This window comes from Arachis duranensis, chromosome 4, assembly GCF_000817695.3.
Source record: "Arachis duranensis cultivar V14167 chromosome 4, aradu.V14167.gnm2.J7QH, whole genome shotgun sequence".
In the NCBI taxonomy this organism is placed as follows: Eukaryota; Viridiplantae; Streptophyta; class Magnoliopsida; order Fabales; family Fabaceae; genus Arachis; species Arachis duranensis.
This window is the reverse complement of record NC_029775.3, coordinates 114,843,582-114,894,265: the sequence shown is the minus strand read 5'-3', so window position 1 is coordinate 114,894,265 and position 50,684 is coordinate 114,843,582. Positions and strand designations below refer to the sequence as shown.

Sequence of the window (50,684 nt, the reverse complement as noted above, 5' to 3'; positions counted from 1 at the left end):
AGAAAACATTGAAGGAGAAGAAGAACTGCTAGCTTAGGTAGCTCTGAGAACTCTGTGCCTTGCACTCTCAAATCTTACTCCTTGCTTCAACCAGTGGTTGTTCCCCCTTTTTAAAGAAGAGGAAAGCCTCCACACTTGAAGCCAAAACCGAACCAACTTCTTCCTCCTTCAACAAACACAGAACCGGTTCGGCCACACAGAGAGAGAAGAGATAACCATGCATTAACCAACATGCAATTACCTCTAGTCCTTTCTTGATCATCACCCTTCATCAATCCGGGCTCTCCATCCTTGGCTTCCTCTCCAAGATGGATTTCTGGCCCTTGATGCTTCATGATGATGATGACTTCATCTGCTTCAATCTCTGCCTTCAACCATCACTTCGCCACTCTAGCTACTCCCTGTGGTGGTTGATCAGAATCGAAGACAAGTCACGCCTCAAGAATCTCATCTCTTGGCCGAATCTTCATCCTTCTTTTTGAGTATGAAGGATCCGAGATTACCTCACCAAATCTTACCAGATTAGGTGATAATCTCAGCCACAGCATACTTTTCTTTTTCTTTTTCGTGATGCCATCATCACAATGGCCTCTTCTTTGCAACTAGCTTCTCTGTGATTTTTACTGATAGCTTGCTTCATCCCTCCTTTCCTGCTAGACAAGACCGAAAGAGAGAGAGGAGAGAGAACAGAGAAAAACTTGCAATGTAATTAAAGAATAAAATGAAAATGAGTTAGGTTTACATTACCCATGCCTAGCTTCTGCTTCCTTCTTCAAATTTCTTGCTTCTACCATCTTCTTCTCTGACAGTGAAATGACCGAATGCAAAGAGAGAGAAGAGAGAGTAGAAAGAAGAAAAGCAATGGAAGTAATGTGTGATATAAATTATAATCAATTAAAATCAATTAATCCCACTTTCCATGCTTTTGCCTTGTAACGTGCATATCTCAATAAATGCCATCAAATCACTTTGCAATTTCTCTTTCATGTTACCAAGGCAATTAATTCTAATTTGAATTCCATCACCTATAAAGATTGGCATCCGTGGAAGCATGCACCTATAACAAATTGGATTTCACCATGTTAAGAATTTGCTTAACCATTGGGCTCTATTTCCTTTTTAATTTTCGGACCAACCTCCTTGTTGGGCTTCAAGTATATTTTCCTGGCCCAATAACCATAACCATAATTCAGCCTCTTAATATAACATTGTTGTACAAGCTGAATGTATTTGTTAGCATAATTGGGCTTTCTAATTTTTCTTTCTTTCGACCCAATAATAAAATCTGCAAGTAACAAAATTATTAATTAACATATGTTTCATGAAAATCAAATTAATAATTTTGTAATTAATATAATTAATAATGTTTAGTCATCACAAATATTAATTTAGAGTTTTCCAAACTCATCAAGGATGATTCATATATTTAATAATAGTAATGAAAAGAGAGAGAGAAAAACTATTAATAGTGTATAAAGAGAGAGAATGGTGTTTTATTGTTTCTGGGTGTAACCCCTTTACTTCATTACATGTATTCATAGGCACACAAGAGGTAACATTTTCAATTCTCATTAAATTTATCTCTTTTGAGAATGTGAATCGCCTATATTAAATGATGGTCATTCACCTCATTTGATCTTATCACAATAAATTTCAAAGGCCATCGGTTTTAAAAGATTTTTTTTTTCAAAAAATTGAAAGTTAAGGGAACTATGGATAAGTTCGAAGCATGGTTAGTTGCTAACCGATTTGCACAAAAGAAAGAAATTGACTATTTTCAGTATTTTGAAACATATGCACCATTAGCAATAATTGTTACAATTAGAGTATTTATAACACTTGACTCAATTTTTAATTTGGTCATTTATCAAATGGATGTGAAAATAACATTTTTGAATTTGAGTCAAAATTTAATTTAGTCTCTAATATTTTAAACATTATATTTTAGTCTAAAAATTTTTTAAACAGATTTAATATTATCTCATTGTTAATTTTGATACAAATAATTAACATATTGAAGAGCCAATAACATCTAATTTTAATATATAAGTAAAATCGATCTACCAACGATCATCATGTAAAAGCTTTCCCTCTGATTATAGAGCGTTGTTGATTAATTGCTAATATTTGGATTTTTTTATAAGAAGGAAAAGGAGAAGAGGAATTGTTATATTATAAGAAAATTTTGGTTATATTTCTCTAATATATAGGAATAAGAAGATATGACTTAATTAATAACATTGTTAATGTCTACGTCATTCATTCCATTAATTATTCGTGTCAAATTTATCGGCAAGACAACATTAGATTTGTTTAAAATTTTTTAGAAAAAAAATAATTTTTTTATAAGATGTCTAGGCAACTCTCTCCCTTTTTATTTTTGTAAATTTAAAATAATTTATTTGACTAAAATATTCTTCAATAACCGTTATAATGTAATTATATATAAATTAATAGTAATTATTTGGTTGGTTTAGTTAAAAAAGATATACTAAAATCAAAGAAAGATGAAGAAGAGGAGCACTTAGGCATACCTCCGAAGGACACAAACACAAACATGTTTTGCTTTTTATGGTTAAAAATTTGTCTGTCCCAATCTTTCTTTAATTTATTTTTATCCCTCTCAAATTTGACCATCATCCATTCTTCTTCTTCTTCAAAATTACTGTCCCCCACACCATATGGCTCTAAAATATATTAATCAAATCTAGACAAATAACAATAAAGAAAAAAGAAAGTAGTCATAGGTTTTAGCAGCTTTTGAAGTGTTTAATTACTATGTTGATTAAGAAAAAGAGGGAGCAAATGATTAGCAGAATGAAGTGATGTAAAGGATCTGACGGAACTTACAAGTTAGTCTCTTAGAAAGAAGAGATAAATTTGTTTAGAGATCTTTAAAAGGTTTTGTCAAAGAATGCATTGTTAAATTCATAGTTGGGAGACATTGAAAAGAGAGATAACCTTCAATTGAAGTTCTGAATGTAAAGAATTCACAAAGATCCAGAGGAAGAGAGGATGAAGTTGAGGGAATTAACAATCCTAATTCTCACTCAACTAATCTGATGACTTTTTGACTAACAATTGATTATATACACTAACTATCTATACTACACTAGTATATGCGTATTACTTATTGTACTCACTATTTGTATATGTATGTGCTTATTACCCAAGTGACATTCCCCCTTAAGTTGTCAAGTCTGAAAAGTTGGCAACTTACAGTGAGAGTCATATAAACATGTACTTGGAATTTACACAAACCTTCTCAAAGAAAGAAAAAAAATTATGTTCATACAAAGATCATACATTCCCCCTTAAGTTGGGATCGAAGATGTTGAGCAATCCCAACTTAGCATAGCCTGATTTGAAGGGTCCTGGAGCAAGTGCCTTTGTGAGGATGTCCGCATTTTGGTCTTTGCTAGTGATAGGCAAAAGTTTGATGAGTCTAGAAATTATTTTCTCCCTTACCACATGACAATCTACCTCAATATGTTTGGTACGCTCATGGAAGACTGGATTGGCAGCTATATACCTGGCAGACTGACTATCACAGTAGATTGGGATTGATTTGGTGACTGGAACATGCAGGTCAGCCAGAATGAATGAGATCCAACGAGCTTCACATGTCGCAAGTGCTAGCGCTCTATACTCTGCTTCAGATGAGGATCTAGCCACAGTTGTTTGTTTTTTGCTCTTCCATGAGATAAGTGAAGTCCCTATGTAGAAGCAGTAGCCAGAGACTGATCTTCTACTGTCTGGACATGCTGCCCAATCTGCATCTGAGTAACCGGAAGGAAGCAGGTCTGAGGAGGCAAAGAAGAATAGACGAGAAGAAGAGACCTGCTGCGGGGGCATTCTTCAAGTATTTGAGAATTCGAAGAGCTGCACTATAGTGGGCAGTGGTAGGGCAGTCCAAACAATGGCTTAACTTTCCCACCGCAAACGAAATGTCTGGCCGTGTTGTTGTGAGGTAGACAAGTCTGCCAATGAGGCGCCTATAAGTCGACACATCTGAGAATTCTGGTGCTGAATCCTTGGCCAGTTTGGTTGCATAATCCATCGGAGTTGTGGCAGGCTTGCATTCGATCATTTTGTACTCGGTGAGCAAGTCCAAGACATATTTTCTTTGGTGAACTGCAACACCAGTGCTTGATCTAGCTATCTCAAGACCCAGGAAGTACTTTAAATTGCCAATATCTTTTATTTTGAATGCTGCATGCAATTGTTGCTTGGTGATGTTGATCTCTAATTGGTCATTCCCTGTGAGGATCAGGTCATCTACATAAACAAGGACAGCAGTAAAAGCACTATTATTTGATTTAGTGAATAAGGAGTAATCATGTTTGGACTGTGAGTAGCCTAAGCTCAAGAGTAAAGAAGTCAGCTTGACATTCCATTGCCGACTGGCCTGTTTGAGGCCATAGAGTGACTTGGTTAATTTGCAAACCATCCCAGGTTTCTCCACATTGAGGCCCGGAGGTAAACTCATGTAAACTTCTTCGTCTAGATCACCATGGAGGAAAGCCGTATTGACATCAAGTTGCTGAAGCAACCAACCCTTTGCTGCTGCTAAGGCTAATAGAATCCTGAGTGTAGTCATTTTTGCAACCGGGCTGTAAGTATCAAAGAAGTCAAATCCTGGTCTTTGATTGTACCATTTTGCTACGAGCCTCGCTTTATGTCTCTCAATGCTGCCATCGGGTTTCAATTTCAATTTGAAGACCCATTTACAACCTATTGGTTTCTTGCCTGGAGGTAAAGGAGTGATCACCCAAGTCTTATTTGTATTCAAGGCTTCTAGCTCAGCTGAAATAGCATCCCTCCAACAAGATTCGGTCACAGCTTCTTCATAATGTTTTGGCTCAACAGATGATGCAATACTTACAGACAAAGTTCTATGTGTAGTTGAAAAATTATGATATGATAAATGGTTAGAAATAGGATACCTACAATTAGTTGTGGTTGCTGTCTCTTTGGAAGTTTGCATGCAATAAAAATTCTCTAGATGAGCTGGTTTTCTTTTTATTCTTTCGGATCTCCTAAGGGGTTGTTGTGAGTGAGCATGATGAGATGATGCAATGTTATTGTTATTATGTGATGATACTGCATGTGATTGGATGGAAGGGTTGAAAGAAATTGTGGCAGGGATATGAGGTAGAGTGGTTTGGGTGTATGTGAATATGTCATCAAAATTAAGTGATGCATGAGATTTGTTGTGAGTCAGATCTAATGATGCCAAAGGAGATGCTGCAATATTACTTTCTTTAAAAGGAAAAATATTCTCATAGAAAATAATGTCTCTAGATACTAGCAATTTATTATTGGTGATGTCAAGCAATAAGAAACCTTTTGTGCCTTCTTTAAAACCAAGAAATACACATTTTTTGGCTCTAGCATCTAATTTAGTTCGATGAGTTGACAGTGTAGAAATGTATGCAATGCACCCAAATGCTTTGAAATTTTCAAAAATTGTGTTTTTGTGATAAAGAATCTCAAATGGGCTCTTGTTGTCTAGTAAATTGCTGGGAATTTGGTTGATAATTTGAGTGGCATATACCGCTGCCAAGTCCCAGTAGCAATGTGGAACACAAGATTCATACAAGATTGCTCTGGTGACTTGAAGCAAATGCTGATGCTTTCTTTCAACAATCCCATTCTATTGAGGAGTTTCAACACAAGAGGATTGATGCATAATTCCCTTCGATTTGTAAAATTCATGCATTTGAAATTCTTTTCCATTATCAGATCTGATGCATTTAACTTTTCTTTCAAATTGAGTGTGAACAAAAATTACAAATTGTTGAATTAAAACTGCTGCATCAGATTTCAAATTCATTGGAAAAATCCATGTATATCTACTATAATCTTCTACTATTGTTAAAAAATATTTGTTTCCCTTGGTAGAAATAACATTGATAGGACCCCAAATATATACATGAATGAGTTCAAATGAAGATTGAGTTTTAGAAAAACTGTGAGGAAAAGGTTTTCTTTTATGTTTAGACAAGTGACATGAATCACAGGGTAGAGCAGTAGCATCTTTATTAAATTTGAATTTTAAAACTGTGGGATACAACTGTTGCATGTAATGCAATTTATTAAATGGAATATGACCTAGTCTAATGTGCCAAAGTGCTTGATCAGTGTGGTGTGTGGCTGGTGAAGTTGCTGCTATTTGTATGGACATAGTTGTGTGAGTGTTCAATTTCTTGGTATCTGATTTTATTGCATATAAACCCTCAGTGAGTTTAGCTGCTCCAATCATCTTCATTGTATGGTAGTCCTGTATCTCACAACCAAATTTGTTAAAAATAAATTGGCAATCAATTGACTCTATTAATTTTGAGACTAAAATCAGATTTAATGCAAAAGATGGAATGTAAAGAACATCAGTGAGATACAATGTATTAGAAATTTTGACTATGCCAAAAATCGAAGTTGTGACAATGCTTTTGTTTGGGAGCCTAACTCTAACAGGATTAATTGTTTGATGTGAATGAAATGCAGCAAAAGTATGTGTAACATGGACCGTGGCTCCTGTGTCAATAACCCAGGATTCACTATTCTGTGACAACACTATGGACATAATCACAGAATTACCTGCATCGGAGGATGTAGGGTCTGTAACAGTGGAAAAGTTGTTCACATTATGAGAAGTGGTGGCTCCACGGTGTTGGAGCAGTGTTAGTAGAGCTTACTTTTGTTCTTGTGTAAATGAGGCTTGGGAGATACTATTTTCTTCCTTGTAGATATCAATAGTGTCACTGCCTTTCTCATCAGTTACCTCAGCAGTGATATTGTTGATGTTATGGGCTGTATTGGCTTTGAGGTGCGGAGGGAAGCCATGCTTTCGGTAGCAATTGTCCACTAAATGTCCCTCTCTGCCACAAAATGAGCATTGCCTGAGGGTGTTTCTTCCTCCATAACCTCTTCCTCTGCCACCTCTACCATCTCTTCCACGACCTCTGTCTTTAGAGGAGGTGTGACCGTGGGAAGAGGCCTGTAATCCTCCAATTCTTCCCATATGCTTTTCAACTGTGTAAAGTAAGGTGTTATTGATAGGTCACCTTGCTTGAACGAGAAAATATCCTCTTCAAGTTCTGCAATCCGGAACACATCTCCTTGGTAAAATCTCTTCTTTAAATCTTCCCACAAATTGTTAGCCACACCATGCCAAATCACACTATTTCGAATATCTTGGCTGAGAGACAAATTGATCCAAGAAACTACCATCGTATTACACCTTTTCTATGCTTCATAAGCTGGATCGGTTTCAATCGGTTTTGGGAGAGAACCATCAACAAATGCGATCTTGTTCTTCGAAATTAGGGCTCGCAGCATCAATCTGGACCACGAATTATAATTCTTGTGATTTAATATTTCAGATATGAGGGGGTTACCTGGACTATCACCAGGATGAAGAAAGAACGGGGAAGAAGGATCCATGATAGGATTAGCTGGAGGACGAGGAGAATTTGCTTGAAAGGTGTTGATCTGAGCTACCAAATAAGTTAGGGCATTGAGATCGATGCCACTGGGTGCTGGTTGTGTGTTAATCGTTGGAGGATCCATGGCTTGAAATTCGAAAATCAACAAATCTGAGAAATTGATGCAGATTCGGACCTTCTTTTCTTGATCTCGTTGATCGGAAATGCTTCGTTTCAAGATGTGTGGTGTGTGAAACTAGACAAATCTCATCAATCTCTATAGTATGAGTTCAAGAAAAGAGGAGAAAACAAGAAGGGAGAAAGAAACTAAAGAAAGGGAAAAGAGGAGAAGAAACGGAACAGAAAGAGTGATCGAAGTGATTGCAAACGGCAATCGCTCACCGCACCATGTTAAATTCATAGTTGGGAGACATTGAAAAGAGAGATAACCTTCAATTGAAGTTCTGAATGTAAAGAATTCACAAAGATCCAGAGGAAGAGAGGATGAAGTTGAGGGAATTAACAATCCTAATTCTCACTCAACTAACTAATGACTTTTTGACTAACAATTGATTATATACACTAACTATCTATACTACACTAGTATATGCGTATTACTTATTGTACTCACTATTTGTATATGTATGTGCTTATTACCCAAGTGACATGCATCAACAAAAGCAAGGGCATCTGAAATTCCAGAAACTTAGTTGAACGTTTTATTTGTACTCATTCTTGTGATCATCCAAGAGCATCATTACCATTAATCAAAAGGCATATTAGTGGCTCTCTTCAAATAAATCACAAGAGCGCAAACAAATAAAATTCTTGTTAATAAAATAAACAACTCTTCTGCTAATTCAATTATTTCCCTAACTCCTCAATCATCATATATTCATATGTTCATGACTATATATTTCACCAAAATAGTAATGTTTCAATTGCAGATTAAGAGAGACAAGCTTATGAGTAATCTTTCTAACTGTTACATTGATTGAATTACACTAACGCTAGTAGAAGTGCACCTTATACATTGGAGATTCTTATTACAAACTTTACCCACATATTCCTTTATATAAAGTGGGCATTCCTTTCATGATTTGCTACATTCATTGGTTACATCCGCAGTCAAAAGAAAGAAATAGTTGGTGCTCTACTCCGTTACAAGTTCGACACTTCACCAATTGCAAAAAAAAAAAATCTACTTATGATTGCAGACAATAATGACCTATAAAACTAAGTGTCGAACACTAAATGGATCGGACCATAAATTTTTTTGTTGTTTTGGGAGCACCCAAGAATCTATCCCAAGAGGGAAAAAGTCAAAGAAAGTGATAGATACAACATTAGCACCAACCCAAAGTTCTCCTAAGACTCATTGAGCTTCATCCTCTGGTGCCCGGTGATACATGATGGTATCTGCTGCATTGGGATCAGCATGATACTGGCCATAGATGGCATAAACACCAACCATGACAAGACTTAGAACCACAAATCTCACCCACGCTTCATGATGTAACTGTAAATGGAAGAAATGCATCAATTATATGCCAGTTTTAGTACATAAAATAATCAACTATAACCTTTTCATAGAGGTGATATTTTAATTTTACTGACTTTTCAGAAACATCATGGCTTCATGAGGCATACCTGAGCAAATAAGAATATATTAAAAAAGATGCAAAGGCATGGCAGAAGGGGAACTCCAGGGCAAGAAAATCCTGGTGTATCTGAATAAGCCTGGGATAGAAAACAATAGAGCGAAACAGAATTAATGGGAGGAAAAACAGAACATCTAAATACAACAAACACATGAGTGAATTTCAAAATTTCTAATATTATGAAGACCAAGAAGTATAACTCGTGACCGTTACATTGCTTTTTCTTTTTGGGGAGCTTGACACATTCCGCCGAAATTATGTTTGTAACTTCGTTGTATTTGCAGGAAACAACACAACACATAATTCCAGGTTCCTTTCCCCCAACAACTAAAACAAAATTTTATCGAAACACTGTCTCAGACTATTAATAAAATATATTCCAAAAGAGCAAGCACCTGGCGGATAAGAAGAGCAGCAGAAGCACCTACTGCAACAAGTATAGCTAGAATCATAAAAATAGGCGAAGCATCATAACGGAATAAGAGCCCAGTAGCGAATCCACAAGCAGCAATAGCAACGAGGCAAATTACACCCTCCTGCTTAGCTGAAATTGATAATTGACTATTTGTCCTATCTTTCCACCGAAGTACTACAACACATGCCGAGACAACTGAGTAGCCAGTCTGAAATAAGAGAAAATATGGGATGAAGTGTATTAACTAGCATAGACCACTGAGCAAAATTACACTTTTCCTTAGTTATAGACATATGTAACAATTTAACAAAGTGTTCTATGATGCAAAGCAACTTTCAATGAAGAGTGCAAATTGTTTTTTTAACGATGGAGGAGAAAAAATAAAAAAAAAAAAGAAATAGCACACTCTCCTCACAAATTCAATTACAATATTCCCTCTTTACCCAACTTCACTTTGTACCAAAGAAATTTCCTTTAACAAAACATTCATACACTGATTTGGTTCACACTCTCAGGACCAACAAATTAGAACACTTACCAGTGTACCAACAGAGAGAATGTGTGAAAGCATTGTTACGTTCAATAGTCCAGCCAAAACACTGGCAACATATCCAACCCAGACCTGTGAATGAATAGGAGTGTGCCGTTTGGAGTTAACTCTGGCAAATATCGAGGGTAGTAAACCATCCCTGCCAAGCCCGAGATACAACCGAGACTGCTCATCAAAAACATCCAATCACTTAAATTAGCACTTGCCTCAAAGCACTTCAATCAGCTACATCATAATTCAAAAGTGATTCACCTGAACGTAGAGACCAACAAGGAGTGTTGTTGTAAGTCCAGCAATGGCACCAATACTAATCAGAACAGATACAAATTTTAATCCTTTTGATGTAAAAGCTTCAGCCAAAGGAGCATCTTCTCCAAGATACATGTATGGGACCATCCCCGTAATAACTAAGCATACTCCAATATACAATGCAATACATACTAAGAGGCTTCCAATTATGCCTATTGGCAAATCCCGCTGAAATATCACAAAGATAATCGTTGGTGAATTGATTTATGAGAATAGAAGAGGAGAAAAACTTTGAATGGAATACAAGACTTTCAATTAGTTGCAGCAGATGCATATATTATTCTGTGATGGTAGCTTTGTTACACAGATATACAGCAGTACAAGCACATTTACAAAATGACCTGTTCTTATTGGCAATGATGATATCAATGATTATTCGTATTAGTCATAGTAGTAATAAAGCATTAAAGCAACAGTGGCAGCAACTATTTAAAACAAAATCAAATACATACAATCTAATGCCTCTACATCCGGTAAAAGATATGACATCTAGCAAATTCACAACTCACTGGAGCAATTTTCGAGTCACAAGATAAAATACCTGCGGTCTCTTAGATTCTTCGGCAGAATTGGCAACTGCATCAAATCCAACATAAGCAAAGAAGACTACAGTAGCTCCAGTAAATATGCTTTTTATGCCATTCGGAGCAAAGGGAGACCAGTTAGAAACATCAACCTCAAAAGCTCCAACAAGAACGACAACTATAACAATGACTATCTGCAACAAACAGTAAATAATTTCTGATTCTCTTCTCATTCTAACCCAAAGATTAACACGGCTTAATATATAATGTGGTAACTGGTAAGATGGAAAGGAACCTTGGTCACTGTCATGAATGCATTCACAGCCGAAGATTCTCCAACACCCCAGCAAAGAATCAGAGTGAGAAGAATTAGGAGAATTGGAGCCAAGACATTGATGGACAGAACTTCCCCAATGTTCTGACCATGTCCAATCCAGTCTGGAATGTTATCCTTCAACACAGGGAAGAGCTCTAGAATTGACACCACATAGCTTGCCAGGCTTCTTGCTATGCTAGCTGCTCCAATATGATAGTCAAGCATTAATTGTGCAAAAACAAGGAAAGCAGTGATCTCATTAAAGGCCGTGTATGTGTATAGATACGCTCCTCCGACAACAGCAGGGAAACGAGAAGCTAGCTCGGCATAACAGAGTGCATTTACAACGCATGATGCTCCGGCAAGTATAAAACTGATTGTTACTCCTGCATTACAAAAGCAAACATTGAATAAGGCCACTACAAGATAAACCTTACATCCAAGACCAGGCCTCACTTCCAAATATTATGATATTCAAAGACCAATACTAAGCTACACCGCCAATCCTCCTCCCCCTACCCTAGAACTTGAACCTCCAATATACCCTCCCAATCCCCAAAAAGAAGTGCTACTCCTCCTAATTCGCAATATCTGTCAGCTTTGGAATTTCAGTACATTCATAACTAAATGTATCTAGATACAAACAGTATCCGGATTCAGTTGATGAATGCACCAAGCCTCTAAAATGATAATTGATGAACATTGTATTATGGAACTTTCTCTTGCATGTTTGAACCAATACACACAAATAAAAAACTTAGGATGAATCTATCACAGCTCAAATCAAATTATTGTCAAGTGAACTTCATAAATAGGTGTGTGCCATAATAATAGTAATCACTAAAAGCTAGATGAAATTTCAAACAGCTATTGTTTCAATTTTTTAGCGTTTCATAAGAAAGCAACAAGCTCAGCTACATCAAATAAATAATAAAAATTAAAATTGGAAGGCATACCGGGTCCAGCGTCACGGGCGACGGTACCGGTGACGACGAAGATGCCGGCGCCGATGGAAGCACCGATCCCGAGGAGGACTAGGTCGAGGACTCCAAGGCGGCGGGAGAGTCCCCGGCCGTTGCTTTCAGCAGCCGCCTTCTCCGCCGGAGAGACGAGGCGCTTCGATCGGAGCGCCGACGACCAGAAACCGGACCAGCCGGAAGAGGCGGAGGAGGAGGAAGGTGCGCCACCACCAGTTCCCATAGTGAATGGAGAAGAGGAGAGAGAAAGCTTCTGGATTTAGAGTGACAAACATCGAAATGATTAATGAACGCATTGATGAAGAAAAGAAAAGTACGGCACGGTAAGAACAAACAAAAAAAAACGTCAACGAGTCTGAAACCCAGTTTTTTTATTGGAAATAAATTGTTTGTGGGTAAACAAAAATATAACAAAATTAAAAGGAAAATAAAACTCTAAATTTCTAGTATTCAATTAAAAAATTCATAAAAACTGAACAAGTTATAGTTAATCAACAATAACATTACTGTTATAATGAATAACTAAATTTTATATTGAATTTAAATCAGTGACTTCTTCTATAATACCTTTAATTAATTAATTATGATATGTATGGTATTTAAGATAATTAATTTCTCTTACTATTTTAAACCTACAATAATACATATTAATTTTGTTAAAAAAAATTAACCTGAAAATAATTTTAAAACATTTGTTCGCGTAGTCTAAATTTTAATTACTACAGAAATGAATACTTTGTAGCTGCGTTGTTTGAAAAGAAAAAATGGCGTGACATGGGACCAGGTTGAATCCAAGTTAACTTAGTTAGCATGGAGTCCAAAAGCGTGACATGTGAGATAATCTTCCTGTGGTTGTGGTTGTGGATCTCCATACGTAGATATTAGATACATACATACACATATCTAAGTTTGACTTGCCTCAAAACCCATTATATACTAAAATAATTTAATAATATGAAATAATTGTCGATATAAAATAAAAATACATGCCCTAATAAGATTACGTTATTTAAAGCTTGATTTCACGTTAAGCTATTAGTTACTTATCAAGTTGAGGTTAAAATAGTTTACAATGCGTTTAAGTAGACAACTATTATTATTATTATTATTATTATTATTATTATTATTATTATTATTATTATTATTTGAAGACACTTTTTTCTTCTGTGAGATATTTTAAATTTGATTATCTTATTATTTATTTATAATATATATTTGTTATTTTTTTATAAAACTAAAAACATAAAATTTAGTTTATTTTATTAAAAATGATTTTTTTTTTTATAATCATTATAAGTATACATAAATTAGTACTGGTTGTTTGATTGATTCAAATAATGGCTAATTTTGTTGCATATGAGACCAAGTTTGGTGTAACGTCGAGTTATGGAATTTAGGAGAGTTTTACACTATTGTGACAGTAGTTAGGTAAAAAAAAATTGGACCGTTCGATTTTTTACAGCTGAAAGAAAACACAAATTAGACCATTCGATTTGTGGTTGAAAGATGTCTGTTTGTAAAGAAATTGGACCCATCAATTTCATGCATGGATGGTACAATTTTTGTGGTCCAAAGAAATCGGACCAACCGATTTCAAAGCTTGAAGACAAAAATTTGGCTGGACAATGAAATCGGACCCACCGATTTCTATGTTTCCAATTTTTTTTTGGTGGGCCTTTCCACTAATCGGATTGCGCAATTTGAGTGGTCAAAAAAATTTGAATCATGAAGAAAGCGATCGGACGGTCTGATTTAGGTTTATATATATATATCCAACCCAAAACTGAGGGATAGATATCTGAGACTTGACACTTTTTTCTTAGTAACTTGCGACAACATGTTGTGAAACGTGATGGTGTGGGCCTTATCTCCAATCGGCACGATTCCATCAGGTCAGCTATTACTCGTAGTAACGGATCTTGGTCTCCTCTCAAAATATTCCGCATGTTTTGTATCAGACACATAGAGTCCAACTTCTTGAGGAAGTTCAAGGCTCCGTATCTACAGAAGCTTATCGTCAATATCGGTATGATAGTTACTATTACAGTTATTCTTTAACCCAGTTATTATACTGAACGTTGTTTATACTGTCCTTCTTCCAGATTATTCAATGCTCTCCTAAAGTGAGCAAGACTACGATATCTATAGGGTCGATCAGCACGCTCCCAGTTATGCCACCTGACATCAGACAATTTCTTAATTAACTTTTATCAATCAAATTTAAAAAACAGCGTGCTACACTTTTTCAAAGCATATAGTAATTAAATTTACCTGTTTGCAATCGGAAAGAGTCGAGGATTGCCAGGAATCAGCGCAAAAAATGGTAGATGGATCCAAGCCCAGGTAAGCAAAAGTGTCAGTGGACCATCAATCTCCTTACAGTCGACACGAGTTGCCCTACACAATGCTCTATACAGGTGTGCCAGGTATGCCAATCTCCAACTAAACTGTATGATCCCAGCAAAATTACGGAGTAATGGTAGAAACTTCCAGTGCAGCGCTGCCCCAGACTTATCTCCAAATATAACGGTCCCAAACAATAACATTATATGGCACTTCACGTATCTCTGAATGTAAATATCATCAGCCAACACTAAATGATCCTTCAATCCTCGAAACCATGTCAACTTGATGAAACTTCCTCTACAGTCTGCCTTCCTAGGTGCAACACCAAACTGATCCAAGCATTCAGCCTCTAACGTCTCATAACTATTGAGTGTCGATCCTGTAACTGGCAGACCATTCGTCAGAAGACCAAGAATTATCATCACGTCCTCCAGCGTCACAGCACACTCACCAACCGGAAAATAGAATGTGAGTCTCATGGCGCCATCTCTCGATCAAAACATTTACCAATGCCGACTGACATTGGACAACTCCAATCTGTGAAACGTGATAAAAGCCGATGCCCCATAAATTCTCCTCCACTATTAGATTGTACGGATCCGGCGGCAAGTAATGGTCACATTGCAACATCCATAAATCTTACAAAACGTAACCATAGACCACATTACACAAATGTAACCTTTTTTAATTAACAAATAAAATTTGTATAATAATAATAATAATAATAATAATAATAATAATAATAATAATAATAATAATAATAATAATAATAATACATTAATTATGTCAGTTTTAACGATTATTATATTAAAACAATTTTAAAATTTATAAATACTACTCAATTTATTTATGGTCAAACCTATAATCTTAATAAAAATGATTACTATATTAATAACAACTCATATTATTTAATTTATTATTACACATATAATCCTAAAAAAGTTATTACTGCAATTAATAACAATTAATATTAATTATGTTATTATCATTCGTACCAACACATTTTAATAAAAATTATTACCACAAAACAATTGATAACAATTAATTTATTATCATACATCCAATTATTATTACTATACTAATCTCTAATATTATCACTATAATTTATTATATTATTACTAATTTTTAACATTATCACTATTATCTTAATTAAATCAAAATATTTAAAAATTAGTACTACACTAATTTCTAACATTATCACGGTCATAATAAATTACTTAATCTCTAACATTATCACTATTATCTTAATTAAATCAAAATATTTAAACATTAGCACTACACTAATCTCTAATATTGTCACTATATTTTATCACTACTAACTTCTAACATTATCACTATATTTGATCACTACTAACTACTATTATTTTAATTAAATTAAATTATTAAAAAAAATTTACATAATTAGGATGATCAAGATAATTAATAATGTGGAGTTTCGGACGATTGACGTCTTTTACTTTCCTTCTTCTTAGCATTGTTAAAGGTTGGTGGTCCAAATTTTTTTTTTTCAAACCTTAAATTTCATCATCAATGGAGGTTGAAGATGGTGAAGTTAGAGAATGTTGAAACAAAAGTAAGAAAGATGAAAAAGATGGGGGATTTCGGACTATACAAGTTAAGCATTGAGGGAATGGGGTGGTTGCATAGCTGACCCGTGTCTTGGGGATGTATAAATTGAACGGTCCGATTGTGTACCTGTTATGCTTTAAATTGGACCGTTTGATTACCGTTCTTAAATCGAACCATCTAATTACTTGATCACAGTTGTCACACGCTGATGAAACCCATGCACTCCCATAAGTTGGTCATACTCCATGTTTCTCCCAATATTAAAATTAAAAAAATGTCAAATAATAGTAATAATATAAAATATATTTATTGCTAATGTAACAAATTTTATTTATCTTTAATATTTTAAAATTAATCATTAAATATATAAAACCTTAAATTAAATATTTTAAAATAAGTTTTATTACAGGAATAAATATTATTTTATATTATTATTATTGTTTAAATCAATCACACAATTTTTATTAATTATACACATAATTATACTTATCATTAAAAAGGTATTTTTGGTCAAATAATAAATTAAAGTACATATCATTTTAGTTTTGTAGTATACATTTTATAAATAATTTTATAAATAAAGAAGGAGAGTATTTTTTAAATATCTTGAAAGAAAAGGAGTATTATTATTATTATTATTATTATTATTATTATTATTATTATTGTTATTATTGTTATTATTATTAGGAATTAAGAATGAAGTGGCGAGATGTATATAATTAAATAAAAATGACCGTACAGAATTTACCTAAAATTTAAATGCAAGAATAAAAATGGAAAAAATAAAAGGGAGCTAAATTATATTGCAACTAACCCGCCAAAAACCGTTACATTTAAAAGCCTTCACAACGTTCCTTTTCTTCCTCACCCTCCTTATTATATTTGTCACAACCAAACCTTCATTCATTCTCACAGAGAGAGAGAGAGAAAGAAAGAAAGAAAAAACAGAAAAGAAAAAAAAAAAGAAGAAGAAGAAGAAGAAAGAGATCGAAAAAGCTCAAGAAACTGATTCAAGAAAAAAAAAATGGAAGGAGTGCATAACCTTCATCATCAAGAACAAGAACAACAACTATCCACCGAGTTGCTCCGACTCAGAGACTCACTTCAACCCATTGACCTCTCCTTGCTCCAACACAACACCTCCGCCGCCGTTCGTGTCCCAACTCCGGCCACCGCAAGTGGTGTATGCCAGTTCTACCACCGCCACCCCAACCAGCAATGCGGCGCCACTACTCCTTCCGGCTCCAATTCAATGAAACGGCCCTCGCCGGACACCTCCTCCGCCGAACGGAGGGCTAAGAGGCACTTCTGGGATCAAGATAGCCCCGACCTTCAAGGATTCTCCTCCGTTTCGCTTCCGATGAGCATTGCCGCCCTCACCGGAAACAGCTCCGACGGCCACCCGGTTCTCCGCCGCTGTGTTTCCGACCCAACTAAGCCTCCAACTTCGGCGAAGGGTTTCGCCGGATCATCGCCGGAGGCGGGCACCGGTTCCGGGCTGCCACCACTGCCGCCGAGTCTGAGGAGGACTGTGTCTGATGTCACTCCTTCGCCGCCGAAGATCTTGTCTCGCTCATTGAGCTCTGAAGAAACCACCACTCCAGATTTTTCAATGGTAAATTTCAAGAACATGTTTTTTCTTGAAAAAAGTTTCGGTTTTTACTCTAATTTTTGGGTATGGAATCATGGGGTTTTCTTCGTTCTTTTTAAAAAGATTGTTTTTTCTTTCCTTGCTTTTGGTGTGCATGTAGAAGGTGCAAAAGATGAAGGAACGCTTTAAAGAGGTTCTGCAATTGTGCCATAAAGCATTGGAATCCGAGGAGGAGGAAGAAGAAGAAGAAGGAGGAGAAAAAGAAGACGGAGAAGGAAAAGAAAATGAAGAAAAAGAAGAGGGAAAAGTTAGAGGAGGAGGAGAAGAAGAAGAATTCGGAGAGTGTGTGGTTGCTGAAGTCCCACCTCAGGTTTGAATTTGATTTTGATGTCAAGAAACTATGCATAAAGTGTTGTGTTATCTTTTGTGAATTCACCAATATGATTTATATTAAGGCCATTGAAATGATGCTTTTTGTTAGTAGTGTTTTTGAGGTCAATGCTTCCTTCATTGTCATTTTCAATTATAGCAAGTGAATTTTGTAATGATATATTGTTGTTGCAGGACAATGATAATTGGAAAGGAGAAGAAGAAGCTGTGAGTGTAGAGTGGGCTGATAGGTGTGTAAGAATTATTTTTAGGTGCCCTTGTGGAAAGGGTTATGAGGTTCTTCTCTCTGAAAACACATGCTACTACAAGTTGGTCTAGAATGAGCCATATGTTGCATTTCATTGTATTTTAGACTAGAACCAATATTGTATATGACTTGAATTTCAACAATGTAATGAAATTGTTGGGTGCTACTATCTTTGATTTTTCCAAGGAAATTAATACATTGTATAAATTTACCCTTATTATTACATTACTCTTGTTAATATGGTTTTGGCCTTTGTGGAAGTTGATAATCTTTTGTGCAAATAAGAACCTCTAAATTGTTATTTATATAGTTGGATCACATGTATAGGTAAATTCTTAGGTATTTTTAAATTGTTATATTTTCACCACTAATAAAAAGTTTTCTTTTATATCAAATTAAATTAGTGGTGAATCAGATATTATTAATTAAATTTTTTATTATTATTTATGACTATGTCTAAGTAATAATAGTTCACAAATATATTTATTTAAAAAACGAGTAAAATATAACTTGAATTTTGATAATTGATACACGTTAGAAGAAAATTTAATGTTTTTCTTTTTTCTACCGTGTGTGAGATAACTTATCAGTCTTGAATCTTGACCACACGTACCTTTTTGGCAGAATGAAAGCACTAATTGACATGAATATTTTCATTTGCAAATTGCAAAGAAGCTATGAAAATTGCTACCATGCAGAAAACGAAAAACTCATAGTTGGTCACCAAAGTTAGAAGACGATTTTTGGTTCTTGTAGAGTTTTCTTTTTTCGTTTTTTTTTTTCCTTTGGATTTTTGGGTATGGGCTTTTTTATTCTTTCTCAATGAGTCAACGGTAACAATTCAAGGCTTGTAAACCCAGAAAAAAATAACAATTTGTGTTAAAAAATATGTTTAAATTAAAAAAATAGATTAAAATTAAATGGAAGAGAATCATTTTACTTTTTTATTAATTTTTTTATACAATAAGAAGAAGACCCACAACTTTTTTTTTTACACTATTTTTGGGATAAATTAAAAATTGAATAGAAAAAATCATTCTACCTCCTATTCAATTTTCTAATACAACAATAAAGAAACCCATTCAATCTTATTTGTCAATACAAAATCAAATAGATTTTTTTTCACTTCTCTAATCTTTGTCTAATGACTATAATAATTTAAGAGGTATTTATATACATCATATTAAATTAAAGATAAAATCCTAAATCCACTAATATAAAGCCTAATTTACTTACTAAATAAATAAAATTAAAGTACATGAAATTAAAGTAAACATTCTAATAGTACTTGACAATATTAATCAATAAATACAAAATAATATTTGTGATCTTCATGTCACAATCTGAAGTATGTATCAATTATCCTTGTAAAATTATTGTTAAATTGATCGTAAATTTCTTAAAATATTAGTTGTTAAAAATATATTTGATATAAATTACAAATTTTAAAAATAAAATTAAAATAAAATAAAACTTAAGAGTATCTTTTAAAATTTTGACAAATTAAAAAAAGTTATACTTTATCCAAAAAAAAATATAATCACAGTTTTTTTTAATTAAATTAGTTGAATTCTTGAACAACATGGTCCAAATAAGTGCAAGACTTTTGGAAAAGTAAAAATTTGGCAAATATTTGGAATAATTTTCTTCTAGTAGTTTGTTCAGTTTCTAGACGTTAGGAGGAACACAAAAAATATCAATTAATTATGATTTACAATGTTATATATTGTGTATATGTGTTTAATTATATAATTCCAATTCACATTGAACATGTTAAAATACAGAATTTCAATCCATGTGCTTCTCGATCTCTTTGGATAATGAACTTTGGTTGGTGGAAGTGAACATGACCAATTTATGCCAATATAACCTAATTTGACTCAAATCAAAACACATGATCATGATAGGCAGATTAATAATTTAAAGTTTTTGGAAAGACCAAGTTGGTTGAATTATTAATTAATAAAAGTTAACTACGTTTATAGTGAAATTTGTGGGCCAGTGGTAGTGTGTAGTGTGAACCATCACATACAAATTAAATAATTTAACAAAAATATTATTTATATACTAAAATCAATCATATATATTTATATATAAATATATATTATTTAATTTATTTTTAATATATATTTTATAATAATAATTAATTTTAATAACTGATTAAATATATACATAACATAATTGATAATTTAAATATAAAAAAACAGTGTTAAAAGTCAAAACCAATTTAATTAGGACTATTTTAATACTACTAGAACTTCTGTCGATTTTAGCCGTCTGTTTTAGTCATACAAGTCAATATTAGTATTAAAATAATTTTAGTTAATTTTTTGTGTCTAGTTTATTTATTTATTTTAATCTCACAGATTTCTCGATCAATGATGCGTTTTATATAAAAGATAAAATATATATTTAATGATAAGTTCTTCATTAACTTATGAGAATCAATAAAATATAATAGCCATATAGCTAGTGTGAAACAATGAGTATATAACTATTACTATAAGAAAAAATTACTACTATTCAAACTAAGTGCTTGTATGGTGTATGTCATTTAAATTAATAAAAAAATATTTAATAAAAAATATTTTTTTAAAATCTTTAATGTGGTTAACAAATTTTTAATAATAAAAATAAAAATATTAAAAAAATAAAAAATATCTTTTTTAAAAAGTTGTAATTTATATTTTTTAAAGATTTTTTTAAAAATATTTTTCACATAATAAATAAACAAAAAAATATTTTTATCTTATTTTACTCAAACATAATTAATAGATAAAAAAAATTTTGTATAAAATATCTAAACATAAAATCACTTTTATTTTTATAAAAAATCTTTTAAAAAATATTATTTAAAAAAAAGATATTTTTCAAAAATAATACCCAAACAAACCCTAAACCCTTATTAAGAAATGTTCATTTCTCCTGAACCTTCTTATGACTCGTGCTAATAAAACTTCTATTGTGAAGTTGTAAACATATAACTTCATTGAGATTTTAATTATTATGTATTTGTATTGTGATGTTTTTTTTTTTTTTGTGGCCTAAATAAAGTAAACAAAAGAAAGAAAAAAAAAACAAAATTCAAAAACGGTTTAAATAGAGGAGCACTCTTTTTTAAGATAACTCTCAAACTTTTTTTAAGGAAAAAAGCTTTACTTGATTAGATTGTAATTTTATTGTCATTTTTGTCATAATATTCATTATCGTATTTATATTTTTTATAATCAAACGAAAGCCAATTCGTTAATTTCAATGTATAATATCTCTTATTTTGAACACCAAATCAATAAACCTAAAATCATTTTGATCATTCGTAATAAGATTAAACTTTTTCACACAATCTGTCTTACAAATAATATTTTGTTGATTCACATTCCAAACTAAGAGATAACTTCACTAAATAGCAAACAAATTTCTTTAAAAAATACTATTACTTTCAATCATTCTCAAACACCCCCTTTGCCAACACCCATTACAATCTCTGATAACGCAAGCAAATCAACACTATCACCAAAACCAGGATAACTAGCATTACAATTAATCTTAAAAGTACCTATAGATGGAGGATTTCAAGAACTACTTAAAATAGAGGGGTGGAACATATGTTGTAATTCAAAAATACTCCTATACTCTTTTTTTTTTAAGTTAAAACTAGACAAATTACTTTTTTCATAGACCAAGTCTCATTGGGATTAAAGATTTCATTATTCCTTACTCGCCATATCTACCAAAGTTCCAAAAAAAATCTGAATGAATGCTCTCTATTATGATACAAGAATTAGTTATTCAAATCCAAAGAATGACAAGAAATATCCAATCTGTGTCGTACAAGTTGAGCTTTCAGACAATCCCAAATACAATGTAAAACCGATTCCTGACTAGAAATACATTTTAGGCACATATCCGATGATGACATCCCTATTCTAAAATGAAAACTTGCAGTAGGAAGAGCCTCTCTAAGACATAGTCAAGCCAAAAAATTTGTGTATTTCCGGAATAAGCTGGCACCAAAGTCAAAGCCAATTCTCTCACCCCTTCCAACTAAAAAGCTGCTTACACAACTACAAATAACCATTGCATGAATCATAGACTTTGAATGCGGTCCTAGACCAATACCAGCTCACTTCTGGACCAGTTTACACATCTGGATTGTAAGCAACAAATACTACATTTCAAATTCTGAGATAGAGGGAAATAAAGAATTTTCAAATGCCACCTACCAACTAATCAGATATCTTGTATCCAAAGGTTCGAGTCAGAAATGAAAATATAATCTATCCTATTAGATAACTGCCCTTCTCTCCTCCAACTAGAAAACTAAAAATTTCGATTCAAATCCCAATACACCAAGCAAACTCATCATTTAACACTTTCCAAGTCTTGCAAAGACTCTTCTAAATGTGAGAGTCTTTGTTTTTAGGACAACCAAAATAGTTATCTTGAGATGATCGATATTTGATATCCAACAATTAGATCCATAAATTAGTTGGCTGATGGAAAAAAGTCCAAACTAGCTTCGCAAAAAGAGCAATATTCACACAATAAAGATCTTTAATTCCCAAACTTCCATATTTTTTTAGAGTAACCAGCACCTTCCAACTAACAAGATTCAATCCTCTTCTATCAGTCTGTCCTTTCCAAAGAAAATTTTTCATCATAGACTTTAGTTTACTGATGATCTCTTTGAAAAAAATAGAGACCTGCATCTGGTACGTGTGAATAACGACTACAGCAGAATTGACCAAGCAGAGTCTACTTGTTCGGTTGAGCAAACTCCCTTTTCAGCTTGCTAACCTGCCTCGAATCTTATCTAAGACACCATTGAAAGTTGAACGGATCACCCTAGAATGGCTAAGATAACCCCAAGATGCTTGCCCAAGTCTTGGATAAATTTGATGGAGGACACCCCAGTAAAAATTTCTTTCTTGTCGCAGAGACATTCTTAGAGTAAATTCCTTTAGATTTCTCCACATTAATCTTCATCCCAGATACTTTGCAAAAATTCTCCAAAACCACTATTACATTTCGCACTTGTCTTTTTGTAGTTTTATAGAATAAAAGCAAATCATCCGCAAAACATTAAGTGGGATATTATTGGTCTCTCTCTAGAAACAGCAACCGGCTCCCACAAGCCTAGATCAACCTAATGACTAATATAGAATGCCAATCTCTCCATACACAATACAAAAAGATAAGGTGACATAGGGTCTCCTTGCCTAAGATCTTGACTTGGAGTAAAGTCTTTTATACGATTTTCATTCCAAATAATAGACAATGAAGAAGAAGTGACAATTCATAATCAAATTAATTGTAGGACTGGAAAAACCAAAGTTCTAAGGGGTATAGGCCAAAAACCTCCAATCAACTCTATCATAAGCTTTCTCCGAATCAGTCTTAAAGGCCAAGGTGCCTTTCTTGGATTTAGTCTTCTTTATAAAGTGGAGAACCTCTTGTGCAATAATAATGTTATCAGGAGTTCCTCGTCTCGAAATAAACCCGCCTTGAAGCAGGCCAACAATCTCCGCAAGATGAGGACGTAGCCTATTAACAAGGATCTTCGTGATGATCTTATAAACCACGTTACAGAGACTAATCGTCCTGAAGTCATTCATAGATATCAGCGTTTCAACTTTCAAAATAAGAACCAGTAAAGTCTTCACCATCCTTGGATCAAGAGCAACACCAGAAATGCCTGCTTAACCATATCCCAAACATCAGGACCAATGATATCTCAATATTTCTTGAAGAAGAAAGCTTGGAACTTATCAGGACCCAGAGCTTTAAAAGAATTCATGTAAAAAATAGTTGTCCTTACTTCCTTTATTATAACTGGCGCTATAAGATCATTGCAAGCTTCTTCATGCAAAGAATGAAGAGGCACATCACCAAAACAACCTAAATCAACATCATCCAAATGGCAGAATAAGCTTTTGTAGAAAGATTCTACTTCCCGATTCAGAACTTTCAGATTAGTCTCCCACACCCCATCCTTGAAGAAAAGGCCATGAATCTTATTATGCTTCCTTTGCATAAGAGTTTGAACATGAAAGAATCTTGTACTCCTATCTCTAAACCTTATCCACTGTTCTCTAGACTTTTGGAACCATAGAAGCTCTTCTTGCACTAGAGTGTTATTATAATCATCAATAAACTGTTGCTCTTTCTAACGTAAATAAATACTATCTACCACTTCCAGACACTTCTACAAATAATTAATTTGATGCTCTAATTCACATTTTCTAAAAAAATGTTACCAAACACTTTCGAATTAAACTCTAAAAAATTCTTATGCACTTTTGAAAGCTTGCCATGAATCCTTTTATTACCAGACCACCATGACTGGTTCACAATATCCCTGTACCCAGGATGAGTAGCCCAAGCAGCAACAAATTGAAAAGGTCAATTCCCTTTAGGATGAGGACGATCTTTACAACGTACCAAGATAGGACAATGATCAGACTGAAGACTATTTAAAACTTTTGTATAGGCCTATGGAAAGATAGATAACCAACCATTATTTATACAAACCTAGTCAAGCTTGTTTGCTACATCAACATAATTTTTTTCCCTCTTTTACCAAGAGAACTGTCTTCTAATAGTCTTCAGATCAAATAAACCACTATCCCCTAATGAAATAGCAAACCTGCCTGCTCTTTGATGTGAAAATTGGCAAATCTTAGATTCATGAGAAAGTATGACTTCATTAAAATCACCAAGAGTAATTCAAGGTACTTGGAAAATCATGAACTTTGCAACAAGATAATCCTAAAGAAGAACCCTTTTATTAAATTGGGGACTACCATAAATACCACTACACCTCCAAATCAAATTATCAAACTAAACCTCAACTGTAATACCCTGATCCAAAGCATCAGTGAACTTGCAGCAAGCACCCTGCATAGATGATAGAAACCAAATCCTTATGCCATCCGCTTCCACTATACCAACAGAGTGATACCCAAGCTTTTTCTAAAATAATTTCAAATGTTGAAAAAGGGAGTGAGTTTCAACTATAATAAAGAAAATAGGTCTAAATTTTCTAACAAGTTTCTTACAATGCACTCGGGCTAACTTATTAGAAGCACCCCCTAATATTCCAAACAATCATATTTAAACTATCCATAAAAAATAAGAACAGAATAAATAAGAACATAATACTCTAAATAGAATCACGATCCTCAACAGGTGGTTTGTCCTGCAGTGCTGGCGCTCCCTGATCCTCAATAATTGTCTCCCTTAGACTACCGAACGATGCACCCGCTGTCATGCTTCCATCTACTGGGACGCCCTCTGTCGCGTTGCCATTTCTATCAATCAGGGAGTTCTGCAAGGAAGAAGGTCGCGCGCTTCCGGAGAGAAATTTCATAATGTGCAGGAGTTCCGTGCGATGGAAATGATACGCTTTCATGTTTTCCTCGCTGCCCCATCTTAATTCCAATTGATTTGCATCTATCACCATGCAAATTAGGCCTTGGGACCTTTTTCGAACCAGGCTTGTGCTGCCTTTTATCTTAGGTCTTTAAACCTGACCCATTGTGAATTTTTCCTTACGCAAAACTTGTTGCCAGTCCTCTCCATCATCCATGCATACCTCATTAACGTGAACATCATGCTCGTAAGGAGCCGATGATCCTGCTTCCGTATCCTTCCATTTAACAACTTCTGGTTCTTCAACCAGATCACGAGAATCTTCGTCCAAATCACGGGCTTCTATTCAACCTCTTTTTGAATTTCTTGATCGTTGTGTGACACCGGTGTCAGGGCTTCATGATTCTTTCCATCACCAAAAGCATCACCCTTCTCTTCTGAGTACTCCTTCTTCATACACAATGATTTATCATGCTCATACCATGCACAAGTAGAAAAAATCAACTATAAACTCTTGTACTCCACTTCATGAGTTATATCCTCCATGATAATATATTTGATTACTGGCAACCCTAGATTAATCTAAACACAAGCTCGAGCATATCTCCCTTTCTTTGCAAGTTTTGTGGCCAAGTCCACTTTTACCGGAATCCCTATTGCAAATGCAATTTGCAGCATTGTTTATTGTTGGTAGCACTAAATCAAAAGTCCCAAGGCACGATCTATACTAGCGTTGATTCAAAGGATTGTTCTCATGGCCTAAAATCCACATCCCATGGCATTATTGCGACATAGTGACTGTCGATCAACCAAGGGCCACCAAGCATGACCTTCTCACAATTCACAGCAATATCAAATTTAACAAAAAAAAAAAACAAATTCCACGTCCAATGCAACAAATCAAACCTTCCTTTGATACGCCATACTATCCCGAAGTTTATGCATAAAACTATAATGCTTATCCAACACCTTAATCACAATGGCTTCTTTATATGGTTTAGCCAAGCAACTCTTTGCCTCTTTTATAAAATTGACACTGGGTGGACGAGAATCACCCTACTTACCTGTCATCATCGCGATACTATCCCAAAAAAATATGATATATGTTTGTATAAAATTTGGTTATATTATTAACAATGGATATTTTATCAAATATATTCTAAATTTAAAAAGGCAAAAGAGTAAAAAGAACAAAAATTAGAGATTATCCAATATTGGAGTCAATTATTATTAGAGGTAAATACTAAATAAGTACCCGAAAGATTTTAGCGTTGACAAATGGTACTTAAAGATGCTACTTTAAAGAAATTAAAATTTGACAAGCATGCCCCTAAGTTCGCCAAAGTGCATCTCCAGTAAGAACGAAGCTGAGGTGAAATTTTTAATTAATAAATCTAAATCCAACCTAAAAAAAAGTTGTTGTCATCTCCGAGTCCCCTCCTTTCTCTGTTGCCGCTGCCCTTTTCTTCCTCAGCGCCACCAGCCTTATGTTCTTCTTCTATGGTTATGGTTTCTTTCCAAAGAAAAAATAACATTGAAGATCTGCTTTAGCCACCGCACCCAACATCAATGGCTTCTTCTTCTTTCTTCATTGCGGCATCATCCACATCTATTTTTCACTCAATTTTCTCTATTGCAAATTGTAAGATGGTTATGGTGGTGGACTGGTGCTGGTGGAGACTATGGTGCACCTGATTATTATGGAGGTGGTGAAAGAGGAGAACTAAGAGGAGGCTATGGTGGTGGTGTTAGTAGAGAGCATAGCATTGGTTATGGAGGTGGTTCCGGTAGAAGATATGATGGTACTTGTGGAGAACATAGCATTGGTTATAGAAGAGGTGGCGAAAGTGGCGGTTAGGGTGGTGTAAGATATAGTGGTGTTTGAGGAGCACATAGAGGTAGCTATGGAAGTGATGGCAGAACTGGTGGAGGTGGTAGAGCATACGGCAGTAGTGGAGGTTGAGGCGTCATTTCAGAGAGAGCGAGAGAGTGCATCGGAAAAAAGAGAGAGAAAAAATTAGGATTGGAGAGATTTTTTAGGATGGATTGGATTAATTAATTAAAAATTTCACCTAGGTATTATACATTAACAAGGCTGTTATTTCAGTAAAATACGGTAGTTAGTTCAATAGCATTTTTGTCGGAGATATATTTTGGCGAGCTCAAGAACACGCTTGTCAAATTTTAAAATCATTTAAAGATTATTTGAAAATAACAAAAATCAAATACTATTTTATCAATGCCAAAATCTTTCAACAGATTTAGTATTTATCTATTATTATTATTATTATTATTATTATTATTATTATTATTATTATTATTATTATTATTATTATACCTTTTCTAGCGAAGCATTTTTTTATTAACAATTTTATTTATTCATTCATTCATTATTGCATCAACCATAATATTTTTCATGACCTCAAAATAAACCTTTATGACTTTGTTATTTTCTTACCTCCAATTTAGTAAAATCAACTAGTGCTTTAGATGAGCAAATCAATTTCAAATTCAACCCGCTAAATATATAAAAAAAAAATCAACAACTAAATCAAGAATATATATTAAAATATATATAGAATAATTCTTTTCTGCGAAACTTTCCTTGAATTTTCTTAAAGAAGCTCATTGGGAAACTGATTTTTCATTTTGTCATTTGTTGCATACTAATAATAGATAGGGCGATGTTAGGTAGCCAAAGAATAATTATAATATAAAAATATTATATAAAATCTCATTTTTTTGATAAACAAGTGGTATATATCTCCTTATTATTATTTTTTTTATTATTTATTATTTTGCTGTATGTTTGGAGTCATTAATATTCTTTTCAAAATTAATTTCAATTTCTCCCAAATCAAATTTCTAACATCTCTCAATCATATTATTATTCATTATAATACAATAATTCTCTGCAAAAATTAAGAAAATTAAATTAAAATTTTTTAATAACTTCTATTATACAACTTATATTTTACATATTGACTATTAAAAAACAAAAAATAAAATATAAAATATAAACAAAAATTAAAAAAATAAATTTTTAAAAATAATTACTAACTCGTCATATTAAAATCAATAAATAAGCATACATATGAATATTAAATAAAAATATTAAAATAATTAAAATCATGATCTATTAGTGCAAATATGAGATAATTTAAAAAATACTATAAGACATATAGTTTAAAATTTGATAATATTAATTATAAAAATTTATTAATTATAGACATCATATGTATGAAATTATGAATATTATGAGTACAAATTATGAATGTTATTAAAATAAAATTATGGATGTTATGTGTATGAATTTATGGATGTTATAAATAAATTTATCAATTGAATAAATTAATTTAAGAATTTGATATTTTTTAAATTCAATTATGATAAAATTTAAAAATATTTGTGTTAACTTTATAGTTATTTATGCAATAACTAAAAAATGATGTGTATAGATGTAATATCTAATGAACATGAATTTAAATTTTAGATGTTATTTGTTTGTAATTATGGATGTTATGTATATAAACGTATGGATGTTATGTGTATGAACTTAGTTAGTACAATATAATTATAAATGCACATAAAAGCACAAAAAAAATTAAATCAGTTTATTATCATACCTTATCAAAGCTAGCGTGATTTTTCATATTCTCGAAAATTGGTTGACTGACAACAACCTCGTCGAGTGAGTCCGTCTGTTGTTCAAATTCTTCATCAGCACCTTCTATCATAGCCCATAGGTAACGTATTAAGGTCGAATTCAAATGCCATACTATTTGCAATGATAAACGTGACTCCTTGTAAAATTCCTTGATTTATACACTATTGTGCTTGCAATAGTATTAGAGTCATGATTTTTGAATGATCGTAATTAAATTAATAGAAGGTATATATTACAAAGAATCAAGTGCAATTAAATGTCTTAACAGAAACAAAGAATTAATAATTTTTTCGTATCTCCATTGATTGATATTAAAGGCCTTAAGAGAAACAAAAAATCAAGTGCAATTAACTCAATTAATATATATATTATCATTACTGGGGATATGATATTATAATTAATACTATTAATGAGTAGAGTTGATAAGAATATGATAAGTGAAATTATAAGAGAGTGGGATAAAAAATAAAATTGTTATTAAATGATGCAAATGAAGTAAATTATAGAAAATTTTAGCTAATTATGGCTGAAAATTTTTTATTACCAAACTTTTTCCTAATAGATATTATGACTATTTGATATTCAAAGTCAAAACGTACGCCTAAAGATAGTAATAGAGTAAATACCCATAGTCGTCTTTGAGATTTGCGTAAATACTCAATCTAATCCTCAAGATCCCGATTTCTCTATTGTAGAGCTCTGAGCACTCAAAATGGTCCATGTTCATATTTCAGGTGATGAGTCATCATCAAAGCGCTGACGTGGCATCGGATTGCCACGCTGGAGGGGTCCAATGGCTAGCTGAGCTGGCTAATTTCCAATTTGTACCCATGTTGGTCCCTCGTATTATATGTAACCCTAAATTTCTAAATTTTCATACAGTTCATCTCCTCTTCGTCTTCATCTCTTCTTCTTCTTTTTCATACACTGCTTGTTGTTCATACTTTTCCGTCTAAGGCCGCTACTCATGTCGATGATGGATGATGGTAGCACTGCAGGTGGAAGCTCTGTTCATAGTCTTTACCACTAATGTTTCCACCACGATGAACTTGGTTGATGATGGGCAATTACAATCTTTATAAGCTGTTTTAGTTCAAACCAAAGCTGGCCGTAATACATCTTGTTTCAGTGTGTCAGTAAATTAAAAATTTTTCTTCTATAGTAAAAGTTGTAAGTATAAATAGCCTAAAAAATTGTAGCAAAAAATTACGAAAAAATTAAGCAAAAGTTTAGGTGTTACATATGTAAAGAGAATGAAGCTTGAACTACACATTGTGATCTTTGGGAATGAAGCTTGATGTTCACCACCTTCCCAGCCATCTGTAGCATCATCATAAACAGAATAATGCCATAGTTAAAGGAGAATAATGCCATTCAGTTCCTAAAAAAAGAAGTCTAGAAATACTGAGGGTCAAGCATATCGAAAAATGACAAAATAGAAAGTAACAAACCATTCTCCAAACCAAGTCTTTAGGACCCAATGGTTGAGCTGGACTAGAATACAGGAAATGCCTTGAGTACTGGAAAACAAAATAAAAGCAATTAATGCCAAATAGGAAAGCAAGACAATGAACCAAATATCAATTTTAGAAAAATAACAAATATGCAGGGTGATTAGTGGTTATATTGCATGAGGCATAAATTATGCTTAAACTTGTCATTGGCAATGGGAAACAATAGAAAATTTTTGCACAGCAAAAGACTGTACATAACCCAGAACATAAACCTTGGAAAGATTTTGTTGCATTTCTCTTATACGAGCAGCACTAATGCCTTTCAAAAAATTTAGAAGCCAACCTGGCCTCACAACATCAAAGGAAGAGACAAACAAGACTATCTGCATGTGTGACAAAAATGTCAACCTCTTAGCACTTTTCACCAAAAAAAAAAAATAAAACATAAAGCTACAATTCAGTTAAGTTGGCATAGAAGAATGCAGCCAGATCCACAAGAAATCACAGTGGCAATTGCCTGCATGGCAAGACATATACTTCTCTATGGAACAATTTTATGGTGTATTTGAAAAGCACTAGGTGAACCTAAAGCAGTTTCTATTGGGTGTGCATAGAGGTTTTGATAAAATGAAGGAGAAAAATCCTGAGATAACATGTATTATGTGCTACTCTTTAGTGCCCTTGGGTGCAACAGAATGCTTGCACCTTTAAGTGCCTCCCTACACTGAAATCTCTTGGGGATTGGATTATGATTTTAGTTTTTGTTTAGTGTTATGCCGATAGGTCTAGATCACCTAAACAGGTCTTGTTGTCCAAAAAATATACTATAATCCCTTCTGCATTATTTTTGAAGTCATCCCTATGATGAAACATGATGTCCAACTTCTCTTCCATCTGCAAGAAATTTTAAATTTTCACTTAATACGAACAGAATTTGAAAGCCTACTAATGCATAAAAAAAATCACCACAAGAAAACATATTTTTCCAATCCTGCATACATCTCCCTGTTTCATCTCTGTTTCATTTAGGTTAAATAGAGCAACCCCACAAACTCCAGCCAGCCTTCAAACCCTAGACACTACAATGACACCAAAACTCCAGAACCTCAACTATACTACAACTTGCATATCATCAACCAACACTGTATTGAAAATGCAAAGTAAAAAAAAAGGAAGGTTACCTTGAGTCCGATCGCAAAGTCAGAACCTCATGCTTCTCGTGAAGGAGGGGAAGAACGATAACAACTTTTGGTTGGATTACTTCTTCTCTCAAATTTTTCAAGCCAGCGAATACAACCCTATGGCTACGTCATTGATGGGGAGATGAAGAAGAAGTCAGAGGGTGGAAGAAGAAGAGACGAGTGAAGTGAAGTGTTTGTGTTGGGAGAGAAAACTATTTTTCATACTAAATAACATTTAAACAGCGTCATTTTTGGCTATCAAGGGCACCAAACCAAAACGACAACGTTTTGGACCCCTCCCACGTGGCAATCCGAGGCCACGTCAGCGCTCCGGTGATGACTCATCACCTGAAATATGGCCAGAGACCACTTTGAGTGCTCGGAGCTCTATCTGGAGGACTACAATGGAGAAATCAAAATCTTGAGGATTAGATTGAGTATTTACGCGAATCTCAAGGACGACTATGGGTATTTACTCGATAGTAATAAGTAATATTTGATGCACCTTGTTTTTTCACTTGTGAAAAACAAGTTTCCCATCAAGGTTGCTTATTGTTTTGACTTTCGAAACAGGAGAAAAAACTAAAAAAAAATATTAAGAATAACAAACAAATTCAAGTTATAAATTATTAAACTACTCTTCCATTTTAATCTATGACAATAATAAAAAAATTTTGTGATTCACAAATTCAACCCAACAGAATATATAAATTCAGTTACAATTTTAGTCTTTATAATATAAAGACTAAAATTGTAACTGAATTTATGAATTCTGTTGGACTGAATTTATGAGTCACGAGACTTCTTTATTATTGTCATGGAGTAAAATAAAAACTTTTTTTTTAATATTGGGTCGGTATTGGTGTAATCCATCAAAATGTCTAAAAAATTGTATTTAACATTGTTGTTGGAATATACGAAACGTCATTGCCGTTTTCAACTTTTTTAATTAAAAAATAAAAAACATCAAAACGTTAATGACGTTTCCTATTTCCAATTTAAAAAAATTACCCCATGCAAAACGGTTCTGCCGTTTTGTGAAAAATATTTTTTTTATTTTTTAAATAAAAATGGCATTGCCGTGTTGTATTTAACAAATTTAAAAATTATTTTTACATACAAAATGTCATCAACGTTTTGTGTCTTTTAAAACATAAAAAATTATCCCATACAAGAATAAAACTCACATATACTAAAATATTGGGACACATTATACAATTTGTTCTAATAATTAGGTCTTTATACCTTTTTTCTTTGAACTAGTTGAATGATAATTCATGTAGAAGGTTGCCTTTATTTAAAATTGTGTAGTTTTTTTTAGTAAATACTTAAATTGGTACTTAATTATTGAACACTTTAATTCTCAATAAATTTTTATTCTCTAAAAGTCTTTAAGAATTATTTTTGTCGGATAGATCGGTCCATTTATCATTTTCAATCAAGTTTTTAATATGCATAATGGACAAATAAATTCCTAACAAATTTTATTATAAAATAACTAGTTTATAAAACGACAAATTAGTCTCTTTTACAACGACACAAAGACCAATGTGTTCGACGGAAGTAATTTTTGAAAATTTTTAGGCTGCACTTGTTTATAGGCGCGGGACACTGAAACAGAATTTAGAGACACAAAATCATATTTGATAGATAAGATATAGATAGAAACATTATATCAAGAGACACAGAATTAATGTATTTTGTGTCTTTCTTAATAATAATAAAAAAAAAACACAGAAATACTAACAAGAGATACAACTTATTTTTTAATTTTTCTTTTATTATTTTTATCAAATTTTTATAATTATATTTTTTATCATCATATTTCTTCCTCCTAAATTTTTTGTATAGAAAAATTAAAAATAAATTAAACTTTCATAATTTGTTTAAATTTATCACTAAATAAAATATAAAAATACTAATTTTTGTGTCTTTACTTTTTGTGTAATATTGTCAATATCTTATTTTATTTTATTATTAGAACCAAACACAAAGAATAAATATTTGTGAAAATTTAAAATGTTTGATTTAAAATTTTTTAGAGATCAATTTAGGTATTTATTTTTTTATTTGAACTTTTACTATTTATTATATTTATATTAAAATGAAATATTTGTTGTGCTAATAATGAATTGGAGGATGTTTTTACACTATTTTTTTAATTTTGATATTGAAAGAAACATAGAGTATAACTGGGCTATGGGAGTGTAGAAGGCTTCACGAGGCTATGACGGTTGTGACAAAAAAAATCGGACGGTCCAATTTGGAGCACAATAATCGGACGGTCCGATTAGAGACTTGGTAGATACACAAGTCGAACCGTTTGATTTGCTCACCCCAGCCCCTCCTACCTGTATACACTCCCATCTGTATACCCCAGCCCTCCTTTCACTTTCGTTCAAACCCTCCTTCATTCTCCAGCTCCACCTTTATTTTCACTCTCCATTGATGAAATCAGACCTTTGAAAAAAAAATTGGATCACTAACCTTCAACAATGCCAAGAAGAAGGAGAATAAAAGACATCAATCATTTGGAACTTCACATTACTAATTATTTTGATCATTCTAATTATGTAAGTTTTTATTTTTAAATATTTTAATTAAATTAAAATAATAGTGATCATGTTAGAGATTAGTAGTTTATTATAGTGATAATGTTAGATATTAGTGTAGTAATAATTTTTAAATATTTTGATTTAATTAAAATAATAGTAATAATGTTAGAGCTGAATAATAGTTTATTATGGTGATAATATTAGAGATTAGTGTAGTAATAATTTTTAAATATTTTGATTTAACTAAAATAATAGTGATAATGTTAGAAATTAGTAGTAATAAATTATAGAAATAATGTTAGAGATTAGTGTAGTAATAATTTTTATTAAGATTATGGATGTATGATAATAAATTAGTTATTGTTATTAATAGATTGTAGTAATAGTTTTTAGGGCTGGGCTACACATACAAGTTTACAAGCTTACAAGTTGGCCCAACCCAAATAGAACCCACGCGCATGAAGAGAAATAACATGGCGCGTCAAAATCACGCGCTCAACACTCGAACGGTTACGTATGGCAGACTCTTCCACTTCTTCCACTTCTTCCACTTCTCAAAGCGCTTTGAAAACAAGGAAACCGTCCCATTTTCGAGCGAAAATCAAAGTTCAAAATATACAAATCGTTGTTCGAAACCTCCATCAAAACACCATCAAACTCACCGTGAAGAATCTGAAGAGAAAACAAAGCAACAATACTCAACGTAAGTTCATTAAGATTCCTGTATATTTTACTTTTCTTCTACGTCGTTCTTCTAGGGTTTACTATTATTCTTGCTTCTATGTTACACTGTTCTAAGTTCTACGTCGTTCTTTTAAGTTCTACGTCGTTCTACGTTGTTGTTCTAAGTTCTCCTGCTATTGTTGTTGATTTTTGGGGATTTATTCCGTAGATTGGGGGTGTATACTGCTTAACCTTGTAATGTGGCTTGATATTGAAGCATGGTTGAGTGATATCTGACTGATATCTATATGGATGTATCTGAATAATATCTATGGGTGTATCTCACTGTAATCAATGGGTGTATCTTGTTGATATCTTTGGGTGTATCTGACTCATATATATGGGTGTATCTTACTGTTATTAATGGGTGTATCTTATTGTTATTAATGGGTGTATCTGACTCATATATATATGGGTGTATCTTACTGATATCTTTGGGTGTATTTTTTGTTTCAGAGAAAATGACAGCAAGAAACCAAACAAAAGACCTTAAGTGTGCAACACATCTCCTGAGTGATAAGTTCAGAAACATGACTGAGGAGAAGAAGGCGATTGTGAGGGATCTTGGATTCGGTGGGTTGATGCACATCCCACCACTAAGGGTGGATCACCAACTCTTAAGGGAGCTGGCAAACAACTTCAAACTTAGGGAGAACAAACTGAAGACAGGATATGGTTCTTTCCAAATAACACAAAAAAAAATAGGTCATGCGCTTGAGATCAATGCAACAGGTAACTAGCTTAAAATTATAGGTGTATATTAAGTTGTTGCTTGGGTGTATTTAAGTTGATGCTTGGGTGTATTTGAACCGACTTGGATACTTTGTTGTCTTCCTTTTTGTAGGAGATCTATTTCCTGAGAAAGTTGAGTATAAGAAACTTTCTGATGATGACAAAATAATTTATAGAAGATTCCAGGGTAAGACCCTCAAAAGTCTTACCGATGAAATGATGGAAATCGGCGTTGGCGACGAAGAAGAACGCCTGATGTTCAAGAGGATATTCATCCTCTACATACAGATGGCGTTCCTTTTGCCAACGACGATAAACAAAATATCGCCCGTGCACCTGGCCCCAATTTTTAAGATGGACGGCATATCGGAGAGAAATTGGGGGGCATGTTTTGACCTTCAGGATCAAGGGCATCACAGACTACCAGGAGAAGAAGAAGAAGGCAATTAATGGCTGCCTCTTCGCCCTGATGATAATCTACTTTCATCTTTCAAAAAACAAAGGCAAGAACAGAAATGAAAGACCACCAAAGCCCTGGATTGCCAACTGGACTAAGGAGCAGTTGGTGGAAAGAATGACTGCAGAAAGAGAGGAAATTTTGGTAAGTAAACATAATAAATTGGGTGTATTTTATTTACCCGAATGCTGCTAACTAAAATATCTCATGTTTCAGGGGATTGTGAAGATGGCAGAGACAAGAGAAAAAATGAAAAAAAAAGAAAAAAAAAGAAAAAAAACAAGAAATAAAAAAAAAACAAAAAAAGGAAGGCGAGTCCAACATCTTCTTCGGAGACAGAAACTACTGACACTGACACTTCTACCTCTGAGTCTGAGGCTCAAGAAGACTCAGAGGATTCAGGAAGAAAACACCCCAGCAAAAAGGGGAAAAAGTAAGTACCATACTTGGGTGTAATTTCTTTTTCGGGTTGGGTGTATTTTGTTTGTTCACGTTGGGTGTATGTAGTTTATTAAGCAGGGTGTGTTTCGTTTGCTACATTGGGTGTATATTGTATATTCAGTTGGGTGTATCTCGTGAATTCATTTGGGTGTATTTTTAGTATGTTCTAAATGACAATTGTTTGCCTTCCAGAATGGACTCCAGAAAAAGAAAGCAGAGGCAAGAGGAGTCAGATTCTGATTCAGAATCTGAATTTGAACCAAGTGATGAGTAATGTCCTGAAATTATTAGTCCTTTCTTTTGGCTTCATTACAAAGATTTCGTGTATTAACTGAAATGTCTATTATTAACTTATAGGAGCGTTAACTGAAGTGCCTATTATTAACTTATAGGAGCGAAGAATCATCACCTGCGGAGAAGGAGAAGAAAAAGAAAAAAATAAAAACAACACTAAAAAAGTAAGCACTTCTTTGGATAATAAAATTAATTTTTATTTCTGATTGTACTCTTTTTTTTTCCACCCAGAACACAACAAAAAAAGAAAAAAGTTGTTGTGGAGGATTCACCTCCTGAAGAAGATCAATACTTTGACGGGTATAGTACCTCATAAGCTATATTACGGTCTATCATCGTAATTATTTTTGTTAACATCTTATTTTATGAATGTAGTGAGAGATATGAAATATCAAGTGACGAACTCGATGAATTGCTAAGGGAAAACGTTGATAAATATGCTGCAGAGGGGTATGTCTTGCTGGGCTGTGTATTTGAGATTTTGGTGTGTTTTGTTTGCTAATAATTGTATCTTGTTTCGCAGAGAGAAACAAGCTGACCTGCGATCGACAGAAGGTCGCTATGTGTCCTCTGAAACGTAAGAAGCTTTATTATTTAATAAAATCTTCTTATTATTTGAGATTTGGATGTATTTTGTGAACAATTTGGGTGTATTTTGTGGATCAAGTTGGGTGTATGTCGTTTGTTTTGTAGGGTGTATATTGTCCATTCGGTTGGTTGTATCTCGTGCATTCATTTGAGTGTATTTTATACCTGTATCTTATTTTGTCTGAATAACATGAAATCTGTTTAGACTACCGGCTGTGAACTTGGGAAGTGATGATCCTTCCTCTCAAGGACACACAGAACAGAGTAGTGTAAACCAGCCGTCACAGAGCATGTAATTTCTCTTTCAAATAACCGTTACTTTTATTCTTCTATTACCTTCTACTTCTAATTCTGTATATATTTTTTTTAGAAAAAAAAAGCCCTTTATTATTTTATTAAAAAAAAGGCAGCAAAAAAAAAAACAAAAACTGCAAGTATGTAAGTTCTCAAAAAACAAAGCCCGTATTCTTTTTGAATTGTTCGGGTGTATTTTTTGACCTTCTTTGGGTGTATTTTAGGTTGATTCCGACTGATTCGAATATGATGGTTGTGAGGGAACAAACACCGTCGGAAGCGCTTGCAGTGTGAGTTTTCCAAGAATATTTAAACCTTATAACCTTATTATTTTCAAATACGTTGTTAACCTTTCATTTTTCTTCTTGTTTAGAGTCCCGATCCAGGTTTTTGTGCCGGCATCCCAAACAACCACTGACACAGATTTCGAACCAACCCCTATGCTACGGATTGAAGGGACTACAGAAACGTAAGAAATAGTATTGGGTGTATATTTGTTTAGAGTTTGGGTGTATATTTGCTAATAGTTTGGGTGTATATTGTTCCTGACCAATTTTTTTTTACGCCATGATTAATTTTGTGTAACTGTGCAGCACTCCTGAACCCCCCAAATAACTTCAAGAAACCACACCCATGCTTCCCCCAGCTCCAACTAAAATGTAAGTTCATCAGACTAAAATCAATCTTTGCTTATCATCCGTATATTCTTATTCTTACTCTTATTCTTATACATTATGACGCAGTCATCCAGTCGCAGAAGACGCTGCTGCCCTGTTGATGATGGCACGGACAACAACCTATGTTCCTAAAATAGATTCAGGATGCCATCATTCAGCCTTGGATTGACTGATTCAAGCCAGGAGGGGGCGTCAACGCAGGAGACAGATGATTCAAGCCAGGAGGGGGCATCAACGCAGGAGATAGAAAGGAAAAAATCTCCAGAAACTGCAAGTATGCTAGAACAATTAGACAGTTTGGTCCAAAAATTAGCAAGCAGTGCGGCGAAGGGAAAAGACGAAAGTCCACAAATTCAGAGGAAGACTGGGGGAGAAAGTTCTGCAAAGTTTAAAACTCCTGGGGGAATAAATCGAATTCCAGATGATATGAAACAAAAGTGCTACATCTGGGGGATGAGACTGAAGGAAGATGCAGATGGCAATACTGACGAGTATGAGGAGATTTGCACTCTGATTGGCCAAGGAGAATACATTTTGATAAGAATGCACCTTGCATCTCTCCAGGCAAAAAGTGATATAGAATCTCAGGTAATATTAGACTAACATTAATGTTTTTACACCAAAGTCAACTGTAGGGTGGAAGCCTACCCGAGTTTCATTCCCTTCATAGATAGAAAAAAATTAAGTTCGCATCCATATGTAAGTTTTCGTTTGCTAAATTTGTTAGTTCGCTTATTTACTTATATGCCAAATAAAATAACACACTGTTGAAATGTGGCAATCCTTCAGATTTTTGCTCCTGTTTGCCACTCTGGGCATTGGTGGTTATGGCTGATAAATAGAACAAAGCGGAAATGTCAAATACTTGACCCGCTACACAAAAAAGCTCCAAGCGATGAGAGAAAGGACATTAATAAATTCACTGTAAGTTGTCTCTGTCTTCTTTACTTTAATAGATAGGTCTATTTCGTTAGTTGTGTTGGTTGTATATTGTGCATTTAGTTGGGTGTATCTTGTCCATACATTCGGGTGTATTACTGATTTGTTTTGGTATTTAAGGGATATGTATTTTCAAGATTGATAACATATGCCGGCGGGGAACCTCTGGTGAAAGGGGAGAACGAGAAGAAAATTAAAGCATCATATGTTAAAATATCAGGGCAAAAAACAAGGTATAAGTTTGTGACTCTGAACATTAAACTTTCCTAAATGAGATTTGTAATTTATTTTCTTCATTTTCAGCTATGACTGCGCTATCTACGTAATGAAGTGGCTTGAGTTAATTGAGCTGGAAAACATTAAAAAGGGTAAGTATGAATGGGACAATTGGCCACAGGTAACTGTCTTTAGAACTATATAACTCTGTATTACTTTACTTAATTAATATTTCTGTTTAAACATAACATACTTTTTAATTGTAGGAGGAGGTGGACCACTATAGAGTGGAGTATGCTTCCCGGATACTATTCAGTGAGATGAATAAACAGAAAGATCGGGCAATTAAAAAGAGTAGTGCTATAAGGCTGTCGAAGCCATCCTCTGTATTATTGAGTCCGTTTTGTCAGATTAATTCTACTGATATAGAAACTGGGTAATCGAACTGCTGGGTAGTTTGTAAATTGAACAAATGATGTAAATATTTGCCATTTATCAACAACTTCTATTACATGTATATTTTTTTCCCATAGTTAAACTATCTGTGATGGTGAACTGCCTGTGATGTATTCAAAAGCTGTATTACAGGTGGTAAAATATGAAGCAAAAAATCAAGGCATATATAAACATAAATTATAAACTGTTACACCTAACGCAAGTCTAATAATACACCCAAGATTGATTAAAATATACACCCAACTTTCTGTGCTGTATTCAAAATGTATGAATTACATGTACTAAAATATGAAGAAAAACATCAAATGAAATATACGCCCATAACCTGCGAATTTTTACAGCTTTTGTTCTATATGTATCTATATATGTGTCTATATGTAAATTGTGAATTAACAAAAATACACCCAAAAAGAACAGTGCTTTTACACCCATATTCTATATAACTATACACCCAAAGAGTTATCCCCTACTGCTGCTACCCTGAACTGATAATTTATAACGTGTCCTTGATATTGGCTGCAATTTGAATGCGCCGCTGATGCAGCATCAAACAGGTTTATCTGAATATAACACTCACGCATTAGCTAAACTATTAACGAGAAAAATAAACTCAATCGCCACAAATTTAAAGAACATCACTTTTACCTCGCTTAAAACTTTAGTCTTCTTCTTCTTTGTGGCATTTGCAATCTGTTTCTCCAGCTTTGAACCTAGCCTGTTTTTTGGACGTCCTCTTGTTCGAATCCTTGGCGGGCTTTGAAGCTCGTTAACGGATTCCAAGTTGGCGTCTTCGTGGGATAAAGAAGATGCCCCTTTCCTTTTGGCTTTTAAAGCTTCCATCTCGGCCATGGTGTTATCGTACGCACGGTGCAGAATTGCAGTCAGCTCCTCCGATTCAGAGGCAAATTCGCAAATATTTTGCGAACGAAAAACCAATTGGTCGAACCTCTTGCTTCTTGACTCCATCAGTGGCTCGTCGTGGCTGCTCTTGATGTGTGTGTGTTGCCTCTTTACCTTCTTGCTTCATCGTTCCAGTATATATCTTGGGGACACTTGGCTTACTTGTTCGAAGCTTAACACGCTTAGTGCGTGACGGCACAGTATCCCTCTCGACTCGAATAATAAGCATTGGAATTTTACCTCGGCTGCAACTGAGTCGTAGGTAACCGCGAATTTGTTGAATATTGAGCTGGAAACTTGTTCTCCGACTTCGTATACTGAATAGCCTAGAGCGGAATTCTTTAATCTGGTGATGCAATTCACCTTTCCTCTGAATTGGGCTTGGACTTCCCTAAACTTTGCTTGGGTGTACGCATCTTGAAACTGAGTTTCGATGGAGGATTTGGTTGCACACGGTATGACCGTATGAAAATCTGCAGCATCTGATTCTCTCTCTGCTTGCTCCCTGCTTCCGAGGCAATTATCGTATTGTTTGACGAACTGAATAAGCGAGCTGTTCCGGGTGATGTACTTGTTAAAAAATGAATGCATGCTCTCGCTCCTTTGTGTGCTTCTCATCCCTGCCCAAAAGTGGTGATCCAGATAGATAGGAACCCATATGTGACGGTCTTCGTACAGATCTGCATAATACACCCAAACACAGACTGTAAAATACACCCGAGAGATCGTACAATTTACACCTCTGCTGCAGATTTTAAAAACACATTACCTGAAAGCCACTTGTTGTCCGCAAGACCAAAATTCACCAGAAAATCGTTCCAATTCCTATCGAATGAGTCTTTGCTATGAGAGTTCCAAACAACATGGCTCATTTCTTGTTCGATATCAGCATGTCCCTTGTACCCGTTTAATTTGCTTGGAATCTTCTTCATGATGTGCCAAATACACCAACAGTGAATTATTGTGGGCATACAAGTCTCGATAGCCCTTTGTATCGATACACACACACCCCAACAAATGCTTCGAATACACCCAATGAAACAGCCAATATACACCTCTGCCGCGGATTCATAAAAATAAATTAATTTAGCATCATAAACAGGGACAGTTTGTTACCTGTTTGTATTGTAGGTGGTGTCGAATAAAATGATGTCTCCAAAATACTCAAAGGCGGCTCTGCTTCTTGCATCGGCCCAAAAAGCCAACTTAATCGATTGATCCTCCTCGAGTTCGAGCTCAAAAAAGAAATTCGGATTCTTCTCTTTCATTCTTAAGAAATATTTCCCGAATTCCTTTGCATCTTCTTGTTCGGAAACATTCCGCACTTCCCTGATAATGTAATTCCTCACGTCTTTTTCGATAAAATTTAACTCGCGGTGACCCCCGGCAGCCGCAACAAATGATTGGTAGGTTTTGCTTGGTCTGATACCAGCCTCATCGTTATTCTCTATCGTACGACGAATGGATATGCTTAGTTCCCTGTGCTGTTTGAGCATCTCTGCTTTGCTTGGACAGTAGGGGTGTGAATGATCCAGCACAACCTTTGAAATGATCCAAGCACCGACATCCTTCAATGTGTGTATATAAATTCTTGCAGGACAGTTTACACCGGCTGTCGGATTGATCTTCTCGGTTGGAGATGTTTTAGATTTCCATTTTCCCTCTCTGCTACATGTAATCAGTTGATTCTTAATCTCGTTTCCTTTCCTATTTGTACACCTAACTCTTGTAGAGAAACCTGCAGCCTTGGCATAGTTCCTGTAAAATTTTCCGGCATCTTCAAGGGTGGTAAAGGTCATTCCGACCTTTGGAACAAGCTCGTCATCAACAACTGAGAGAGGCTGCACAATACACCGTGTCAGAACTGTAAATACACCCATAGATATGATTCAAATACACCCAATCATGTCTAATATGATACACCCGAACCGCAACAACTCAACTACAGAATGACCTTTAAAGCCATAAATCAAAGAAGAATTGATCTACACCCGAGCGTCTGCTATAAATTCAGGTAATTAATCACAACTAATACATTGAATCGACAGATTCATGTTAACGTGTTACTTTCACAGTCAATGTTCAGCAATTTTTAAACTACACAATACTATACAAATTACTGAAAGAAAATTCATACTAATCCTATGTAAATCAAACCTCAGGAACTTCATTAGATTCAAATTCATAATCCACTTCGCCTGGATTCAGCTGACAATCTGAGGTTGAATGATCCATTATCTTCAAAACGAGTTCAAACTTTGATTTCAGAAAACAACAAATCAAAAGAGAAAACGAAGCTCGAGTTGCAGAAAGAGAAAAAGGTAACGTAAACGAAGAACATACCAGTGAGAAAAGGAGAGGAAAAGATCGATGGAGAAGAATGAGGGAAGACGCGCGAGAAGAAGAAGAACCAAAACTCAAAATAACAAAAACGAAGAAGGAAACAAATATTTTAAATTTGGAAGTTAGATATACGCGGGATGTTATATAGCGCGTGTAATCAACGTACGTGGAGCAGCGCGTATTTTGATTTTATTGTTTAATAAACTTGTAAAGCATACAAGCCCTAATGGCTTGTATGCAGAGCTTTTCCGTAGTTTTTATTAGTAGGTATGATAATAAAATAATTAACATTAATTGTTATTAATAAATTTGTTATAGTAATAATTTTTATTAAGATTATACATGTGATAATAAATTAACTATTATAAGTTGTTATTAATATAGTAATAATTTTTATTAAAATTATATGTGTGATAATAAATAAATTAATTAGTATTAATTGTTAGTAATAAATTTATTGTAGTAATATTTTCTATAAAGATCTAGGTATGATAATAAAATAATTATCATGAGTATAATATAAAAGATATATAAAAATTATGAATTAATTATTTTTATTATGAGTATAATATAGATATTTAATAAAGGGTGATTTATTATTGTGTGTTGTTAGAATAGAATAGAATAGTTACTTAATTAATGTATTATTATTTTTATTATTATTATTATTATTACTAGTGCTATATAAATAGAAAATAAGGAATAAGAGTTGTTATTATAAAATAATTTGGTTTTAGACATTAGAATATGTATTTTTAATATATCTAAAAATAATTAGATTTATATTTAAGATTCGTTAAAGATTTATTGATAACTATTAGATTGTAAAAAATATAGATGTAATTTTTTTGTAAAATAGAGTTACTGTATTTTGAGTAGTTAATAATATAGTTGTTAACATAATTATGTTTTATTAGTTATGTGATAATAAAAATTTGATTATGTTAAATTTAATTTGTTAATTAAATATGGTTATATTTGTTTAATGTGATATATGGCTATGTTTTGTAAGGTTCACAGGTGTTGCAATGTGAACACTACATACCACCGGATCTGTACAATCAAATTGTGGAGGGACATTTTTGAGAGACTCGCTTTTATCACGTTTCCCCTATTAGAGTTGTCCAATGTAGTCGGCATTGGTTAATGCTCTGATTGAGAGATGGCGCCTTGAAACTTACACATTTCATTTTCCAGTTGGTGAGTGTGCTGTGACGCTGGAGGACGTGGTGATAATTCTTGGTCTTTCGATGAATGGTCTGCTAGTTACAGGACCGACACTCACTAGTTATGACGCGTTAGAGGCTGAATGCTTGGATCAGTTTGGTGTTGCACCTAGGAAGACAGACTGTAGAGGAAACTTCATCAACTTGACGTGGTTTCGAGGACTGAAAGATCGTTTAGTGTTGGCTGACGATATTCACATTCAGAGGTACGTGAAGTCAGAAGTGCCACATAATGTCATTATTTGGGACCGTCATGTTTGGAGATAAGTCTCGGGCAGCGGTGCACTGAAAGTTTTTTCCGTTTTTCTGTAACTTTGCTGGGATCATACAGTTTAGTTGGGGATCAGTATGCTTGACACACCTGTATAGAGTGTTGTGTAGGACAACTCGTGTCGACTGCAAAGAGATTGATGATCTATTGACACTTTTGCTTATCTGGGCTTGGATCCGTCTACCATTTATTGCGTTGATTCTTGGCAATCCTTGACTCTTTCCGATTGCAAACAGGTAAATATAATTACTATCTGCTTTGAAAATTTGTGCCACAGTGTATTTTGAATTTGATTGATAAAAGTTAATTAACGAATTGTCTAATGTCAGGTGGCATAACTGGGAGCGTGTTGATCGGCCTTACAGATTCCGTAGTCTTGTTCACTTGAGGAGAGCATTGGATGATCTACAAGAAGGACAGGTATGTTGTAATAAATCAGTATCTGTTTTTGTTTAGCCATATTATTATTTGGTGTGTAATCCTCTTTTACTTGTATAATGTGTATAGTTAGTTTGGGAGGCTTATGCAATTGGTCGCATTGATCCAAAAGCGATTCCTTTTGACATCTGTCAGTATTCGGTTATATAGAGTGCCACAATTCCGCTTATATCTTTTGAATACGTTGAGTGGCATGCATCTGATAGACTGAGGAGACAATTTGGTTTTACTCTAGGCGTTCCTCATCAAGAGCGTGATCTAGGTGAAGCACACAGTAAAGTTTTGATAGGACCCAAGAATCAAGATGGGTTTGGAACCCACTCATTTTGGGTTATGCATTGGACGAATCGGTAGAGTCATGTTTTTGTCGAGCACCTGGTGCCCTCACAACATCTTCTAGATATTTACATGCATTAGTACCGAGGTACATATGGTGCCCATTTGCATCTGTCAGATCTCATATTGCAAGAGAATCAGGAGGATAATCCTGTTCATAATCAAAAGAATCAACAAGATCAACCACCGCCACCACCATTGCCACCACAACTGCCACCGCCACCGCCACAGACACAAGCACAGCAAGAGCCTGAGCAATTCACACCATATATTCTTGACATGCATTATGCAGATTATTTTACACCATCAGTCCTATTACATCAACAGTATTGGAGTGTCCCGCAGCAAGAATCAGGGGAACATGATTCGTTTAGCCAACTGCTTGGATTCATGGCTCCTGTGCCAGGTTACTCATTACCAGATAATTATGAAGACATTTTCACCGATCAGAGGGGACATCCGAGTGGTATTGCTCCAAGTAGATTGACATTGGATACGAGATTTCGACCTCGCACTTCCTCTGACAATTCCAGAGGTAAACTTTCTATTGACTCGAGTAGGAGTGATGATGCCACGAGGGGGATCATACAGAGCGAAAACTCACGTCGTATTTCGATGGGTCCAATTCATGACAGCAACTAGGCAGTTGATGATGAGGCTGATGACTATCTGGTTGACTATTTGAACGAGGATGAGGATAAGGATGCAGATGATGCTGATGATGACAACAATGATGATCCAGACGATGGTTTAGTGCCTAATGGAGGTAAAGTAATTTATTGGTTAGTTGGTGAAGTAATTTTCTAGTTAGTTGGTAAAGTAATTTTCTTGTTAGTTTGATTTGATTAGTTGGTTATTGAATGTGTGAATATTTTCACAGGTACAACCACAAGCGAAAAAGGAAAAAGATACAACCTTAGAGCTGATGCCCCACGTCAGAGCGCTAATCAATATACCCCATCCACTTTTAATAGGGTTGCAAAGAAATGCAAAAAATTATACAAAGATGTCAAATGGGCGATGAGAAAATGATGTGTGTATTGGACTTCTTTAGTTAGAATGTGTTTGTTATTTATTGTATCTGGTTTGTTGAACTATGACGATGACTATGTTAATTTCTTTTATGTCATTAACTATGCTAGTGGACTTTATGTCATTAATTATGCTACTTCATTATACGTCAGCATTCACTTTATGTCAATATATAAAAATGCCAAAGTCATACAATGACATCACACACAAAATGCAATAACATGACAAATGAAAATGCAATTTGGATGGAGCTCTATTGGGTGGCCGGACCTGCACTTGCACCACGTTGACGACATCTGCTACGGCTGTAGCCCTCGGCCCTGCATTGCTTACATCGCCTATGACCACGCAACATCCGAGTGTCCATCTCATTTAAGAAATAGGTCATCTTTGGCCGATCTTTGGATACCTGTCTGAGGAACGGATTACCTACAAATCAAAATCCATGATAAACAAGTCATGTTGTGGGATTCCCTAGTGGCCTAAACCTAGCTCTGTACACTCTTCGAACTTGGTCCATTTTGTAAACTTCATGAACATACAGTTGTCAATCCAGCTGCTGATTTGCATAACAAGCAAACACATGTCGACACGGAAGCTGGTCTATCTGGAATTCACCACAGTCACACTGTTGTCGACATAGATCCACTGCATACTCCACACCACTGGGACACTCACGCACTTCATATACCTCATTCTGTCTGTCAAAGCAATTAACTTGAATGTTTACCTGCTGCTTGCTGATTTGCATGCAATTTGGAGGTCACAAGCTCAGAGAACACATGTCCTGCATTAATACGAGCTTCAACCTCGACTTTTTTTGTGTGAACAATTCATTAAGCTTGTAAAATGTTGCCTTAACAAGTCCAGTGACTGGAAGATTGTGCGCCCCTTTTATTACCGAGTTGATGCATTTCACTAGATTAGTGGTCATATGGCCCCACCTGTATCCCCCATCAAATACCAAAGTATACTGCTCACGTGGAATCTGATCCAACCAGTTAGTATAAGGCTTACTCCGCTCGCATAAACGCTGATAACGCGTCTCGTACTTGTGAAGTGTCCTCGAATATCCTGTCAATAAAAAAGGACCAACTATAAACAACATTCATAATTAATAACTGGGTTTAAGAATAACTATAATAGTAACTATGATACCAATGTTGACGATAAGCTTCTACAAATACAGAGCCTTGAACTTCCTCAAGAAGTTGGACTCTATGTGTCTGATACAAAATATGTGGAATGTTCTGGGAGGAGACCAAGATCCATTACTACGAACAATAGCTGACCTAATGGATTTGTGCCGATTGGAGATAAGGCCCACACCATCACGTGTCACGACATGTTGTTGCAAGTTATTAAGAAAAAAGTGCCAAGCCTCGCATGTCTCTCCCTCCACTATCGTAAATGCAATAGGCACCATTGTTATTGCCATCTTGTGAAACTACAACCAACAATCAGTCCTTATATTTTTCATACAAATGAGTTTTGTCTACCTGCACTATTGGCTTGCAATGTTTGAATGCTCTAATACAAGGGTAATAACTCCAGAAGACTCGGTGTAGTACACGAATATTAGGAATCAAGTCATCTCCATGGTACGCAGGTATTGTTTCAAAATGAACGACTGCTGATAGGTCTTTGTGACACATAGACTCAAACCATATGAGCAAAGTTTTGTACGAAGCTTCCTAACCTCCAACAATTGACTCCAGTGCCTTCTGTTTTACTAACCATGCTTTGCGATAACTTATAGTGTAGTTAAACTTCGACTGTACTTCCGCAATCACTAATTTTACCTTTATAGATGTGTCAACTTCTACCAATGGCTTTATTACTTCTACAATTGTGATGGAATCCAGCTTCAAATGAGCTTAAGAAATGGTGGCCCTAGTACAAGTGTGAACATCATTGTACCTCCTTATCTCTCAACAGTACTTCCTGGACATTTTGCTAACTCTGATCAGCCAATCACAACCTGCGCCGTACTGGGTACATTTAGCATAGAATGTCATCAGTTCTGACTCATGCACCCGATAATCTACACATCTACGGATGGTATAATCTTTCATTGCCTTAATTACTGCCTCCCTAGAACTAATTTTATTCCAACAGTGAATTCACCATCCGTCATAACAGGAAGCTCTATTGCAATCACACATCAAAATTTATATTTCCATAAATAATTCTTAAATATGTGTCTCATTAATAAAATCTATCTATGATTCGTATATCAAGAATAAATCATGAAAAAGTTAATAAATTAATTAACTAAGTCATTAAATGCTATTTAATAAATTAATAATCACACAAGAATGCAAAATACTAAATTCCTCAACATACATGTTTACTTGATAATTAAAAACTAAACAATTATTAATCATATGCTATATTTTACCTATTTACCGTTGCCTTAAATATTTGTCTCAAACTCAAAACCTATGTATAAATCATAATTTAAAATTATTACATACCTGTATTTATCTATTGAGAAAACTCTGGTGCATGCATGGCCTCCAAATTCAACGACCGAATAAAAGTCGGCTTCTCAAACAGCTGCTGGTTTGCTAGTGCATTAACCATATCTGCCACATCTGCCGCCATAGCATCGTCAGCTTGATCTTTGTCTACACCCGGATCAACGACCTCATAGTTACTTTCAAACTCTTCCTCGCTATCACTATTGTAATCTTCCAGTTCAATATCTCTGTCCGCTACAGATCGCTCAAACTCAATATACAGTTCGATTAACAATATTCGAGACCGACTTTCAAGATACACTGAAAACATTTCTTGCATGCTCGTTTCATTGGTCATGTATTTTGTTTGAAATTGAACGAACTCGCCAAATACAGATATAGGATATCTGTACAGAATGCACGACACTGTCCTAGACATTTGAGAATCTATCTTCTCACAAATCACACCTTTTAATTCTTCAAATGACAATGTGAATGGAATTATAATATTTAATGGATTTTCACACACAATTTTCAATCCTTCCGATGTTTGCAATAAAATTTGACCATGATAATACACTTTTAATATTACTCTATCATCCATGATAATAGAAAAAAAGAGAAAGAGCAGAGACAAGCTTCAGAGATGTGAAGAGAAGAGTATGAGAAGAAGATGAAGTGGATAGCTCGATTATGGAGTTGGGTATATAAAACTGAAATTGGATCATCCGACCGTTTTCTTAATAGTTCAATTTTTTTTTTGAAAACTTAAATTGGACAGTCCGATTAGTACCACGGCCATGCCAAAATTTTTTTTGCGAGAAATTGGTGGGTCTGATTTTTTTGAAACAAAATGTCTGTCCAACACAAATCAGATGGTCCGATTTGTATCCCCTCTTATCTTCAAGAAATTAGACCATTCAATTTCTTTTCGTCAACTAACCGCCGTCACAACCGTATAACATCCCCAACTTTCATAACTCAACGTTACACCAAACTAGGTGTTATATCCAAAAAAATTAGCCAATGTTTTACATAAATATGCAATTAAATATCACCACAATAGCACAAAATATAAACAATTAATCAACTATATATCAATTTACAAGTCTTACCAATTAAAAAAAAGAATTCACATGACCAAAAAAATTTTATATTAAAAATAAAATAAATTTGTTTAATGGTTATTTTATAAATCTTTTTTTACATTTTTTAAATCCTACTTAAATCTTATATAAAGTATTAATTAAAAATTTAAAATCAAATACAAATTATGATGATATATATATGTAACACAAGATGCCGATTA

At 34.2% G+C, this 50,684-nt stretch overlaps 3 protein-coding genes and 1 long non-coding RNA gene across 4 annotated transcripts; 2 read left to right on the top strand and 2 right to left on the bottom strand.

Annotated features, from left to right (window-relative positions):
• Positions 1-8,390: 8,390 nt before the first annotated feature.
• On the bottom strand, positions 8,391-12,472 carry LOC107486144 (cationic amino acid transporter 9, chloroplastic). Its single transcript, XM_016106692.2, has 8 exons — positions 12,159-12,472; positions 11,182-11,588; positions 10,904-11,080; positions 10,306-10,530; positions 10,042-10,218; positions 9,484-9,711; positions 9,078-9,167; positions 8,391-8,946 (listed from the first exon to the last, which is right to left on the bottom strand). Exons 1-8 carry the CDS (start codon positions 12,400-12,402, stop codon positions 8,803-8,805), a joined length of 1,692 nt encoding a protein of 563 aa, XP_015962178.1. The 5' UTR covers positions 12,403-12,472; the 3' UTR covers positions 8,391-8,802.
• Positions 12,473-14,245: 1,773 nt separating this feature from the next.
• Positions 14,246-15,004, bottom strand: LOC107486116 (protein MAIN-LIKE 2-like). The gene is made up of 2 exons (XM_016106668.1): positions 14,451-15,004; positions 14,246-14,357 (listed from the first exon to the last, which is right to left on the bottom strand). Exons 1-2 carry the CDS (start codon positions 15,002-15,004, stop codon positions 14,246-14,248), a joined length of 666 nt encoding a protein of 221 aa, XP_015962154.1.
• A 2,114-nt stretch (positions 15,005-17,118) lies between these two features.
• Positions 17,119-18,393, top strand: LOC107486117 (uncharacterized). The gene is made up of 2 exons (XM_052260709.1): positions 17,119-17,709; positions 18,250-18,393. The coding sequence occupies exons 1-2, from the start codon at positions 17,119-17,121 to the stop codon at positions 18,391-18,393; spliced, it is 735 nt and encodes a 244-aa protein (XP_052116669.1).
• Positions 18,394-36,807: 18,414 nt separating this feature from the next.
• On the top strand, positions 36,808-37,352 carry LOC110280590 (uncharacterized). Its single transcript, XR_008008281.1, has 3 exons — positions 36,808-36,895; positions 37,096-37,173; positions 37,296-37,352. It is a non-coding gene; the product is annotated as an uncharacterized LOC110280590 (long non-coding RNA).
• The last annotated feature ends 13,332 nt before the right edge of the window (positions 37,353-50,684 follow it).

Bases quoted from the DNA above. Each gene is read 5' to 3' on its own strand.
- LOC107486116 (XM_016106668.1), bottom strand. From the start codon at position 15,004: ATGAGACTCACATTCTATTTTCCGGTTGGTGAGTGTGCTGTGACGCTG. The intron at 14,358-14,450 runs GTAAATTTAATT...GTCTGATGTCAG, and splicing joins CTCTTTCCGATTGCAAACAG to GTGGCATAACTGGGAGCGTG.
- LOC107486144 (XM_016106692.2), bottom strand. From the start codon at position 12,402: ATGGGAACTGGTGGTGGCGCACCTTCCTCCTCCTCCGCCTCTTCCGGC. The intron at 11,081-11,181 runs GTTCCTTTCCAT...TGTTTGTTGCAG, and splicing joins CATTCATGACAGTGACCAAG to ATAGTCATTGTTATAGTTGT. The intron at 9,712-10,041 runs GTAAGTGTTCTA...CTCTTATTTCAG, and splicing joins TTCTCTCTGTTGGTACACTG to ACTGGCTACTCAGTTGTCTC.
- LOC107486117 (XM_052260709.1), top strand. From the start codon at position 17,119: ATGGAAGGAGTGCATAACCTTCATCATCAAGAACAAGAACAACAACTA. The intron at 17,710-18,249 runs GTAAATTTCAAG...TTGTTGTTGCAG, and splicing joins CCACTCCAGATTTTTCAATG to GACAATGATAATTGGAAAGG.